Source organism: Manacus candei, unplaced genomic scaffold (assembly GCF_025592945.1).
Source record: "Manacus candei isolate 608988 ecotype Guabito, Panama unplaced genomic scaffold, ASM2559294v1 h1tg000050l, whole genome shotgun sequence".
Classification (NCBI taxonomy): domain Eukaryota; kingdom Metazoa; phylum Chordata; class Aves; order Passeriformes; family Pipridae; genus Manacus; species Manacus candei.
Genome location: NW_026138098.1, coordinates 2301979 through 2374067, shown reverse-complemented (window position 1 = coordinate 2374067; position 72089 = coordinate 2301979). Strand labels below are relative to the sequence as shown.

The 72089-nt window shown below is 39.8% G+C and overlaps 1 protein-coding gene and 2 long non-coding RNA genes across 8 annotated transcripts in view; all 3 read right to left on the bottom strand.

Moving 5' to 3' along the window:
• Positions 1–483, bottom strand: part of LOC127476919 (uncharacterized) — a 7980-nt gene extending 7497 nt beyond the window's left edge. For both annotated transcript variants that reach the window (XR_007906777.1, XR_007906776.1), the window contains exon 1: positions 1–483. This exon is cut by the window's left edge and continues 922 nt beyond it. This is a non-coding gene — a long non-coding RNA (uncharacterized LOC127476919).
• A 23754-nt stretch (positions 484–24237) lies between these two features.
• On the bottom strand, positions 24238–27977 carry LOC127476927 (uncharacterized). 2 transcript variants are annotated; one of them, XR_007906788.1, is made up of 3 exons: positions 27740–27977; positions 24939–25036; positions 24238–24486 (listed from the first exon to the last, which is right to left on the bottom strand). It is a non-coding gene; the product is annotated as an uncharacterized LOC127476927 (long non-coding RNA). The 2 variants fall into 2 exon arrangements; XR_007906789.1 differs by having other exon boundaries at positions 24954–25036.
• A 4217-nt stretch (positions 27978–32194) lies between these two features.
• WDR11 (WD repeat domain 11) lies at positions 32195–70701 on the bottom strand. Of its 4 annotated transcripts, none has more exons than XM_051800374.1 (29): positions 70500–70701; positions 68731–68842; positions 64923–65076; positions 62940–63113; positions 61838–62024; positions 59900–60065; positions 59418–59532; positions 58299–58494; positions 57158–57261; positions 55877–56053; positions 54122–54206; positions 49384–49490; positions 47480–47555; positions 45978–46086; positions 45541–45665; positions 44992–45139; positions 44062–44168; positions 43501–43615; positions 41624–41795; positions 40069–40177; positions 39257–39319; positions 38299–38364; positions 37427–37598; positions 37067–37162; positions 36551–36716; positions 35324–35421; positions 34306–34451; positions 33795–33874; positions 32195–32779 (listed from the first exon to the last, which is right to left on the bottom strand). In XM_051800374.1, exons 1-29 carry the CDS (start codon positions 70583–70585, stop codon positions 32622–32624), a joined length of 3669 nt encoding a protein of 1222 aa, XP_051656334.1. In that variant the 5' UTR covers positions 70586–70701; the 3' UTR covers positions 32195–32621. The 4 variants fall into 4 exon arrangements, with proteins under 4 accessions (XP_051656334.1, XP_051656335.1, XP_051656336.1 ...); XM_051800375.1 differs by having other exon boundaries at positions 55877–56056; positions 57158–57258; XM_051800376.1 differs by having other exon boundaries at positions 57158–57258.
• Positions 70702–72089: the final 1388 nt, after the last annotated feature.

Below are 72089 nucleotides of genomic sequence, written 5' to 3'. Positions count from 1 at the left end.
AGCACGTCACATAAATTAAGAAGATTAAATAGAGGCATCACTAAAAAAAGCAAGCCAGGTTTAACCCTGGTGGAAAGGATGAATTAAGCACAATGACATCAAACAGGAACAGGAAACTTGGGGAAGCAGTAGGTGATTACTGTCTCTTAATTTATGAGAAGGATTAGAGTGTAAAGGCTTGAAGAGAGCACACAGAATAGAATAGGTGCTTTTTACTGCAGAATAATTATGCAATGTGAGACAAGGACATCCTCTGCTTGCTGATCTTACTGCAGAGCTCTCATCTCTAGCCATGGAAAGCCCAAAGACTTCTGCTGCTTTAAAAACTTGTCTCCATCACACAGTAATGAGAAATTCAGCCTTCCCAATAAATCACATCAGCCTGCCCCCTTTGTTCAACACTGAGTTCCCTTGTCCCTCTCTTTCTTATTAACTTCAGCTCCACAGGGAATTACCATATCTGACACCAAGGCCTTACAACCTGTGCTCCATCCCCCCCTGAGCTGACAAAGGTGTTATGAAAGCTGGGCCTGGTGATCTCTAAGATGGGCTTAGGGATTTTCCTCTGTGTGGTTAAAGCTGTAACTTTATTTTTCTTTTTTTTTCTTTTTTTTTTCTTTTTTTTTTCTTTTCTTTTTCTTTTTCTTTTTCTTTTTCTTTTTCTTTTTCTTTTTCTTTTTCTTTTTATTTTTATTTTTATTTTTTCTTTTCTTTTCTTTTTTCTTTTTCTTTTTCTTTTTTTTATTTTTATTTTTCTCTTTCCTTTTTCTTTTTCTTTTTTCTTTTTCTTTTTCTTTTCTTTCCTTTTTATTTTTTCTTTTTCCATTTCCTTTTCATTTTTGTTTTCTTTCTCTTTCTCTTTTTCTTTTTCTTTTTCTTTTCCTTTTTCTTTTTATTTTTATTTTTACTTTTACTTTTCTTTTTCTTTTTCTTTCCTTTTTCTTTTTCTTTTCTTTCCTTTTTCTTTTTCTTTTTCTTTTTCTTTTTCTTTTCCTTTTTCTTTTTCTTTTTCTTTTTCATTTTCTTTTTCTTTTTCTTTTTCTTTTTCTTTTTCTTTCCTTTTTCTTTTTCTTTTCTTTCCTTTTTCTTTTTCTTTCCTTTTTCTTTTTCTTTTCTTTCCTTTTTCTTTTTCTTTTTCTTTCCTTTTTCTTTTTCTTTTTCTTTTTCTTTTTCTTTTTCTTTTTCTTTTTCTTTTTCTTTTTCTTTTTCTTTTTCTTTTTCTTTTTCTTTATTGAAGCTCCTGGGAGTACTCCAAGACATAAAGAAAATTTGATTTTTCCATTTGCTCATGTCAGCCTTCAGTTTTCAAGAACACATTTAGATCAGTAACTGAAATGGGATTTTTTGACCACACCAAATTCATGCATTCTGATAAACTACTGCACATATCTTACTCTTGTCTCAGCATGCCTGGAACAGTATATGTAAAGATATCCTTAAAACAGGGGGGGAGAAAGAGAGGAAAGAGAAAGAGAAGATAGAAGTGACATATTAGGAATGAAAAATGCTACTAAAAAGAAATATATATTTTCTTGGCACAAACAAGAGGCTTCTTTTTCGTTGCCAAAGTCAGGTCAGATTACTTTTCAGAGTTATGCAAACCTCAAAGTTTTGCCTGGAGGAGATCCCTGGGAGAGAATTTGAGGAAGGTTCATTCCAATTCCTGCTATTTGATCCACCAAGGAGAACTCCTGCTGGCATTAGCTCAGCACACCCTGGGATGCTGTTGGCCTGGCACCCTGGAAAAATGAGAAGTGTTGCTGGTGGGGAAAAGGCAAGTGGTCCCCATGCACGACTTCAGAGAGCCCCAGGCACAGGTTATACAGAACTGGCCCTCCACAAACAGCATTCAAAATCCAGGGGGAAGTTAGCTGGCTATTTTACATCAGAGCTGCTGTCACCTCCAGTGTTTTGTGTTGTACCACAGCCCCAGTTACTGACCAGGGTCCTGTCATGCCTTTGATAATCATAACAAAACCATCGGTTTCTGTGGAAGAAGATTGAAATGAGCTTTCCTTTCATAATTCCACATTACAGTACCTGCATGACAGGCTTTTGACTGCTCTGGGACGTGTTTTCTTTGTTTGGCATTCCAGTACCTGACCCTGTGACACCAAGAAAGGTGGAAAAGATGCTTTTGGCACTTGCATACTTGTATCATGCTACAGCTTGCCAGGAGGAAAGGAACAAAAGCTGAGCCTGCAGGGATGTCCTGTAGTAATGGCCTATTAATCCAAAAAGAGTAATCACTTATCTGTCAACTAAATGAATTTAGAAAACATTTTAAATAGCTTCCCTGCTCATCAGTAGCATAATAAGCACAAATGTGCCAGTTTCTACAGTCTCCTAAACCAAGCTAAATCCACTGCACTTAAAGCATGAGAGCAGCTACTACACCCTGAGGGCTGTGTTAATACATCAGTGCTCCTTCAGCAGAGCAGCATTTCCCCAGAGCACGTCCCCTGGAACATTTTCTCCTCCCTGACCGAGAGGATCTTTACCTTGTCAACCTGAGAACAATTTGCAGAGTGTAAAGAGACAAAGAAATGGTTTTTCTTATTTATTTTTTCGTTATGCTTTTAAAATTACTGTTCTTTTTTTTGATTTGCCTTTGCTGTGGTGTATAACATTGCCCATAGTCACCCCATCCCAGGAGCAACAGCAGGACAAGAGGAATGTCCTGTTAATGCTGGGCATTTAATTGGCCTCTGCCAGCTGAGAGATCAGTCCTTGGACTGCAAATTCAATAGTGTTTACAGGACACAGAGCATAGAATTGCACACCTTTCTGCAATATAACAGAAGTGGGAAGGCTACCTGAGAGAGCCAGCTTTGAAAAGAAAAATTCTCTGACTCCTGTTGGACACTGAAAACACTCGAACAAATCACAAAGGATGACCTGAACCCATGTCCCAGAATGGGAGACAGACCTATAAACCATCTTTTCTTTCTTACAATGAAATATCAATATGGACCTACACAAAGCCATTTTCTCAAGTCAAAGAAAGCTTCAAATGCTTAGACATTTGATCTTCATTTTTTACAAACCCCATGGTTTTTAAATGCCTCCTCAGCCTCAGATCATCTCTTTAGACTTTTTGATTTTGTATTTCTGATATTATTCAATCATAGGGAGATTTATGGGTTTTTTTCTGAGAAAACAGAGGTGAAACAGTAGAAGCTTAATGATGTGTGTAACAGTGCTCTGTGAAAAGCACACTTGTAAAAACTGAATCCTGGCATAACCTATTTATTACCTTGCAATTATTTCTTGATCAAGTCTACCCAGTTCAGCACTGAAAGGATGAGTTTGCTCCTGCCTGTCACTGAGAGCTCAATAAAGGGAAAGTCTGATATTTTCTGGGTCATGCTCTCTGAACAGATCTCACAAAAAGAATGTTGAAAAATCTCACTCACAGTATGTGAGCCAGAACCCCAGTTACCTTCCACTTCTACAGGACTGAGAAAGTCTCCTAAAGAGCAGCAATAGGTTATTTAAAGACCAAAGTAAATAGATCTGAGTGTAAGTACATACAGGAAACAAGATCAAGGTGTCTCTTGATTGTACCAGGGGAGACTTAGGTGGGATATTGGGAAAACTTTCTTCATGGGAAGGGTTGTCAAGCACTGGAAGAGGCTGCCCAGGGCAATGGTGGAGTCACCATTCCTGGAGGGATTCTAAAGATGTGGAGATGAGACACTGGGGATATGATTTTGTGGTGGCCTTGGCTGTTGGACTTGACAGTCTCAGAAATATTTTCTAACTTCGACAATTCTAAGAGTCTCTGACAGTGAATTCTGTACAGGATGTTTTTGACAAGAGCCCCAAACTGGGTCTCATCCAACAAGTCTTTCCAGCAGGTGTTTTTTAGGCTTATAAAGACACAGGTTACCTTCAGCCAACCCAGGACAGTGATGATGTATTTTTGTATATCCTATAAACTTCTACTCTTGGGGACACGACTACATGGTGTGTTTGTAGGCAAATATAACCCAATAGCACATCTATCCCAGTCTCTCTGCATTTCTTTTTTCTTGGAATTACTCCCACACCAATCATGGCTACGTAGCCTCCAGTTTGCTTGGATTAGAGGGAGAGAGAGGGGCCAGTAAAACATGACTCAAGCACATGCAAGATCCTTCAGCCAGAGTCCAGGAAAAGCCTTTTGACAAAACCAACACACCATGTGGTCTGAGACCTCCACAGCTCCAGGCTGCACCACTGCCATGAGGTGAGAGCACTGCTGGGATGGGTTTTATAGGGATGCAGTGACTGTGCTGGTATTTCCCTAAGTTGTTACAGATGTAGATGAATGAAGTCAAACCTTCCCCCAGCACTGAACCCCCTTTGTGGGCACAGGGCTCCCTCAGTGCAATCCTATTTATTCTGATTTACTGTGCTCTTGGCTGTGTTCGTGAGGATCAGGACACCCAGGGAGAAGGGGCTGTTTTCCTTTAGTTTCTCCTGGAGCCTGGTGCCACAGCAGAAGCTTCTCTGCCTCACCAAGTGTGCTGCTCCTCATGGCAGCTCCTCAGCTGGGAAGGTGTCAACCATGCTACGACCAAGAAGCAAGTTTATAAAGAAATGTAGAGGGAATAAGAAATTAAAAGACCTAATCTGGAAGAAATGTATGTACTACTTCTCTTACTGAAACGCTGGAGACAGGCCAAAAGGCAGATGAAAGAATAACATGACCCCTAGAAAATTTGGAATAATTTTAGAAATGAGATCTATTTAAACTTCCAAAGGTGATCTGCCACTAATTTGACCCTAATCTAGAGTGAAATGTAAAAAAAACCCAACAAACCTGATAGTAGAGCATTTAAAAAAAAAATCAAAACAAAGACATAGTAAAACTGAAAGACTGGAAGCTGAAACTACATAAATTCAAAGTGGAAAAAGGGTGATGCCTTTTGCTTGGTAGCTGTCAGTCACTGCAAGAACTTCTCATGCATGGTTTCCCCATAACTTAAAATTCTTAAACAAAAGTGGATGTCTTTCTAAAATATATCCTTTTGTTGAATAGTGCAGTCTGCCCTGTATTACATATAAAGTCAAATATTCCCTTCTAGCCTTAATCTATGAATGGTTATATACTTGTTTATTTATAAAGTTACTTGTTCCTATAGGACAAGTTTGTCGCCCCCCCCCCCCCCCACTCAGGGTGATGATGTTTTCAAGACAGCAAAAGAAACCAGCCAAGACAAGGTGTGTTGGACAAAAATATGCTGCCAGCCTGACATCTGTGAGTCACAGCTGGACCTGCAGGGGTGTCAGCAAGGGACTCTTGAGACTGAGGCCTTTAAAAATGCCAGGTGAGCAGCCAGTGCTGTGTCACAGCCCTGAGTGTGCCATCCTGGGCTGTCCTGGAGGGGACAACCACCTCCTCTGCACCTTTCTCTACCCTGTGCTTCCCCTCCAGTGCTGGGGAGGAAATTTCCCCTCACATTTCCAGTGACTGCTGTGCCCTCACGCTCCCTTCCCCAAACAAAACACGCCCAATAAATAGGTGCATTTTTTTCCCCCTGGCTCACAGATGTTGTTGCAACAGCTCTGCAGAGGAGCTGCAGGTGGCCTTTGGGCTCCCAGTGGAGACTCCCATGCAACAAAGGCTTGCAGGTGTTTCCCATGTCTTTGTGGTTATTCCCTTGGAAAAGCATCTTGCCTGCTGCTTGAGAAAACATTGCTTGGCCGAGCAGGTTGTTTGCCTTGGGTTTGGCCGCCCACCCACGCCGAGCCAGAGCGTGTTTTATGTTGTTCAGAAAGCCCAGGGTACAATGTGAGGCTTTGAACAGCCAGGCTTCCCTCTGCAGTGGGAGGCTCAGAGGGAAAGGTGACCCAGGGATGTGGTAACATTTTTCACCTCGGCTTCTCTCTCCAGCAGCAGTGCTGTAATGGTTGGCACCGGCTGCTCCACCACCTGCTGCCTCCTCAGCATCCCCCCAGAAAACTGCACAGACCCCAGCCTGTCTACAGGTAATCCCACTTGTAAAAGCAGAAGTCACTTCAGCATCTTATTAAGCACCTCCCCATACCTAAAATTAAGACAAATGAAAGAAAATTTCCTAAAACACTTTTCTGTGACCACGGGCTGTATAATTGGCTTGACTTTGGTAAGATTTCCTAGGGCGTGAGTCCATACTTCCTATAACCTTTTGGAAAAACTTTGATTTATTTTCATTTCACTTCCCTAGTAATTACTGATATCCCACGAAGAAGTCAAAATAAAAGAAGCAATCAAAGCAGGAAATAGGAAAACAGACCCAAAATACATCTAGCCTAACGTAGATGGAGGTTGTACACAGTTTTCTTCTGAATCCTTAACAATTAAGTTGAACTTTCAAAGTGTTTTGGAAGTCAGAGGATTATGTTGAACAGTACTAATTTATTTTATTATATTCTGTTGATTTTATTATAGTAGTAGCATAAGGCTGGGGGTTTTTCTTCAAGACATGGTTTAGAAAGCACTGAGAGTTCTGTGGATGCTGCCTTACAAAATTAATACTTTCATTTTTTACCATCGTCATTCACTGGGTAGGTCAGCACTTGCCAAATTCTAGCCAATTCCTTTAGAAGCAGTGCCCAAAACAGACAGGACCTCACTCACACCTAATTGCTTTTGGAAAATAAACATTTTACTTCATATTTCCAATGCTCTGTCTCACAACATGGTGGGTCCTCTGCTTCTCATGCGTGCAGAGAGATTAATGAGGGCTTGAGCACCCACCCCCTCATCAGGCACCCAGCTACAAACACATTGGAAAAGCTACCTGGTGTCTTTATCTAAACTAGGCAATCCTTTTGGTATAGAATCCTGATTTTTAAACAGATAGTGGCTAGTGCAAGAAATCTTACCCCTACTATGAAGTTTAAAATGTTTTTTTTTCAGAGAAAAGTTCTGCACAGAAAGCAGCCCTGGTGACTGCAGAACTCCACCAGTGTGCTCCTGACCTTGAGCAATTCTCTAAAGTTTCCATAGGACAGCAATCTGCACATCCTGCATATCTTTTTTCCTCTTTGCCAGCTGAAAAAAAAGGAAACTCTTTATGCTTTTGGTACAATAGATTCCTTGAAGTGTACATCTTTGTGGCCAAATGCTCTGCAGAGCACGTTCCTGGTATTCTGTGCAAAAGGGATATGTCAGCTGCTTCCAGTTGGGTTAATTCTGAGCAGCAGTGAGACCTAAGAATGATGAATTTTGGTGTACTGATGTGTTATGCACAGGAGCCCTAAATTCCACAAGCCTTTTATGATTTCCTGTATTGTAGTGGTAATAATAGAAGTTTCAGAAGAGCTGAATATGAGCAACTCAAAGCAGACAAAATCCTTCCAGTCATGCTAAATTGGTCAAGGCAGCTATCACAGACCTGTGAGCCTAGTCCATATTCCTGAAATTAGGCTACTAATTTAAATATATGTACTTAATTACATTATGTACCTGAAAGGTAAACATTCTTATGCATTTTAGTATTTTGTGTCTCCTCAGATAACACCCTATGTAATTCAAGTCCAAAAAGAAATTATATATGGTGATAGATTAGTAGCACTCTGTTTTCCAATCCCCTCCTTTCATCTTTTTCCCCTAGATAGCTTGGTCTTCATACCACAGGTACCCAGGCAGTTTTCATCTTTCTTCTATATTTTTTTTTTAATTTCACACATGGTAGGTGTTTTAATGATCAAATACACTGTTCTAATCCCTTATTTAGATTTCTTTTTTAAAAATGTACTTTTACCCACGAAGCATAGGTCGACTGCATTTGAAATAATTGCCCTTAAATCCAGCCCGTCCTGCTTCCTTAACAAAGTTGTTCTGTATCCCTGCTAATGAAATTTTGGGTGGGCAGGGAGAAATAATGCACAGAACCACACACTTGATGCCTCTCCTGACAACTGGTGAACTGGTGGCACGAGGCTGCACCAAAAGTTGTGTGTGGGGCTCAGTTGGTGCCTACTCCAGCAAATGAAAGGTGCTGTTCATAACCAAAAGCTCCTGACCTGGAGATGAACCACCCTCTCCACTTTTAAGAGACTTCTATGAGGAAAAAAAAACACACTAGGGTGGTTGTTTGGCCAGTTTTCTGAGGAGATGCAGGGGAAATTTATTAACCTAGAAAGACTTCTACTGATTCTAAGAAAGGCCCTTGTAGTTAAATTAACCAGAACAGCTTTCAAATGCCTGTGAAGTCATTTAGGAACAATCCTGGTCATTCTGGCCCAAGATGCACTAAAAATCTGGAGAGGCTCTTTCTACAGCACAGAAGCAAATGTAATACTAAAGAGGTGTAAATGAACAAACACATGGAACAATATAATAGGTGTTGCCTCAGTCATCTGAAGTATTTCAAAATGTCATTTAGATGTCTGTAACTGGGAAAAGAGCAGAAGACAGAGGCTCTAAAGAATGATCAGTGGGAAGGCTAACACAGCTAAAATCAAACTTAGTAAGAGAAGATGGAAGTGACTTCACTCTGAAGCCTGAGGATTTAAATATTCTGCTCTAAACTCCACAGATCTCACCAGTGGAACAACAAACAAAAGGCATGAAAAAACTGAATGGGGAAGAAACAAGCTATATTCTCTAATGCCATTGGAATCAGCCCAACTGAAACTTCATGGTCAAGTTTGAGAAACTGTGAATACATAGAAAGATATATGGATATATAGATAAATATAGATAGGTAGATATAGATGAATAGATATAAATAGATACATAGATATATAGATACATATAGATAGATATAAAGAACAAAAAACCTGAAATTTGGGTTCATGTTTACCACTAATAGAGAGTAACATAATTTGGAGGTTATTAGCTTTCAAAACAATTTTTTTAAAGAGTTGGGACAGAAAAAGATGACTTGTAATCAGATAGTGCAAAACCAAACAGAATCACCTCCCTTTTCTCAAAGAGTTTTTGATTTGTTCTCGCTATAGCATTGCTGCCTAGTTACCCAACCAATGCCAGCTTTACAAATAAAATAATTAATAAACCAAAGTCCACTGGCCTTTCCAAACCCTTTAACTTTGTGAAGAACTCATTTCACACCAAATCCTCTGCAGAACAATGTCACAGTTATGTTGCATTGGATGGAACTTGAGCAACACTTTGCATTTTCCCTCCCACAAGCACTGCCCTCCTCAGCAAATTCTTGCTGCTGTCTTGTCTTCAGGGAAAGCCTTAGATGTCCAGGCTTATCTCAGTGATTTAAACACAGCTACCTAAGGATGTGATGGATTTCCTTTATTTGCAGGCCTCCAGTCAAGACTAGATGGATATCTCAGGGACATGTTGCAGCTCAGACAGGGAGAGAGGTGCCTGATGCAGAAATTACAGGGTCAGACTCAAAGACCTGTGTTATGTGGGAGGTCAGGCAAGGTGAGCTTGTACTTCAAACCAGTGCATCTGCACCATAAATTTCCAAGATGTCTGTAGAAGTATGACATGCACGAGGAATTTAATGGAAAGCATTTACCTTTTCCTTTTGTCTGAGCTGTAACCCAAGGCTTTGCCTTTCCACCACATCATTTTGAAAGGAAATTAATTTCCCTGCTCACTAGTTTTACTGAAATTATTTAAAGTAATTTCTCAGCCACCACTTACTTGAGCATAAAAACTTTCTTAACCCCAAAGCTCTCTCGTTTCAACACCTCCCTCCAACAAGAGCTCCACCTGAAACAAAAATAATTTCTCTCTCTACCTTTCAACTCAGAACTCCCTACTCAGCTTTAAATGTAACCCTGGGGAAGAGGATTTCCCTCTCCTTTTTCTTCATGTTATATATTTACTCACTTACCTGTTCTCCTCTAGCTTTTACTGAGACTCTGGTCTTGAAAGGAGCTGGTTCATGGGGCAGCCACGGAGCATCTCTGACAGCAAATGGGGTCTGCCTGCGGGGAAGCTCCTCGAAGGGTAGGTCTGCATTTGGAAAATCTCCACAGAAAGGACGGAGGGGATACCCACACATATGGCACAATGGTGTTACAGAGCTTCTGCTTGCCCAGGCCCCCCTGCTGCCACAGGAACATAACATTTAAACTCATGATCCGGCATTCACTGCACGGCCGTGGGGCAGAGGTGCTCAGCAACCACCCAGACTCCTCTCACTTTCTCAGTGCTCTGAGGAGTAACTCTACTCAGTAGAGGACTCTACTCAGGAACTTTTTGGCTTTCTCTGCCCCTTTGTGGAGGGGGAGTTGAGAGAAGAGAAAGGAGCAATAGACAGCAGGACTGCTCCATCAAGACTAGACATATTCAAAGGTGATAGATAACCAAAGGCTGAATTAACTTGTCTGTCACTGTCCCCACCCAGAGCTCTACTTTCCTCACCCAGAAATGGTCTTTACTCTACAGCCAAGAGTGTCAGCTCTAGGGAAACACTGTCACTGTCCTATAACACATGAGTTTCTTATGCCCCAACATCTTCTGCAGGACAGCATGTACCACATTTAACTTCTGCACAGGACTCTGTGAAGGAAGAGTAGGGATGAGGCAGGCTGGACCTCTCTGGAGGGTCATTTCTGGAACTTGGGGAAGCTCAAAAAGAGAAGGAAACAACTGTAAAAAGAGCAAGTCTCCTGCTTTGTAACAAAACAAGCCAAGGAAGTGCCAGGTTATCATGACACGGAAACAGCTGGAAAAAGGTAAAAGAACTGATGCTGAGTATGGAGAGAAGAGTTCATTCCAAAGGCAGTGCTGGGGGGAGACTGAAATCATGTAACTCTAAACAGCAGTGGGATCATGTTGGCTACCTGCAAAAATACAACTGCAATGCAGATCTGGAGGGTGAGAGCTGTGAGCTGAGACAGCCTCCAAGGGGGTGGCAGCAGCTGCCCAGATTTCTTAGCACTGGGCCTTTATGAGCTGAGCACTTTTAATGAGCATGTTTTCTTTAATATTTATTTTCACAGAGTCAGACTGATCTCACGGTCCAAGAATTAAACCCTGGCATGGAAGTGGCATATCTGCTAGTTAATGTCAACAGTTGATGTGCAATCAGAGAGCAAACAGGGTTGTGGTAAAAGCCTAGTTACTTTTTTGCTTTAATTCTATTTTCTTGGTGTCAGATACATTCAGAGTCTCGTGAAATAGTAAAAGAATTTCATTCTTACTTGAAAAAAAAATTCTACAATATCAAGAAAAATGTTATGATATCTACCTGGTAATGAATAGCTTGAAACAGGCTCTGCAGAAAATATCCTAATAAAAGACCCCAGTGATTTGCACAGTATTAAACTGTTAAGGAGGGAAAGAACACACTTAACTGTGAATGAACTACCCTGTAGTGGAATGAAAATCCTCTCTGACTTAAAAATAGGCAAGGACAGATTAAGTTATCACACTGAGTGGGTAGAGTAAGCTGTCTGAGTCTCACCAGCTGTGGAAATTCTGTGAATAACCCAGTTCATCCATGTGCTTGATCACACAGCTGATCACAGGAGACCACATTTCAAACCATGATGTCCCAGGTTTGGGAAGAACTGGGTGACTGGGACTCCCACTGCTGTAAGGTGGTGGTGCTAAAAACTACCAGGATTTAGTTATTAGGGTCACAAATACAGGAATTAATGACAAGCACCACTGGCACAGCACTTCTGTGCATCTTAGAGCTGAAACACCTGCAGCATATCCCACCCTGGCAGGGAAATGGAGCCTGTGATCTAACAGTCTTTTCCACCTCTCACTTCTGGGGATTTATGAATTGTCAGTCACACCTAGGGGTGATATCCTATAAAAGCCCAGCCACGTAAGAAAACTGGCAGAAGCCTTTGGCTGTGCAGCCCTGTGGTTTTATGCTCAACTGTGTCTGAAAGAATGAAAGGAGGTAGAAGACTTTTAAAGATCAGTGTTGACAGTTGCTTTCAAGGATAGGCAAAGACACAAAATCCAGTTGCATAGACAGCAAACTCACCTGCAGTCTGGGCTGTAGGACAGATGCAACTGAAAAAAGGATAAAGGAAAATAAAGCAAATTCCCCCTAAACACCACCTGTGTGGAGGTGATACAAAGGGGGGTCAAAAGGTTGGCAAAGACTTCTCTGTGTTGCAGGAGGTCCATGGAGCAAGGCAAGGGAACCAAGGCAAACTCTTCACCCTCTGCTGGCTCTCAGTTCAGTGGAAGTGATTGAACATGGGTTGTCCATGCCACCTATCTGGCCACTGTGACCCTGACTAAAGAGCTCACTCTTTAGTGCATTTTTCTGCATGAGAAACCTACTTTGTTTCAAGCACAATAAGCTTAATAAAGCAATAAAACTGTGTATGAAACAGAGAGGCAGAACTGGTTTAATCTCCCCCTCCAAAACCTCGTAATGGGAAAAGAAAATGCTGCAAACCAGGACTTGAAATCACATCAATACCCTAAACATATAGCTGCTCTTCATCTCACTGTACAATCATCAAACAGATTTGGTATGTTGCATTTATGTACATGGCATCTGTATTTTCCCTGAATTTGGAAGTGGTTGTTCTATACCATGTTTTGAATCGTGGCATAGACAAGGGCTACCAAAAATGCAGAGCTGGAAAGCAGAGCTGCCGAGTCATCTGAGGTACTGTAAATGAGATTTCAGTCCAGGTCCCTCTCCAACATGTCCTCATGTTGGGAAAGTGTATTCAGAGCTGACATGGCTTTACCAGGTGTTTTCTGCAGGGACAGAGTGTGGAGTGTGCAGTTAATCACCAGTGCAGCCAAGTGTCCTGAGGTCTTTGGGTGAAAGCTGTTACAGACATTGAAAAAGTGTTTAATAATCAGAGCCCCATGTCCCGAGCACAGGCTGGGTTCACAAGAGTTCACACACCTCTGAAGAGCTTCAGGCCAAAATGTAAAGAGGCCAGAGTGAAGCTGCAGCTTCAGATGGCAGCAGGGACTGCACACTGCTGGGACTCCCTCCCAGGAAAAATCATGGCAAGTGTGTCAAAACTGCCCTTTGAGTGACCCACACAATGCACTTGAGGTGCAAACACATCTCAGAGGGTGCCCAAAGAAATACCCCTTCAGGTCACCACTGAGGGATCTCTATCCAGGGGCACTCAACTCAAGCTTTCCGTTCTGTTTGAGAGGGGAGTGCCTCCAGAATTCCCAGGATCATGACTACATCACTAGGTACATATTCCTGTTGTTACAAGCTGCAGGCACAAAGTTACTGTCAACTTACAGTTGACAACAAGCCCACTTTTTATCAAAACTAACTCATTTTTAAATAATTCTATTTGAGAAGACATATAACAACCATCCTCAGATGGTCGCATTGGAAAGAAATAATTAATACCATTGTATAGAAATGCATTGAAAGTCAAACCAGTTTTTTTCTTCCTTATTTGTGGTATGCTTTCATAAAAGGAAACTGGACACATGAAGCCATTTTTCCACTGGAGGAGGAGTGAGGATGAAGAGTTTGCTTCTCACTCTTTTAATCTGAGAGGGGAACATATTCAGCAGGTTCTTCTCATAAAGACAGACCTGGTTTGGGTTGGAAGGGACCTGAAAGATAATCCAGTCCCACCCCCTGCCATGGGCAGGGACACCTTCCACTAGCCCAAGTTGCTCCAAGCCCTGTCCAACCTGGCCTTGGACACTTCCAGGGATCCAGGGGCAGCCACAGCTTCTCTGGGCAACCTGTGCCAGGGCCTCCCCACCCTCATAGGGAAGGATTTCTTCCTAATATCTTATATAAAATTACTCTCTTTCAGTCATGTTCTGCACTCACTGCTCATTGCTGCAGCATGAAGGCTCCCTGCTTCTCTCCTCACCCTCATGTTTTAAAAGCTTTTGAGCATTACTTGCATGTGTTTTTTGAAGTGTATCATATAATCTTGCCCACCAGCTGCACACAGGTTTTGTATCACTTTAGTGCAGCAAACTCCTGCACACAGCACTGCCCCACACCATTGCACTGGGCTTGTTGGGTTCTTTTCCTACCATAAACCTATTAAGTATTAGGAGAAGTTAATCATTAGCTGGCTAGTTGTACATTAAGTCAGACTCCCTCCTTTGTCTCCCAGCATTATTAAATCCCTTCTTCTTTGAAATGCCACATAAAAGTGATAGATGCCCTTTCTTTAAAAGCCAGGCATCCAGTCAAGTTATGTTTTCTATTAGTTCAGCGACAAAGAGCCCTCCTTGTTTAAATATAGAAGCTCAAAGCAGATAAGGTTAAATAATCTGGCTGCTGTGCAAGTGCCAGGTCTGTGCTCAGCTCCCATGAGCAGCTGGAGGGATGGGGAGAGTTCCATGTGCACGATCCCACTGGATGAGTTATGGCAGGGACACGGATGGGGAGAAACCAAATTAATCTGAGGCCAGAGATGCAAATGGTCAAATATACTTGTGATAATGCCATGGAAGGATGTTGGTATTCCCTAAGGATATTGAAATGGATTTTGAAAGATAGTTTAGAGTGGAAGCTGCTTCTTAAAACAGCTTCAGGAACAGCAAACTCCACCTGTGAAGACTGAAAAGGGCTGTGTCCCTGCGTGTGGGGGGTTTATCCTTCTAGGTGGGTTTATCCTTCCTGTTAACATTTGTGTCCAGAGAGCTTCAGGAGGGCTTTCAGAAGTAATGGCATCTCCTCAAACACACACACACAACCCTAAACAAGAAATGGATGAATAGGGAGGCAGAAAAGCAGGGGGTGAGTGAGGGAGCAAGCAAATTCCCTTCCCAAATCACCAGGAAAAACGTTTCTCCCCAGAGGAATGACAAATTATATTTTTCCCTACCAGCTTTTACAAGGCAAAACTGTTGCTCAGGAGAATAAATGCCTGCTTTGTGTGGCCCCTATGGAACCAGGGAGGCAGTCAAGTCTGGGCTCAGCTAATGTACAATCTATATTTACATGTCAAAATCCCCCCTTATTTAGGGTCTTGATTTACAGTCCCAAGTTTTCATAAAAGTCAGTCATTCCTAGTGCAAGAATGCAGAGTAGATTTATAGGATCTACATTATGCCTTAAATCTTAATAGCATTTTTAAAGGATTTTTATGACTCATCCTAAGTAATGTTTTCCCTCTTTTTTTTTTTTTTTCAGGGCATTACTCTGTAAAACCAAATTCAAATCTTTACCTTAAAACCAAGATCATTTTAACCAACCATCAGCTCTACTGCAACACCAAACATTGTCAGCAATGTCCTTATAAGCCTCTGTTTCCAAGCATTCATAGCTTGAATGTGAAACACGCTTTGCACTGAGGTTTGTGTGATAAGATCTCAACCTGCATGAGCAGGGCATGTTTTCACCATCTCAGTCAAAATAAAATAAATCTCTGGGGGCTTCTGTGAGGTAGATGAAGATAAAGGATCTGATCCTGTGCCTTCTCCCCCACACCAGGCTCCTCTTTGCTTTGATAAGTCTGCTTGAAATATGTCAGCTCAGGTTCAGTCCAGCTTAAAGGAGAAATATCCCAAGTACATCAATCACATGTATAGCCAAAAAAATGCTGGCTGGACACACATGTTTGCATTCCTGCATGGCCCCAGCACTGTGGTGCTGGTTGTTAACCAGCTCTCTCAAGAACCATTGACCTTCTTTAGATAGAAATTTAAATGCTATCAATGAAGTAAATAATTCAGTGAAGTGTCCTAAAATGGGTTTGTAAGGAATGAGTTTCTTAAACATTTTTTAGGAAGCCAAGCACCAAGTAGGTTGTGTTAATATGTGATTAGAAAATATAAATACATACACTGTACTCACCAGTAAGACCTTTCAGTGGGACTGCTGAGAGCAAGTACAACATTTAGGGGCAGAAATGAGGTCCTTAGTTAATGACTGCAGATAACAGAGATCTCCATACTGTATCTAAATGGTTGTTGCCAAAATCACCTAACTCACAATGGTTGCACCTTTTGGAAGAGTCCCAGGACAGCTGACATGGACCTGCTGGAGCCAGTCAGAGGAGACCACAAAGGTGCTCAAAGGGCTGAAGCATCTTTGCTGTGGAGACACTCTGAGAGAGCTGGAGTCGTTCAACCTGGAGAAGAGAAGGTTTTGGGGAGACCTTAGAGCCCCTTCCAGAGCCTAAAGGGGCTCCAAGAGAGCTGGAGAGGGCCTGGGGGGACAGGACAAGGGAGAATGGCTTCAAATAAAACAAGAGTAGATTTAGTTTAGATATTAGGGAGAAGTCCTTCCCTGTGAGGGTGGGCAGGCCCTGGCACAGGTTGCCCAGAGAAGCTGTGGCTGCCCCTGGATCCCTGGAAGTGTCCAAGGCCAGGTTGGACAGGGCTTGGAGCAACCTGGGCTAGTGGAAGGTGTCCCTGCCCATGGCAGGGGGGGAACTGGTTGGTCTTTCAGGTCCCTTCTGACCCAAACCATTTTGTGATTTTAAGATTTCACCTGACAGGAACAACCACGATGGGGACCAAACAACTCCCCCCAAACTTTCTTTGGTCACAGCCCTGACTGCCTCCCCCTTTCCTTTTAGCTGCAGGAGGTTTGTGTTCCTGGCTGCACAATAATTCACCTTCCACAAGAGAGCTGGATGATACCTCAGCACAGAAAAGCCAAGAGCCTGGAGGGACCTGCACAATTCTGGGAGAGCATGGAACTGTGCATGAAAGAAAGCCTGGCTCACCTCCCTCTCACCTGGTGCAGTGATGATGAGTCAGCCATGGAAAAGGTGAGTGTTGGTGACTCTGGCCACAGCTTTAGGAGACACAGTGCCATCCCAGGAGGAGGGAAGGGCTCCATGGAGACAGCCTGGACAGTTAATTTTCAGAACCTGGGCAAAGGCACAATAGACAGGAACATGCTATCCAATCCCTCTCTTGGTACAGTTGTCTAATTTTCAGGGATATGCCATTTGAAGTACCTAAATTTCCCCTTAAATATTGCCTTCAAGAGTCTTCAAAATGACTTCTTGGAAATACAGTCAGAAACATATTAGAAGCCATTCCATGGCTCAGACTAAACTTCAGTATTTTTTATTTTACATTTTGTCTTGAGACCTTAGCCTTCTCTTGATGATGAAAGACATTGAAAAATTTGGGGCTTGTTTTGATTTTTTTTTTTTAAAGAATATACTCTAACCTATGGTTACTTCACCTGACAGTGTTCAAAGGAAGTGGAAAATATCTGTTTTACAGTGGGTTATTACAAGCCAGGGTAAGTATGCTTCAAATACTACCAGTAGAGAAAGAAAAATAAGCTGAGAACAGCAAACATTTCCAGTAAATTATAAATATACTTTTGGATATCTTGAATAACATTTCAAAGTACTCAGAATATTCTCCCACTAAATCAAGTATTTACTCTGGATCCAGTCTTGCAACCTTCAGTCATATGAGAGGTCTCACCCATAGTAACTGGTCTGTGAAGGTAAAGACCACTCAGTTGAATACACATTTTTAGAGGCTGATGTTATTCCCTTTAATGATTTAAAATTAAAATTTTCCATTTACAATAGCATTTCGTATGAAAAACAGGTTTTAAAACATCAGTATCCATCATAAATCCAGCTTTTACCCCTGGTAAATATTTAGCTTTTTCAATAGTCTTTCTTAAAGTGTTTGAAAAAATAAATCATGTTTTGTGTAATAAATAATAAAAATCAGGTTTTTTGTAATAAATAATAAAGATCATTATATACTATGCATAGAGAAGAGCATAAAAATAAGCCATCACATTGCAACACTTTATATTCAGAATACTTCCTCAAATAATTTATTAGAGAGCCATAAAAATCTAATCACTGTTAGGTATTAAAAAGAAAATATTATTTTGGATACATAGATGCTACTTCTAAAGACCCCAAAGACGTCAGTAACAGCAAGTAAATAAACTCCAAACTCCTCCCTCCTACATTCCCACGGACAAATAAACATTGATATTTGTATACAGTCTGTTAAACTGAATTCTAAGAGAAGCATAAATAAAGGAAGAAAAGAAAACTCTGGGGGACTTATCAACACAGCTCAAATTACTTCCAGATATCCAGTATTAATAACACACACACGTATTTTAACAGGTATCAACAGGAGATGTGGTTATACAACATGCCCAGTTCTTGGCTTTGGTCACCCAAATGGTTCAACAGATACTTAAATGGAGAGTGTGAGGAATGGTGCTGGAACACTCTGTGTGCCAAAGACTTGAGCTCTACAGGCTGCTGCTCCAAATCACAACTTTCATAAAATCACAGAATCAGCTGGGTTGGAAGGGACCTCTGAGATCATCAAGTCCAACCCTTGATCCAACCCCGCCGTGGTTCCCAGCCCATGGCACTGATGCCACATCCAGTCTGTCCTTAAACACCTCCAGGGATGGAGAATCCACCCCTTCCCTGGGCAGCCCATTCCAATGGCTGAGCACCCTCTCTGCAAAGAAATTCTTTCTAATATCCAACCTAAACCTCCCCTGGCACAGCTTCAGACCAGCCCTCTTGTCTTGCTGATGGTTGCCTGGGAAAAGAGACCAACCCCCCTGGCTCCCCCCTCCTGTCAGGGAGTTGCAGAGAGTGAGGAGGTCTCCCCTGAGCCTCCTCTTCTCCAGGCTGAGCCCCCCCAGCTCCCTCAGCCTCTCCTCACAGCACTTGTGCTCCAGTCCCTTCCCCAGCCTCGTTGCTCTCCTCTGGACCTGCTCTTCAGCTGTTCTCAGCGTTTAAAGTTGAAACCTGGGCACAGTTTCCACCCTTTGCTGCATCTTTGTAGCACAGGGAGGTGAAACAAAGAGGGAACCTCTCCTCTGTCGTGCCTTGTGGGCTCCAGGACCCAGCCCCAAAACTCCCAGCTGGTAGCTCATGGAAAGCCCAGGCTTAGAGCCTCTAACACCCTGATCAGCTGCTCTGTGGTCCTGAAGGCACCTGACACCTCTCAGAAAGCTCCTTGAGTCTAGACAGGGACCAGACTGTGAAAGCTCCATCTGGCACCATGAGCCAGCTCCTCTTTGTCCCTGCCCTACCTGCTGGGCTCCATCCAACAGGCAGTAGCCCCCTCTCAGGTGAGACACCACGTGAAACACTGCAAAGGAAAACACTGGCAAGAATTCCTGCCTGCTGCCTTCCTACAGGGGTCCAACCAACAGAACCCTGCTTGCTTTACCTCCCACATCAGCTGGAGTAGCTCCACTGGGACAGGTGGGATAAATACTCTCCCAAAACAGAGTGGTCTACTGACAAAGTTCTGCCCCCAAAAACCACAGGTGTACATTCCTCTCTTTTCACAGGAAGGGAATTGTCTCAAAGGCCACTATTGGTCACATTGTCTCGTGATTTCAAATACCCAGAGTCGAGTGGCTTCACATGCTGGCAGAAATCCTTCCCTCGTGGGGCCAGTGGAGCAGGTTGCCCCAAGAGGCTGCAAGTCTCCATCCTTTCAGGTTTCCAAGACCAGACCAGGAAGCCCTGCACAACCTGCTGTGATCCCAGAGCTGACCCTCTCAGAGCAGAAGGTTGGACTAGAGCTCTACTAAGGTCCCTCCCAGCCAGAATTACCCTGCAGAGCTGAGAAATCAGTCTCCCTCCCTCCCTTGTACTCCTGCCCCCCAAATCAAGCTTTCTCCAGAAATATTTTCATTTGTGTCTTAATATTTTCTTCAGAAAGCTGCTGACACTAAATTAAAAGTTCAGTTTAGAGAGAATCACGTCTTTATGAACACTGCCAGCCATCTCACACATCCACTGCTGCTTCACTACTGTCAAAGCCACAACCATTCTCCCCCCAAAGTGAGAGCTGCCAGCTGCAGCTTCCAAATGACCACTGTGATGAAACATTTGATTTTCAAACATGTCATTTATAGAAGCAGGAAATGTTTTGTCACCTCCTGAACTTTCCAACAGCTCAGGAGCATTTTTTTTTCCCCCTCTTAACAAAAGCTTTTAATAGTTCAGATGTGTGATCTGTGTGGAGGAGTTCATGGCTGGAATACCTGGATGCCAATTGAAACTCAAAAGGCAACATCACTTAAACTGGAGAGTGTAATTTATGCAGGCAGTGAAAATATATTTTGCAGACATAAAACCAGAGTGTAAGAGATCATGAGATGCCAGTCACTTAACCTTCTGCCCTTGGACAATCAATCTGTGCTGTTCCCAGCACACGTGTACCCTAGTTTCCTTAAAAATAAAACATCTCTGATATAGATTCAAAAATCTCTCTAAGCAATTTTTGATTCAAGATGTTAAGTGACAAGGACATTATAACATGCTCTGATGGTTTGGGCTTTTGTTATTTGAAGTGTGTCTTGTTCTTGCTCTAATTTTTAGGTTTTTTCTGCCACGTGCTTGGACACCAACCAACCCTGTGCTAAATAAATGTGTTTACACGTCACCTCACTGGCCCAGAGGTGTGAGGAAACCTATTCTCTGACAGCCTGGCAGTTGTTGTCTCTTGACCACTAAGAGCTGAACATTCATTTAGCAGGAGATCACTAGCACTGACAAGTAGGGGCAAGTAATCAGCCACAGACACAAAAATGCACCCAACTTGTTGAAGCACGAGTTACTGTTGCTCTAGGACTGCATTAGCTCACACATTCCTCTCTTGAAAGCTTCTTTTTAATAAATACACACTGTGGATGCCCTCAAGTCAGCACTCCCTTTTTGGCTTCCTCCGATTTGCAGCGGGAATAAACCACTTGAGAGAGAACTTTTTTGGAGATGATAAAGCAGTATTGGCCAATGCCTTGTGCTCTCTACCTTAACCTGCTGGCCCAGTGCTAGCTCAGAGTCTGGTGACCTGGTTGCCTTATTGCATGACATATATATATATATATTATATATAACCAGACATTGCAAAGGTCTTTTGTGAGATACTGAGTCAGCAACTGAATTGAGCTGTATTATAACCACTGATACCCATTAAAAATAAGAGATGAAGCTGCTATTTCTGTATAGAAATGCCACTGAAATGTGTGGCCAAGGACACGTTAGTGATCACTCTTTATCCATCAGCAGCATGGGAAATATTTTTGGCATATCCATGTCTGGGTTTTTTCTACTTTGGGCAGGTAACTTGCCTGATATTGTAAAATGATTAAACTGTGTGTGCAGGGGGGACAGCAGTGACAACCCTGGGCTGTGGGTCCGTCCTGCTGTGCCCACATGATGTGTCCTCTCTGCCAGGGAGCTGGGGGACCCTGGCAGTGCCAGGCACTGTCCCACTCAATCCCCCTGGCCCAGGGGCTGGACCTGGCTGGCACCAGCAGCTCCCCCCTGGCTTTGGCACACAGAACACCCCCAGCCTGCCTTCATGGCGAGTGGCTAAAAGCTGAATTTGGGCCAATTCAGTCTGCAAATACAGCACATGGATTTTTAGCAGAAGCTGAAATTTTAAATGAGGCTCCAAATCTGGAGAGGGCATCTAAGAGCTGACCTCCTGCCTTACCAGAGACTGTGGGGCACATCACATGGCATCTCGGGAGACAAGCTGGCTTTTCTGCCTTAAGAATTCATGTATATCAAATATGAACTTCATTTTTATCCTCTCCCACTGTCCAGAGATGGCAGAAATCGGGATAATTGCACAGACTGTCAAGACTCCCTGGGAATTATGTGTATTTTCTCTCTCTCTCACAGAGAATCCATCTTTTTTCCCTGAATAATTCCTGCCAGAGCTGAATCAGAACCTGCCAAACTCGCAGAAAAGAATCCAACCCTTTTCTACAAACTTTCAAAGGAAATATGACTTCTCTTTGCTGACCTTTTTTTTTTTTTTTATATCCATTGTCATTTGACTCTTTTTGAATAACTTGGATGAATTTAGGGAAGGCGTGGTACACAGGGAATCTTTGGGCAGACCCTCAGCTGGTGTGCAATTGGAAAGCTCTGCTCAGTCACATCCTAAAGATGCATCACAGAGAATTTGAAAAGCTCTCTTGGAGATCATTCACCTCGTGTGAATGCAACTGTTCCCATCAGCTATGTCATTTTAAGGATTTTAACTATTAGGTCAGAGGACAGACAATAGGATGGGATAGAGTCCAAGTAATTAACTCTTCACTTGATTTTGTTACTGAATCCTGACCTGGAATCCCACAGGGAACCTGTGACACTGTTAGTAGAAGAGAAAAGAGTAAAACTTCAAATAATTAAAAGTTTGGAAGACAAAATTAAGCAGCAGCCCATGATTTGCACACAGAAACTTAAACAAAAAAAAACCAACAAAAAACCAAACCAAAAGGACATTAATTGAAATCATTAATCCCAACAAAGTATTCATTCTGAGATAATTGCTGCCATAAAACCCCTCTGCCACAGAGACAGTGACAAGAAAACTGTCTTCAACAGTGACATACATAAACAGCATGGAACTTGAGAGAAGAGCTGGCAGGGCTGAAATCCTACAGAGACATGAAAAGAAGGAAAGATTTTGGAGGGAATCGAGCCTTTCAGTGTAAGTCATTCCTCTGTGAAAACATGTTATCATTTCTAAGGGACTGAAAGAGGAAAAGGCTGGGGAAGATCTGCCAGGAGAAAGCCAGTTCCTCTTATTCATAAGAAACCAGTGAGTAAAAAAAATCAATAGCAACCAAGTGGATCTCAAAAAGCAGTTGAGACACTTGTCAGCAATAAGGTGATTAAAACTGAAATCACACAATCTGAATACTGAGAGTCAGAAAAATGGGGAAAAAAATCATCTATATTGTCAGGTTTTTCTTGCCTTAGTAGAGTATTTTTCAGAGTAACTAAATGTAACTTTTAGAGAACTACCCCTCTGTATGTAACCCTTGAAAAAGAGAAATAAAAAAAATTTGCTGGGTTTTTTCCTTTTTTTTTTTGTCATCAAGTCTAATTTTATACTTTAGAAGTCACATAAATATTTGATATACGGAGGGGTAGTTCTCTAAAAGTTACATTTAGTTACTCTGAAAAATACTAAGACAAAAAAATACCAACAATATAGACAATATAGATGTTTTTTTCCCCCCCATTTTTCTGACTCTCAATATTCAGAATGTGATCCCAAGGTATATGGGTAAATCCAGAATTTGGTAGTCATTCCTTTGATTTTAATGCAAAGCACCACGTAGCTGCACTGCACATTGTAACAAAAAAATTTCACACATCTTACCCGCATAGAACCTTTCTGAAACCCACCCAAAGAGACAGGACATTGGACTACCAGCATGTCCCATCCCTGGAAGTGTCCAAGGCCAGGTTGGACGGGGCTTGGAGCAATGTGGGATAGTGGAAGGTATCCCTGCCCATGGCAGGGGGTTGGAACTCAATGATCTTTAAGGTCCCTCCCAAGCCAAACCCAATCCATTCTGGGATTCCATGATTCCATGGATATCCATGAGGATGAGGGTTGCAGAAAAAAGACAAAAGTTACTTAAAGCCTTAGAGAAAATTGCTTCAGCTTCCTCTGCCACTGTCCCACCATGCTCATGCATCAGACACAGTGCTCAAGCAGCTCCATGCATCCAGCATTAGATATGGTGGTCCAGCTTGGTTTAATTGGTTCTGTGGAAGTGTCAGGAACTGATTTTTAATCAGGCTGCTTGTCTTCATGAGCATTCTGGCCTTTCCAGCACTCAAGGATGAACAGTGACATTTTTGCTTACCTGTGAATAAATCTACCTAAAAGGCCTCTTTAGAAGTGCCCACCAACAGAGCAGGAAACCACGAGAGATACTCTAAAAAGAAAATTAAATGGACACTTTCAGAACAGATATTCCTGATTCACATGAGGATAAACAACAAAACCCCAGAAAGAGCCAGACCTATAAGCACAGAGCAGGGAATCTGGTATAGCCCTGCCCTGTGGCCCAACTTTTCTTTTGGGAGAGGGAAAATCACCTCTCAGACCTCTTGGAACAGGAGAGCTGAGCAAAGGCTGCATTAGTGAACCCAGAATTGCTTTTGGGAGGGAGCTCCCCTGGCATTGCCAGTGCTTGCATCATCTTTATTTATGTAAGCAATTTATCCCTGTCCTGGGGTGCAGCTGCTGTCAGGCTGAGCTGCCTTCAAGGCTCAGTAACCCTCATCACTCAGAGCACCTTTCTACCTGCTCAGACTCCTGCGAAAACAAGCCCAAAGCAAGAACAGCTCCCAGGAGCTGAGACAAAGCACCCCAAAACCCATGGGCATGGGGGCATCTTTTGGGGCAGCTCCAGCCAACAACCACAGAAGCCCAGAACTTCCAGCCTTGCCCCCTGCCACCCCCCAGCCCTGGGGCAGACACCAAACAGGAGCCCAGAGCCAAATACAAACTGAGAGGGGGCCAATTCAATAAGGACTATGAGCTCCTTATATATATAGTCACTTTTTAAATCCCTAGATTCAGGCTGTGAGCATGAGCAGGGCTGTGCTTTAAAATAAAATTATTTGCTTCATAAAATACATCACCTGTATCTGAAGAAAGCATCAGCCAATATTCACCTTCCTGTTTGTCACAAACCCTTCTTTTGTAAAGACACTGCACAATGTGTGTCCTCAGGGGTTTTGGTGCATTTTCTTCCTGACAAGCTGTGCTCTTTTTTTGAGAAATGATGTCAGTGATGTTCAAGGTACAAATATACCTTCCTGGTCCACAAACCCATATAATTCATGAGCCTGCAATACAGAAAGAGTAAGGAAATGAGGAAGTTCAGGAGAGGTGGGAGGATCCCAGAATCATAAAATGGTTTGGGTTAGAAGGGACCTTAAACATCAACCTTTTTTCTGTGTTTGTTTTCCAGCTGAAAACGCAGAGGTTTCTTCCTGCTAAACTGAAACTGCTCTGGGCTCAGAGTTATCTCAAGTAGGGCTTTAAGCACCATGACAAATACACACTGAAAAAGAAATTGTTCAGTTTGGTATCCCCTCAGAGGGGATGCTGTGAAGCTGATAGGAGAGTTTCATGTGTCAATCAAGAGTTAGAAGCTTTAATAACAATAATAAAAGATTATTCCAGCATATCTGTTGTCCCAACACCGGTGCCTCTGGCCAGTTGTGCTCCCAGTGCTTTTTAGTTTACTTAAATATCCTAAAATCATACTAAAATTCACAAACAATGTGCTGCTCACCAGGAACAGCCATACCAGCAAGTGCTGAGGGATGTGTCTTTGAAAACCATCAGAGAGATCTTCTCCTGTCATAAATTTTCTCTGCTCATTTCTTCTTCCTACACATAAACACAAAGAACAAGGTCCTGTGATCGCTGAAAAGCTGCCAGCAAGTTACTGGGGATTATGGGCACAACCATCCTCTGATCCTCCAGGTAACTGCAGGAACAGTTCACTTCTGCTGCTTGAACATAGGACACACTTTGAAATTCCTGTGTGTGCATTAAATCTCCTCTCAGTACTTTCTAGGAAGAAAATCTCCCCTTTACTGTAAATAATTAAGAGGAAATCCTTCAGCATAAAAATAAACTGAACAAGACTTGACCACAACAAGCCACCAAGCAAAAAAAAGCAAACCCTACCCTTCAGGCATTAGATGCAAAATAATGTTTTAACTCATACTTATTAATGCATTTTCAAGCATTTCTTACTTGCTAAATCAGAACAGATTTCAAGTGGTTGGGTTTAATAATGACTTGAACTCCTACTTATAAGAAAACTGGACAACCTCAATGCCCTTCTTTCCTTTCCCAACAGTCTATTTACAGCTGCCACTAAAATCTATATCTGCTTGTTTCTGCTTGGCTGGAGCCTGGAAGCTTCCACTCCTTAAGGACTGAATAGAAGGAAAGGAAAAACTCGAGCCCTTGGTTCAGTTCGTTTCCCTGTGCAAGTGGCCCCAAACCTCTCCATTTGCTGATCTCTGCTGCCCTCTCCTGCAGGAGCTGGAAACTCTCCTTCCAGGATTTTAATGGAATAACACGTTATTAGGGATTTAATGGTGAGTTTAAAGCCAGAGGGGATGGGGAAGGAGTCTTAGGACAAGGGAAAACTGAAGCTGTAGAGGGAAGCTGCTCATGACAGATTACTGAGGGCAATAAGGGGGAAATAATGATAAAACAATAACGTTAATAACAATAATAATTATATCAACAATAATGATAATAATGGTAATAAATTAAATAATCATGGAATCATTAAGGTTGAGAAAAGACCTCCAAGATCAAGTCCACCCTTCGACCTGACACCACCATACCCATGAAACCATATTGTGAAGTGCCACATCCACTTGTCTTTTGAAGCCTTCCAGGGATGGTGACTCCACCACTTCACTGAGGAGACTCTTCCAGTGAACAAATTTTTCCTGTTATCCAACCTGAACCTTCCCTAGTGCAACTTGAGGCTGTTTTCCCTTGTCCTACCACTTGTTGCCTGGGAGAAGAGCCCAAACCCCACCTGGCCACAACCCCCTCTCAGGATGTTGCAGAGGGTCACAAGGTCTCCTCCTTTTCTCCAGACAGAACAGCCTCAGCTCCCTCAGCTGCTCCCCACAGGACTTATGTTCCTGAAGTCACACCAGATATCACCACAAAGCACTGGAATTTCACAGAAACACAAACACTTCAAAAGTCCATCAAACGTGAAAATGTAGTGGAACGGGAAAGAGAAAAACATACTTTGCAAACACTCTTGTGGCTGAGGAATTTGCCTGCAAAGCAGTCAGAAAGGATAAACAGATGATTTCAGTTCAGTTCAAAGAATGTGTCTTGGCTTTTTGATGAGATGGTTGTGGCACAGAATAATAATAATAAACTCCCCACACACACTGGCTTAGTCCTACAGGGAGAAAAAGCTGCTACCAGAAAACATCACATCCAGGACCAGGTGATCTCTGACAAATTACCTTCCTCCTCTCTTTTCCTATTAGCAAGGCTGCTTTTCCTTGCAATGCATTAATCTGCCTTTCAGCTGGCTTTTAATCAAAGCCAGGCTTAGCTTTGCAGTGGAAAAAGAAAGCAGATGCTGAGGTAAACCACAGAGTAGAACTGGAAGAAACAGTCAGAAAGAAAAGTCTCTGTGGCTTGATAAGCATTTAAGAACTATTTTTCTAGGGGTAAGGGAGAAAGAAAATACTCCACTTTGCTCCAGTTTGGAAAAATGGCTATGCCTGCCTTCTTTTCCCAAATGTAGCTGGTTTGTATAGTATTTTGCAGGCATTATTTGTATAGTATTTTGCAGGTGTTATTTGTATAGTGTTTTGCAGTATTTAGCTGTGCAACAGAGAAAAAGCAAAAAAACCCGACACTGATAATTAGCAAATCAATCCTCTCAGACTGTGAAAAGAGAATTTCTGGTCTGTCAGGAACTAAGAAACAAGCATAGAAGTACTCCAAACCAATCAGTTGTGCCAGTGAAGGATGGCATGCAAGCAAGAAGATATCAAGATACAGTATTGCCATGACTTGGAGGTACCAGTTAAAATTTCAGGGGCAAGAAATTACTGAACTAGAACATGGCAGGATAGAAAAGACTCAGATATTTGCAATTTGCACTTTGGGTATTTTTGTTGTTGCTGTTGTTTGGTTGGGTTGGATTTTGGTTTGGTTTTGTGTGTGTTTTGGGATTGTCTTTTCCCTTTTATTGATTTCCTGCTGCTGATGACGCAGGTGAGTGGGGATGTTGGAGGGGAGTGTGGGTGTGAGGGAGGTGAAGGAGGGCAGGAGAGCACATCCCACATGGATCAAGCTGCAGAGGGGCTGGAGGAGCCCTGTGCCTGTGCAGCTACAGAGGTCCTAGCTGAGAGATGGACAGTACACACTCCCTTATTCAAGAAAAGACATTAGGGACAGCAAAAAAGCTGCAAAAATGTGCCAGGTAATTCGAAGAATTAGGAGCAGAAAAGGCATTTGGGGGAATTCTCCTATTAGTCAAGGGTAAAAGATAATTAATACTGCTGATATCTGAGAGGAGAACTGCCTTACCTTAACTTGTTTAGAGGAAGCTGCAGAGTGATGACAGGGATGATCTTGGCTCAGCAGTGATGTGGATGCTCAGAGAAACCTTCCTTCAGCATGTGGCTTTGGCTGCAGGTGGAAACCCTTCCGGCCAGAGCAGTCCAGCCAAGTCTCCTCTCTCCAGCCACAAACCTCTCCAGCCAGGACCTCTTTAATTAGAAAACCCCTGCCTGGTCCTCCTGAGAGGCAAAGAAAAGGCTTTCTGATTTTGTTCTCAGTCAACACAGGCCAAAAATAACTCAGAAGTCCTTCTGATTATGAAGAAAGATCAAATTATTCTTAAAATATGAGCTTATGTTCATATGGCTTTCAACACTCATAATTCTCTGGTTACAAAGACACTTTATCTGGCAGGAAAAGAAGCGGAATTCTTGTGCAACAAGAATCCAAACTGCTGTATTAATGGCTGTATACTAGTGCCCAGGATGCTCTTATCCCCCAGAAATTCATTTGGAATAGCTACTTTGCAAGGACTTTCTAAGGCAAATGAAATTCTATTAAAGAGGACAATTATTATTATTATTATTATTACCCCAAGGATCCCCAGTTGTTCTCCAAACATTGGGTCCATTGCTTCAATATGTGTTCCCTTGGTCCCAAGGCAATTCTATTCTGCAAAAAGAAGAGGAGCTGGTTACCAAACATCAGGAAAAATTCATTTAGGAGACAAGAAGAACAAAAGCTGGTCTTGGAAAATGACACCTGCAGCAGCAATCTTGCTAGTTTTCCCTAACACAAGAAAATGCTAGAGCTGAAGCAATAGAAAAGAATTGCATAGTAAATCCAGATGGGATACAGAGTCTGGAGAAGATGCATTCTATGGAAACTATCACCAAAACTTTCTGACATAGCTTGGATATAAAGGATACATGCCAGTTCTGCAAGGTACATAAAACACCAGGTGAATTTGCTGCTGGTATAAAGTATCACCAGAGACAGAAACCAAAAAGAGGAAAAGAAATGTGTGTATAAAAGTGGCAGGTGTAGAAACTTTGAGAAAGAGAACATGAGTATTTGATGATTGCTGTTATCTGGCAGATTAAAAAAATATAAATCTGTCTCAGTTGTACAAAACTCTGATGTAGCTGGGGAGGCTCAGAGACTCCCTGACAGGAGGTTGTAGCCAGGTGGGGTCAGGCTCTTCTCCCAGGATGAGAGGAAATGGCCTCAAACTGGGATAGGAGAGGTTTAGCTTGGATATTAGGGAATATTTCTTCAGTGAAAGGGTTGTCCAGCCCTGGCACAGCTGCCCAGGGCAGTGGTGGAGCCCCATTCCTGGAGGGATTTAAAAGCTGTGTGGATGTGGCACTTGGGGACAGGGGTTAGGGGTGGCCTTGGCAGTGCTGGGGGAATAGTTGGACTCGAGGGTCTTAGAGGGCTTTACCAACCTAAACAATACTAGGATTCACCAAGAGGGAATTATGAATATTTTATATCAGACCACCAAGGAACTCTGACCTGTGAACACATACACTGGGCATGGTTTTTTTTCTGAGTAACAGTCTCTGACTCTCACAAGCTGTTGTAAAAAATCATTCACAAACAATGCTGGAAAAAATATCCCAGAATCACAGAATGTGCCAGGTTGGAAAGGACTCAGAAGGATCATCAAGTCCAACTCCTGGCCCTGCACAGCATCATCCCCAAGAGTCACACCCTGTGTTTGAGAGGATCATCCAAACCAGGGGCAAGTGCTGTGATAATTTTCAAAGGGTCACCTAAATACACTATTATTCATGAATCTGTGGTTGGATTCAAAAAGCAGGCTCAGAGGAAAAAAAGACTGACTCACAAGGGCCATAATACGAAACAAGTGTTTGAAAAAAGTGACCATTCACCAAAAAAAAAGCACAAAGATGACCTTCTTCTTCTTCTTGCAACTGAGATTTGTTGCCTATAGCTTTTTATTAGTTACAGCAAGTGAAATAGGAGCCAGGCAAGTGTAATATAACTCTATTAATCTCCTGCCACACGTGGGTGAAAAGTAATAACACTGCCTTTCTTTTTTAAAAACACCTGTTGGCATCTGGTTTGAACAATGCAGAATATTATCACTCCATAACCCTCTGGAAAGCAGCCACTGAAAGGGAGTTTGTCAGTGGGAACTGCACTGAGCTGCAGGAGCATTTGCTAAATGAAGTAGCAGTGACAATGACACGGGAAAAAAAGGTATTTTCAACTTGGGGATGTGATTCTCAAAAAGAAAACCATTAAGTTGGGCCAATAAATAAGTATTTGACAACTTTGCCTTTACCATCTGCTGAGTTTGTCTGACAGACAACCCTGGCTTTACCTGCTCAGGTGCTGCTCCTCTCCCATCATCCTGGATCCCACATTCTGCTGGTGCAGTCACAGGGAAGGAGAAAACAGAAACGTGGAAGGGGAATTTTAACCTACAAAACGGGACCAACAATTTCAACAAATAGCATGGAAATAAACCTAATATCACATAATCATAATCACTCACCTGAGATTTTCAAGACTGAAATAAAACCTCAACTTGCCTTCCTTTCTAAGACTCTTTATGGGGCAGCATAAAAACAGAAAGGGAGGGGTTTTCTTTCATCACTTATTTCCGTGCTTTTCAAAAATCAGGATGTGCAGCCCATGTCCTGCTCTAATTTAACCCACACAAAGTTTATGTTTGCTAGTAAAGCTTGGGAATTAATACTACACAAACACAATGTTTCATTAGTACTAATATGGAAAATGTGACTCAGTTGTACAAAGGATAATCACTTCCCCTGTTAAACCCAGCCCTGAGCATTGTTCCTGTCCTGAAGGCACAATGACAACAGTTACACAATCAACATTCAATCCCAGGGCAGCAGATGATGGTGTTGTGTTAAATCAAGACACACAGAGATTTTAAAAATCTTTTTATTATTGTAGCGAGACTGCAACATTATCTAAATAAACTTTTCAATCACTTTTACACTCCATTTTCATCATCAAGGGGATGTCACACAATATTCTGCAGCCTGCACACTTTATAGCAACAATCAGTATTAAAAGGCCTTTGAAATGTGTTTCTTTAAAAACATTAATTACAAATCCAAGTGTATATTAAAGCAGATTTATTCCAGAGACTCACTGACAAACAACTGAACGTGATCTGTCACAGAACAAGCCTGTGTGTGCTCACAGTAACTCTGGAGTAACCCTGTCCATGAGTACTGCTGGGAAAAATAAGAGCAGGGATTGAGGAGTGTTGGAGTAGTCAGTGAGAGACAGAATTTAGGCCACTGGTAATGACAGTCAAATTTTACTTAATTCTGTTTCTCACCAGTTAATACTTAAGGCAAATTTTCTTGTGTACTTATTTTCCCAAGCTACAGTAACCATAAAACACAGTTCACCATACACTGAACAAAGAATTTTATAATCTATGTAAGATGTGGCAGGAAAAAAGAAGATACATTGCAATTATAACTCTCACTTTTCTACTCAGAATGATGAAACTCACATTTTCAATTTATATTCCACAAGATTATTGACAAGTCCAACCTTTCCAGTTTTATTGGAAACGTTGTTTTAGATTTGAACCAAAAAGTTTGTGCAGTTAGAGATGTCCCAAAACTGAAGCTCCTCCAGGAGGAAGTGTAGAACACATATCCACAAATACTCAAACATAAGAAGAATTCAATGTAGACTGGATTAGATAAGTAGACAAGCCACCAATTACATTCAAAGGAGAGACATTTTACAGGATTTTTTTCACTACAACCTATTAAACTTCAGTAGCTCCAAAAAGGTGGGAAAAGGAAGAACTTAATTTTTTAGCCCAGACTATTTTTCCCACGCCACAGTCTTCAATTTGCAAAGATAATGTCATTTTTACAGCTCCCCAGCTGTAAAATTCCTCATCAGTAACACACAGAAAAGATACATCTGACACAAGAAACAATAATGCAAGCAAGTACTTAAATGCTGGCACACAAATGGGAGAATATGATTTTGGTGGCATCCTTAGGGTTAGAAGGATCTAATGAAAAAGCCAGAATTTTGGCTTTTTGGACTATATTGTTCATCACACATTCAAATAACAAACAAAACAGTGACTGGGCCAGCACCAGCAGTGTCCTCCCTGTCCTGCAGGAGCCCACCCTGCTGCTCTGAGATACTTCTCCCAGCCTTTGACCCCATGAGCCAGGCAACACAAGGCAGAATTTAGTTCCCAAGCTGTGCAGGGAGGGCACACTTAAACATGACATGGAACAGAACAACACCTTAATTGAAAAGAAAGGACATTTCATGAGATTTTTGGAATGTCAGGAGAGTAACATTTGTAAGTGAACCTGTTACAGATTCCATTCCAGACAGTTATGAAATGACATTACAGTGAACTGATCTAAAATAACAGGAATTTTAAACTGAAAAACTGGACTGAGAAAACACAATGTTCCAGGGAAGAACTGTGTGCTTTGTGATCTGTGTTTATTTTTAAATATATTTATAATTTTATAGTACAGGCTCAATCATTTATACATATAAATACAACAGTACTGAAGTACTATAAAGGTTTGATTTTTAGAAGTAAATGGACTGGACTTTTACACAGGTATGCAAGTCTTTCAGCACACTTTAAAATCTGATTCCTGCTACAGTTGAAAAAGTTGAAATATTCTTGTATAATTTTATCACAGGCTTCTTTCCCCTCTTGTGAAAGTGGAGGCAATTTTATCAAAAAGAAACAATATCACAGTTCTTAATTCTGACTTCAAACACATTTAACAGTATTGGCTCAAATCACACAAATCAGCTGTTAGAGTGATCCAAGAGAAAGATGTATTTTCACACAGTGGAATCTCAGTCTGACAACCCAGATCAGCTGACAAACATGAAATTCTTACTCCTCTGTCACCTCCTCCTTGGGCTGTTTGAGTTCAGTCAGTAACTCTTTCCCAGCTTCTCCTGCTTTGGAGGCAAAGAGAACAGCTCCCTGTTTGAAGCCCAGCAGCTTCAAGCTTCTGGCATAATCAGCATACACAGCATGGATCAATTTATGTAAATGAAGCATTAAGGAAAACACAAATTAACAGCACAATGAAAAAACTCAGAATCCTTTTTTTTCCTTCTTACTCCTTTGCTCTCCTGGTGTGAAATGCCTGTCAATTCTGTTAATCCAGTATTTTTCAGCACAAATAAAGAGAACAAAGTTGCTTTAAATCCTACTGTTGAATGATTATCAAGCAATGTGTAGAGTGATATAAACTAAAACAGATACATTTCAGATATGCATAAATACCTACCACGACACAACGGTATAACTTGGAATAGAAATTAAAAAATAAATTAAGGTCAGATTATAGGATTTGTTTGTTAATTAGACTCTGAGTTATCTACATGACTTATTAGTGGCTTTTTTTATTTACAAGCTGACATCAGTGATGACTCCACAAACCAGGATCAGGTATCATATATGTAATATTATTATGCATTATTATTTATTGCACACAGACAAAAATTTCAGACACTGCTCAGTGTTTCCAGAACACCAGGTCAGATGTGCAGATTTTAGTGAGCAATTCTTCAGACACCTTTTATGATACTTATTGCATTTTCAGCTCATTGATAGTGACCTTTAATTTCTTTGTTTGCACTGTCTCAGAACTGACTCCTTCAGAAAGGATGTCAATCACTGAAACAATATGATGGTGTACAAAGGTGTTCAATAAAGGGGTTTTTTCTCCTGACATAAAATGAACCATTGATTGCACTACACAGGCTGCAGCAATTATTTCCAAGAACATTTTATCATCCCCTCTTTTCTCTCCTATCACTGTATTTTTTTCAGTTTTAGTTTGTATTCCAGACCTCAGACCCCACAGACCATCAGACAAGGTAATAATGGAAATTACACCTTTTTACTTGTTTCTTTATACTTCCATCAAGCTGCACAACCTGGAAAATAAAAGCTGGAACTCCTATTTCTGGGTAGACTAGTTCATCTAACATAGGCTCACACATACTCACTGTTTATGACCACACAGTTGCACACAGGATTTCAAATAAAGGATATTTGTATCATCATTAACTTCAAATGCCCCGTACTTCAGACAAGCTTCTACAAATAAAGCTGCTCTATCAAAGTACCTCATGCTGAGAAATGGGGAAAAAAAAGAGAGAATCATTTGTTAGGATACAAACCAGGAAAGTACTCCAGGACATTGCACCAAAACACTTGCACAGAGTGCAACTTTCTTACATCTTCCCTTGCACTCAAATAACTTGCATTTGATGCAGTTTGGAAGATCAAGGCTCCAGTTACTCAGAAAAAAATCACAGTTACTACAAATCCTTGCTGCTTGGTCAGTGGGTGCTTGCAATCTTAAAGCCTGCAGTAAATTTAAAAATGTATCAGTTGCAGCCTACAGAAATGATGCACTGCTGAGGTTGAAGTTAATTCCAGAAAATCATGCTGAAGGAGAAACAATTGTCAGGAACTGCAGAGCCCCCCTTGATGTCTGAGTCACTACAACTTGTCTGATTTTGGACAAAATTAAATACAGGTTGTGCTGTGCCATCTTTACCTGTGCAACATCTCTGCCACTCTGGTAAAGCATCCAAGTGACAGGAGGACAAGAATGGCCTTGGACTTGTGGTTGACTTGTGGAGAGCAAAGGTGATCCACCCACCGCTTCAGCACGTCGGTACATTCCTCCGAGTTCAAACGGACCTTGGGGAGGTGGGAAAGCCAAGGTGTCAGAAGGAAAAGCTGCTGAAACTATCAGGTATTAATAAAAAGCACAACTATCCCTTGAATTAATACAACATAAAGGAAGTTGAGAAATATCTAGGTATAAAAGTACTCCCCTCGAGTCACTGAATTTTTACATGTGATTAACATTATTTTTACCCCAAGCTTTTTAAAGTCCCAAGTAAGAAGAAGTTAGAAATCTTCACCCCTTATTGCAGACTTAAGGACAAAACACTTTTATTTTTCTTAAAAGCAGGATTCACTCATTTAGAAAATCTAAGCACAAATTTGCCACGCTTTCTTCAGGAAACATAACAGAAACTTCATCAGAGACAAAGAAAAATCCTCACTGACTCCTGCCCATTGTAACGTGGGGAGGTAATGCTGTGTCTAGGCAGTCTTACTGTAATTATGTCTGCAAACCAAAACAGGTGGTGATGTAAATTGATGAGTGGTGCTAAGTTTGAAATGAGCACACATCACATGGAGCTCAGCACAAATCCACTGCCTAGTTACTTACTGACTTCCAGAGGTGGATTTGTAGATCATTACAAACTTTGTACTGCTGCAGCTATGTGCAACTTCACAAGCCATTGCTCAAAAATTAGAAAATTGAGTATTCCAACCCTTTTCAGGCCCTTTTTGTGGAGTCAAAAGTCTGAAGAACCTGCCAAAGCTGATTCAATGGATTGGCTTGTTGGCGCTTAAGACATGGGAAGAACTGATGATGATATTTCAAACTGATTTAACTTTTCAGTTATTTAACTTTGGAGCACTTCAGCACCCTCATCAGCCTTCATACATATGCTGAGGAGGTAGTTTGGCAAACTGGAAGCTGGGGAATGACACACCTTTGCCAGCCAAGCTGCACGATTCCACTCGCCGTAGGTCTGCAGGTAGCGACAGGCGTCAGCAGCCTTGTCGATGAGACACAGCAGCTGGACACCCTCTGGAGAACAAAAACCACTCCAGAGAGTAAGTTAGGGGAAAAAAAGTGTGATCAGGTCGTTCATCCCCCCCCAAAAATCATTGCTGTATCCTTATCAGCACACAAAGATGTTGAAAACTCCTAATTTCTGGGTGTCGGCATAGCAGCTGGACACCCTCTGGAGAACAAAAACCACTCCAGAGAGTAAGTTAGGGGAAAAAAAGTGTGATCAGGTCGTTCATCCCCCCCCAAAAATCATTGCTGTATCCTTATCAGCACACAAAGATGTTGAAAACTCCTAATTTCTGGGTGTCGGCACAGCAGCTGGACACCCTCTGGAGAACAAAAACCACTCCAGAGAGTAAGTTAGGGGAAAAAAAGTGTGATCAGGTCATTCATCCCCCCCAAAAAAGCATCTCTGTATCCTTCTCAGCACACAAAGATGTTGAAAATTCCTAATTTCTGGGTGTCAGCTACTGGATCTTTTCCCACACAAAGCTCTCATTTGTATTTGCTCTAACTAAAAATGACAAGGGGTTCACAGGATTTCTCATCATAAAGAGATAATGGTCTTTAAATTAAAATAAAGGATTAGCCATGAAATGTATTTACTTAATTTACAATGTTGTCCACAATGTACTGACAGTGAAGTGTTACTTGTCTACTGAGTGGAAAGTATTTTTCCAGACAAGTACAGACATTTGTACTTTCTCTGCATGTCTTTGAGCACTTCAGTCAATTGTTATATGGTGAACAGCTCTTGTTTTGAAACAAGGTCTGAACTAAAAAGGAAATCAAGTCCATATTTCATCTTTGTAATAGGACACTAAATTTTAATCAATGCTTTAACTGGAAAAGTGGAAAATACATACCTTGATGTGTTCAGCCTCTTTTCTGCAAAAAACTGCCACAAGATTTACCCCAGAAGTAACTTTTCCAATGAAAATGAATCAAAACCAGTTGAACTTTATAACTGAGTTACTGATTATTTTGGGGTTAACTTGTGTTAACTGAGAAAGGTAGCACAAGCTGTAACATATGCAGCATATAGATCTACTACAATAAGATTCTCTGCTCTCCTGTTTCTATTGGCAGCCTTAATAATGATCAGAATTACTAGTTTATAAGCAAATAGAAAGTGATATCTTACCTGCAAGCTTTCCATTGGCTATCATGTTGGTTGCTACCAGTTTAATGGTGCTTTGAGAGGGACCTGATGAGGTGACAGTTGTGACCAAACAAGCTTTGAGTGAATCACAGTAATAATGTGCATTCTCTGAACTGGTTTCTAACAACAGTTGCACTGCTCTGTCAGTCTGGCAAAGAGAAAAAAATAGAACTTTGACCACAACATATTCACTTCTGTTTAAAAGTCTTTTGATTTTTATCCTTTTTAAGACATTGGAGCTAATGAAAGTTATTCTAAACCAGGCTATAAAAATATCTACTGGTGTAGCAATAATTAAGATTCTATTTCAATAAAGCATCCACAGTAAGGCTAGCACTTAAAACCATTAGGAATATAATGTAAATTAATATTTGGAATTAATTTTTATTTATAGCCATTTATTTCCTTGTTTACTTTTGTAGAGTTATAAAAGGAAGAGGAACATTTAAACAGATAGGGGAAGAAGAAGAATAAAAAATTCAAATATTACCCACAAACCTGGCCCAAGAGGAGAAGTTGATCAGCACATTTCCTGGTATGATCATACGTTGATCTCTTCACTTCCTGGAGATTTACTCTTTCCAGCTGGAATTTCTGGATGAAGGAGGAAAAAATATTTTAAATGTAAGTCTACTGTAAGAAAGAAAAAAAGCATTTAAAAGACATGTAAGTATTTTGAGAATTTTTGGAACACCTCCTGTTTTTAAGTAACAGGGAATGATTTAATCCAGAGTGGTATGTCACTAAAAAAACTGAAATATGTCCAGGAAATGCTCTAGGATAAGAGGGTTACAATGCTGAGTGTTTATTGTGCTGATGACATTCTTAATAAATTTGTTTTTGAACTCTTTGAAATACCTGGAAGTAGGAATTTTCACACAGTATGTCATAGCAGATATCCAAAGGATTAACCAGCTGTTCCTGAGGGACTGCTGTGTCTCTTGGTTTCTCAGGTTTTTCCTGGCACAGGCTGTGCAAATAGTGGGCAGCAATAGTCCAGAAATGCAGCTCAGATTCATCCCCATACAGCCTGAGAAGATACAAATCAGGATGGCAAATAGGGTTGTATTTTTTCATATGGTACAGAAAAATACAACATATTTAATTTTTTACAAAACCAATGCATTCTTGTGGAGATCTCAAGTACTTTGCATTAATGGGACAAACTACAAGAGAAGAATAAGGAAAGTCAGAACAGCAATTAAACTCAGGGAATGTTCAGCACAGAAATATGTGGAAATTGATATTTATTATTATTTTATACCTAATCACCAGTATCCTCTTTCAACCAAAAGTTACTAAGTCTGAAAAACATCTTTGAATACAGGCAGACTAAAATTAGTTCAGTTTAGGCAGAAGAACCACAGGGAACAAACATATTTGAAATAAAAACCAGGCCTTCCTCTGTTTGCATATAATCTATTGTGAAAGTTCTGACTGACATTTTTGGGCCTTCCACAACTAAATGTAACACAGTTGGCAGAACTGCATTTGTAAAAGTACCAAGACTGAGGGAAGTTCTCTGTATCCATTAAGCAAATAAAATTATGTTTCAGAAAGGTAAAATCTCCATTCTTGGTCCTAAAAACACTCTAATCCATGGGTGACAAAGCAGTTTAGGAGTTAAAGAAGAATTGGTTGAGTATCTAAAATTTAGCTCATTCATATGCATTAAGAGCATCAAGATTTTACCAGGAAACATTTGGTAAAATTATCTGAATCTCTACTACCTGGCAACCAGGAGACATCTTTGCAAGAGAGTGAAATCTGGATCAAGCAGAAGTTTCTTTATGTCACTGCAAAAGAGAAGGCCATAAATAATCAATAAAATGCTGTGCAAGTTTTTTTGGCTGGTTGGTTTCCAACACAAACAGGTTATATCACACACAAACTGAAAAAAATCAAACCTCAATTTCCCTTCTGAATTAAAATCTATGAAAACAGTTATATATAATTTGAGATACAACTGATGTCAAGGAGCAAAGTCCAGTGAGTCCATGAGGAACTCCTTGTCCTTGCAATAACGGGAAACACCACAAGGATGTATACAAAGCTATAAATTAGTCTGCAGTAATTCTACCAATTCCAGTATTAATTCAATTACTAATAATTCATAAAGGATACATATGCATGAATTCAGGTTTCCTACATATGCTTCAGACTGGGTAGAAATATGCTGTTACCTTTTCTCTCCTACTAAAGGAAGTTTTAACTACAATTTTCATGGTTTAAATGGAATGTCAAAATCTATTTGCTGTGCAAGCAGAGCAATGTGCATGAATATTATTCTGAAATATATCTTCAATAAAGGATTTTTAGAATTGTTTGTCTTTTCTTCCTCAGAGAAGAATTAAATATCCTAACAAACCTTGAAGTATTTAAGTAGCAGTGCCTGGACTAACATCAAAGAACCACACAATCCCTGGGAAGCACTGCTTAAAAAATTCCAAATGCTCATTGGTCAGTTCTAAATATATATTGACACTAATCAGCATCTTTAAAGTACCAATTTTAAGAGTTATATAAAAATTAACTTTGTTTAAAATAAAAGCTGTCATGACTCAAACTCATCTTTAGAGAGGCAAAAAGCATTCTTTCTCCTTAAAGCTGTGAACTGCCACAAACTTCAGGTTTTTTTCTTTCTTAGAATTCTGGAGATTACTCAAGTAATAATAGGAAAATTCTTACTTGGACAATGAATTCAACTGCTCTTGAAGAAGGTTTTTAATATTTTCATTCTCTGGATAATCTCTGGATTAAAAAACAAAGTAAGAAAAAAAGAAAAAGGTTTCTTATATTACCAAAATGACAGAATTATCTGAAATGGAAGTAGTAGAAAAAACACAAGAACATATAAGGAAACAATCTTTCACATTTTTATGGTAAGTCACTCATGAAAGAGTCTTTGGTTACTAGTTCCAAAACAGTAATGCAAGATTGGTTTTGCTTTCTCTCAACCTCAGAGCCAGTGTCAATCTTTCTTTTCCCATTTTTTTTATTCATTAACCTTAAAATTAATGAAAATGACAGTGCCTGGAGCACCATTCTGTGCCCACAAGCAGTACCCAAACACAATACAGGATACAAAATGTGCTCCTGTGAAGATGTACAGACAGGCCTATCAGATTATCAGAGTATCAATTCCAGTTACACTTCAGGAACAACTCTGACCACTACATTAACTTCTAGAGAACAAAGAGAACACACAGGTATTAAAATAACCTGTAAATGACCTAAAAATATTGCCAGTACCTTAAAGCAGAGAGCAGTTTTCTATAGCTACTGAGGCAGTTTTCAAGTGCTACTGAAAGCCAAAATAAATAAAATAACTGACCTTAAAGCCTTTTCTATTTATTACTTTTAGCAATAAATATTGAACCTATTATCTTTTTGACTGTCCTGAAGATTGAGAAAACTTATATACCTGACAGTTATTTGCACAGAAAGACCAATAAAATATGTAGGATTTAAAAAATAATAAGACAATTATTTCTTCTTACACGTCCATTATATCCAGAGAATATTTCTCATCCCATGGCTGATGCAACAGGAATGCTTTTAAAGCTAATGAAGCCCTTGGAACAAGCAGATAGGGACACCAGGCAGGTTCTGAAACAAAAGGAAAAGATTCATTTTGGAGTGGTTAATGTGCAATAACACTGTGTTCAGGAAACAGAAAATGTCCCACCTTGTTTGCCAGCAGAAGAAAATCATAAATAACAGTCTTTTCATATAGCCAGCCCAGGTTACTAGATACAAAAGCTTATCTCTACACTCAGGCAAAAACATTTCATAGAAAGAACAGGGTTATCAACCATCCTCTAATGAGAATTTCAGGACATTCCATATTGGATTTAGCCACAGACTCCTGGAATACATTACAGTGGCATGAAGTAGAGCTGTATACAATGATTATTGCTACTACAGGGGCATGTTGGAAAACAAGGAAAGCTGTACCCAAATGCATGGTTAGTTTTGCTTTGCCCCTCTGGTTTCTAAGGATGTTGGGAAGTTTAATACCTGTCTGCCTTAGCAGAGAAATAAGATGAAAATTATAGGATTAACTGCTGTCACACAAATTTAAAAGTCAGTAACTCTGTATTCAGTACAAGGTTTGGGTAAGGAGTTTGACTGAGGACTAAAACAAGCACCAACCAGCTACATTATTAAATATTCAGAAATTCCCTGCACTTTGTATGCACTGAATGGTGTAGGAATCCAGTAAATGTGATTCTGTAATTAAAAGATTACCAGTGTAGAGGCAGGACAGCTAAATCACAGGCAACCTTACAGCTGTCACATCCTAACTGAAGTGTGCTTGGTTTTACAACATTAATCTCTACAACTTAATATTACAGAACATTCATTTGATAGCAAAAATAGCTGTGATAAATTACATGTTCTCTCAAGCATTCCACACCACAGCTCCCCACATCACAATTTTCCAAATATGTCTTAGAATCTACATTAAGGGAATCTAATATTTTAAGGAAATTCTATGAGTAAAGGTAGGATTGACTCAAAAGACAACAACAAAAGCAGTTATTTGGAACATTAGTAATAAAAAAAAAAATGTAGCTTAGTTAACTAGTTAAATATTTAATTTCCCTTCTTAAACATATGGCAAAAAAGTAAAAGAGCAATGTGAGAAATGCAATGACTCAGTCTACAAACTGCCTTTGATACCTGAAAAAAATTCAGAAAAGACATTTTCACACATCACAAATGTTTCAGAATCATGTAATGAATGTGAGTGATGTAGGTACTGATAATTAAGTGATGTACCAATGTTTTTTAAGTCACCTTTCCAGATTTTCTGCACAAAAAGCTCTTATTATTCATTCTAATTCAGATAGTCAAAAGTATGGATGTTTTTTTAAACAACTCACATGACCTAAGCCTAAAACATTTATCTGTATCTTCGAAAACCACTAGAGAGGCATCAAAATCTCTACATGTGATTATTTTTTGTTCCAACAGAAATGCTGAACGTTTTTATTACAAATTACAAGTGCATTTTACCTACCAGCTGATAGCACAATGAAATCACCATACCTATGAGGTCCTGTTCATCCATCCTGAAGCAGGAGGGTTTCATGGACAAGTCCAGGACTCGGATACATCCATCATCTGATGCCAGGACCACCTTGTCAGACGTGCACCAGTCCACATCCAGGATCCGGAAATTCACGTTCCTTCCGCTCCTTAAACTGCTCACCATTTGTACCTGGGGAAGTTATTTGTCATTTTTAGTAGGCTCTCCATCACCCAGTCTAAGGCTGTGTCACACACCCACGAGGCACAGCTCAAAATTCACATTAAAAGGTGAAGGTAGTTGTAAATCATTTTAATAACGGTCCTTCCTGGAGAGCAGGGAATTTAGAAACCTTGCAGTAGGTCACGTGGTTGCCCTGAAACAATACTTTTCCCACTTTAGAGGTGAGACAAAAGATCCTTTTGAGCACAGCTGTACAGCTGCCTTTTTGTTATCTTTTCTGACCTAAAATTTCCATGGTGAACTGGTGGGAATCTACATTCCCTCTTTAATTCCAGCCCCCTGATCCAGCACATGTGCATCAAGGCCAGAGTGAGGTTCTCATTAATTAACTCACACTCTTCATTAACATACACCTTTTTGGTAAATGCTGAACCTGTCTAGAAATACATTTAGACACAGTATTAACAGAACTTTATGGGAATGGGATGGTTCATTGTCCACAAACAAAAGAGAGAGAAACAAAACACTCTAAATTGTGCTTTTAACTGGTCAGTAGCTGGACATTTTGTAACCCTTCTGTAGCATCACAGGACATGACAACTGTTAATGTAGGGAAACAGTAGCAAGAATTCCACAGCAATCAACATTCTGCTGTTTCCTTTCACTTGTTGTAGAGCAAAGCAAGGAGTTAGAGAGATGTAAGGTACAACAGCTCTAGGACACCATGATTTTCATGAGTGAGAGAATTAGGACTGGTTGTAGGCAAAAGCTGAAGTCCTAAGGAGATGATTACATCTATAATAGGACTGAGATCATAAAATAGTACTACAGATTTCTGAAAGGTTTTCAGTTGAAATCAGTTGAAAACGTGATTTTAGTTTAAAATGCTTTCATGTAGGAAACTCCTTTGGCCTAGAAAAAAAAGAGAGAGGAGTATCTTATGGCAAAAAAACTATTCAAATGTGCTTCAAGGAGAGACTCATGGGATAATATTCTACTCTGCTTAGGTAATTCACAGCAGTTGTTTATATCTGCTGTCCAACTCTCATCACCAACAGATTTCTACATTGCACTAATTAAGTACCTGAGTTTGCAGCTGGTGCTCATCACATAGCAAGAAGAAAAAAAAAATTAAATTCCTGTTTCACATCCTCATACCCTGAACTTAGTCCAGGGGGCTCACTTAAAACACTACAACTATCTTTCCTTCCCCATGGTACTATCATCCCCTGAAAGACCTATGAAGCAAACCCCAAAAGATTTGTGAACATAACTACAGAATTTCAGAGTAAGGTGAGAAGCTAGACAATGTTAATGAACAAAATGTCTGGTTTTCTGGTATTCCCTAACAAATTAAATCTATTCTTGCCTATGCACAGAATTTAAGAGACCTGTAGTAAAAGTAATCACTTGTCCACAGATTAAACTCTAAAACTGGGGACTCCCCATTAAATTTTCAAGGTCTGCCTCAAACCCATTCCAAGAGGGTGACAAAGAGGAACTCAGACATATTGTCAGCTTTATGAGTGAAAGGTACTTTTCATTGATGGCAGCTTAAAAACGTTTTATAGGAAGTAAAAGTCTTCTGAGAGAAGCTGTAGGACTTCATCATACAACTGTCAGCAAGAAATCATGACTCTGTAAAACTTAATCCCTGATTTTCAGAAGTAAGAGGTGTGCTTTGGTAAGTGCAAATAAAACCCCAGGCACCCACCTCTTTGGAATCCCAAATTTCTGCCCCGTCATTGTACATGGCAAGAAGTTTTTGATTTCCTTTCCCTGGGGCAAATCGGATTTTCTTCACCCAACTCCTGTGTGTGGGGATCCCCCTGAGAAAAGGGAAGTGTAATATTAGCATTAATCACTCTCCACCTCATATTGTGGGCAATTAAATCCTTCCCATGAACTCTGCAGATCCTAATATTGCACAGGCTGAGGAGGAGAACAATCTCTCTACCTGTATGTGCACACACAAATAGCTACACAGATTATTAAAATTAAGATGATTAAACGCTTGAAATAAATACTACAATACTTAATGTAAAAAAAGATACCTAGCTGGTTTTAAAACTTTCATTAAATGTTACTTCTTCTGAAAACACTAAAGCTGGAATGCAGAGAACTGTAACACAGTAGGAATTTTCTGAATTTTTATTTCAAAATGTTTGAAATTTTCGCCTCAAACACCTCCTACAGTGAAGAACAAAAATGAGGAAGGAGCCCAAATTCTAACACTCATTACATCATGTTTGACAGACTTGATTTGCATTCATACCTGGACACTCTAGCTTTCAAATCCCAGAAGTTTAAGTTTCCATCAACATCTCCAAGAACCAGTATATCCCCTTTCCAAGCAATACATGTAATGCTACCCATACTTCCCTGGAAATATTTAAGAAGCAGAACAAAATCTTATGGTTAATAGAGACAGACATATGAATAAACATTTCAATATTTTAAAAAAAATATTATATGACACAAAAGACCAAATTCTACTCAGTTAAAACAGAAACAGTTCTATCAAGTATAAACATTTATCAAGTCAGTCATATTTGCTTCAAAATGCCTCAAAAGAGATTTCCTTGTAAAAAAATTTTGGGATTATAGCAACAGAAATCACTTCTCTGTCTCTTGTTGCAAGGAAGCACCAACATGGCAGACCTCATTCATCAAAACAGTAGCATACACTAAAGAAAGAAATAAAAGTAAAAGAACACCTATTTCTAAGCATCAAAGTATTCAAGAAAAATTTAAACGAGAAAGAATTCTTCAGAGTAACTGGGAAAAGAACAAACTTAAAACTCACAGTTTTAAGTGCTCCTTATGACACAAGACAAAATCCATTAACAGAACAGAATCATGTTTCAATAAGTGTCTCTGTTATTCAACATTTTGTCCAAGTTTTACTAAAATTCTTAAAAATATGCCAAGTAATTTATTCAGAAAGCAAGTCGGGACCTGTGAAGATCTCAACTTGTAAAAAGAAAAAAAAAATCATTTATTTCAATAATATTTTCAACAAAAAAATGATAGGATTGTGAAAACAGAATTGTTACAGTTTTGAAGTTGGAATTTGTATTTCAAATTTCAAACTACTACATTAGTGATCACTTGCTGCTACAAGGCATATCCTTGATTTTTTTTTCGAGCACTCATAGCTAAGAAAAAAATTAAAGCATCAATGATACAGAAAATTTGGACTCACATCAGGAGGAATTCTTGCACTGTCCTTTACTGAGTTCCCTTCTACTGTGAGGTGATAAACCTGCCCATCAGCACCTGTAAACACAAAGTGCTCTCTGGCAGAAATGTTCTGGCTCAGCTCTGATTTACTTTCAGCTTCCTGTAACAAGCTTTAAAAGGAACACAATGAGACATAATTATTTCTTTCTCGAGATGAGAATTGCAAGGCAAATTCTATTTAGTGCAGACAGGCAGCACAAAAAAATCCCATATATCCCTTAAAGCAAATTATCTAGAAGCAAGAGTGAAAATGCCTGGAGTCAAATAACAGTTTTACTTCAAGAACCAGGTAACCAAGGGGCTACAGACACACCTGAGAGCAACTTCAAAGCACATCAAAGTCCCACATATAAAATCTGAAGGGAGGACCATAAAGTTGTTTTGCCTGTTACATACTCAAGAATCAGATCAAAAATATTCTGTTCCCTGGCCCAGGGAACAGAAACAGTTTTTCTCAGGGTGGAAAAACAACCAGTGCTGTAGAAGAGCATCAGATCAGAGAGAGAGAGACCTGATGACAGAGGATTCCACGCTGGTCACTTCGGTGTCTGATGCCACCGTCTGTCGGGCCATGGCCTCCCGGGCTGCCAGCTGCTTCTTCCTCAGGCTTTTTAGGTTATGGGAAGGTGACCATTCCTGTGACAAATTGTCCAGGAAAACAGAAAAGACAAATGTTTATTCCCTCAACTTACTGTGGATTTATAACAATTTGTTTTCTATGATCCCTCCCTCCACCACTCGAGGGACAGACCAGGTTTTTCACCAGTGCCTCCCTTTTGCCTCTTTATGATGAGAGATGGAAATGGTGACAGATGAAATGGTAAAGCACTTTACATATATATATATATGATACAGATACAGTAACATTTTGCCACAAAAGTTTTCAAAGATTTTTATACTATCTCAACTTACCACATTTGATAAGCAGTAACAGAATTTATTCCTTACCAAAGCAGTTGCTGTGGGGAAGTTTTTAGACATCTCTCGGAGCAGAGTGCAGGTTCTGACATCCCAGATCTCCAGTGGTTTGTCTTTAAATACCACAGCCAGATACTGCCTAAAACAAATGAGAATTTACTACAGCAAAAGTAATCACTCCATTTTAGTTTGAGCACTTTACTGCACACGTATTGTTCATATCAGCACTCTGGAAATCCTTAAAAACCAAGAGGAAACAGAGCAAACTAATTCAGCTCAAATCCCCCTCTGAAGCTTGTGATTCCCTTGAGCTACTGAAGAGCAAAAGAAGGTCTGAAAAAGAGTCCTCCTCAAAGCTAATACACAAATTTCTGTCAGGTGGCTCTGCTCAGTTACTGTGAAGGAGACCAGGGAAGCAGTTCAGAGAAAGCAGCAGCACCTCTGATTTGGCCATGAGGAATAAATGAACATTAAACCACCTTCCACTTGTCAGTTATGTCTTCAGACTGTTCATCTGTGGAGTTACACAAGTATAATACCTTTAATCTACCACTTTTCACATTTAACTTGAAAATAGAGAGGCTGTGCAGAATATGTACTTTCTGCCACTGCAATTACCTCTATTCAAATGAATTATCTCTATTCTTTCTTGTTCTCACTCAGTACACTCTCTGCTCTCTTCATCTAAGCCCGTGACTGCTCTTAATTTTTAATGTGTTAGTAAGACCATTACAGGCTTGAACTCTTCCAAATTCTCTGAAATGTACACATACTTCTGAAAATATTCCTATGCAAGCTAGAGGACATTAATTTTTTTCATCCACTGTAAAGAAAAAAAAAAACTTCTAAGATTTAGAAACAACACCTTATTAAATTCAACACCACTTTAATTTCATTTAGACAGGAAAGGGAAGTAATCTCCCAGAGTACTACTATTATTATTTTTGATACTATGAAAACCAGGGTCTCCTGTTACAGGCCTGAGCTAAAAATAATGAGGACTTGATAGTAAACAATTTGGTCATTTATCATCTGACTTTTCAAACAACTGTATCTCACATCTGGTTTTCCAGTAAACAATTATTATAAAGGTGTGAAATAATCAGAAAAACTAATAAATCTGAAAAATCATCCAATTTTTAATACCAAGCTTCCTAGTTTTAAGTTAGGCTTAAGTTACAGAAAAGAGAATTAACTCATAACAAAATCAAAGTTGACAAAAAGTGTTCAGCACTTTTATTCTCCCTAATATTATCAAAATGCCTGTTTAGTCAACACAATTTTTATAAGAAATAAAATATTAAAGACTGATCTGGCAGTGTGATTGCATCCTGAAGTTACAGAGTCAACCACAGAAACACTCACAGCTTTTGCACTCGGAATTAATATTGTGAAGTATTTTTCTCTTGATGCTGTTGTACATTTTTCTATTCACCCTGGAGTGGTTTTTTTTCCTAGAATCTCTATGGTGTCATGAGGATCCTCATGGAGCAGAATAAAAAATATAAACCTCCCAGGGCTGCTGCACTCACTTCAGATGAGACACCTTTATCATTTCGATGGCCGGCTCGTCATTGCCTCGCTCCCCACGAAAAGCAACGCTCCTGCCTGGAACCCAAACACAGCAGAGGGAAAAGAGAAACAGTTACCAAACTAGATATAAACATGGAAATAGTTCATCAACAATTCTGTTGGCAAACAGAAATAGTTTATAAACCAAGCCAGAACATCCCCAAGTAACCCGACGTCTCTTACATTGCTCTTGTCATTGTCGACGTTTTCCTTCTCTTTCTTTCCAGCTAAAAGAACAAACCCTAAGAATTTATAATCTTATCCCCATAAGAATTTATAATCTTACTCCCAAAAAAAATCTTCACCCACTTGCACAAAGTGTTGCAGAATTACAGATGTTACACATATCATTAAAAGGAATAATGACCTACAAACACAGGGGTACCACAGCATCCCCTCTGCAGGTTTCATTCTCCTCAGCTTTCAAGGAAAATTCAAGTTTTTCAATTTTAGCTACTCTTGTGGCTGCCTGTAGCTAAGTTATTTATACTAATTAAAATGAATAAATCTATATACTAATTATAATGAATAAATCTAGTTATCAAGAATGCTGGTTAGAGCTCTCATGTCAGAGGCCAGGCTACAGAAAATCTTCCAGCTCCTTCTCATTAGTGATGAAGCACTTGAGGAATTTTCTTTCATTTTTTTGGTTCAGAAATGTAAATGTGAATTTTGTCTTAGTGTTTGTAAAGTAAACACAAATCAGCACAGTTTTCTTAACCCTAAAATAGAAAGCTGGGCACAAAAGTGATGGAAGAAGCAACAAGCAAACAGTTAAATTGCTATGCCTTTCTTGAAAGCTTTAAAGAGGAAATGTAACATTTTTAAGCAAACCACATGCTAAGGTCTCACTTCTGTTTATAAATGTTCAATACTGATTTACAAGCTGAGTGCCCAGGTAAAATCCCATTTTACATGAGATTAATATCACAATGTGTGTATCTTTTTGGTTTGGGTTTTAAACAGATGAACAAAAGACATTATATGGAAAAAAAATTAAAATAATGTCATGTTACAAGAATAAACTCTTTGTGCAGCATCCTGGAAATACAACAATTGAGTGTTTTCCATCAGCTTAAAAAACCCCACTAAAAAAAAATTGCTTTATTCTACATACAGTAATTCAGAATTAGCCATGTATTACAAGATTCAGGCTCTTCAGTTAGAAATTAAGTGGTTCTAGGTTTTCACATTCAAAAATAATTTAAAATTATTGAAGTGCTTCCTATTTTGGGCTAATTTCCCCAGTTACACCTCCCAGTATCGTGCAAATACTGAGTTCTATCACAAATATGTTTGACATCTATTATGAGGCCAGAATAGCTGAAAAACACACACAACCTGTTCATTTTGCTATCAACAGTATCTTTTAAAAAGTTATTTATTTTTAACCTTACCAGTTCTTTCTGAAAGTATCAGATTTTTATCACTGAAATACTTATTTTACACACAGTCACACAGTCAAATTCTGGCCATGGGCCTGATCTACCTGGAAAAAATATCTGTTGCCAACAGAAAGCACAATAAATGGTTCAACAGTATTTCAGGTGCACTTGAAGCAGTGGGTGCACACTCTGACAGCACACATTTGGAAATACATGCATTTTGTGAACAAAATCCACCACTAATACTGGTGCTCTGTGACTCCTTCTAAACCCCCTGCTGACACTTATTCATATATTTTTTTAGTCAGTCCAAGGCACAGATGTTTCTGCAAAAGTGCTGGTTCGGGTCTGTCTGTGGAGCACCAGACAAAACACATCGTGTGGCTTCACAAGGACAGAAGAGCAAAACCAGTTAAAACTCTTCTTTACTGTTTCATTTTTTCATGACAACAGGAAGAATAAAAAAAGGAAACACTCACCTGTTGGGAGGTCCACCAGCTGCAGCTCATTCCTGACCAGGCCCAGATTGTTGGGTGTTGATGTGGCAAAGGAAATGAATCCAGTCAAGCTTATCCACTCAATCCCCCTGGGATCAGAAGGGAGCACATGGAGCACGTCAGCCAAAATATTTCAATGGCCAGAAAATAACCTGAAGTACAATTAATCTTTTTTTTTGTGCATATTCTTCAAAGCAAACAGCACAGAAGTGACTTTCTGCACTTTGTGGAAACATCATATTTAAGTATAAAAATAAGGTATTAGTTTTACAAGTATGATGGAAATACAAAGTTACTGAATTAAATTAAAGAGCAGCTTTCTTTTCAGACCACACTAGTTCTTTGGTTAAAGCAAAAATTTCAGCTAAAAGCACTGTCAGCTTTTGCAGAAATCCCTCACACAGAGTCAGCCCTAGAGGGGACTAAAAGCACTGCTCTGATTAAGTCAGTGGTTACTATCAAACAACTCAAATTGGCCAACATACAGAAAAATATTTATATGGATAGCAGGGCAGGAGGACTTCATTCCTTCAGTCCACAGAGAGGAGAGACAAAGATGATAAAAAATAGAAAGGCCCTGAAGAGATTTTAAAGGCTATCATTAAAAAAATGAAAACCTGGTGATTTTTTTTATTCTTTTTGCTCACTCCAAGGCAGCTCCCAACCAAATTACCTCAGTGCTGCAAGGATGCAAAATTACACTGCACACAGCACAGATGGATTCTAAGAAAATTCTTAGAATCCACAATATCTTAGACTAATAACCCAGAGCAAAGAGGACAGAAAGTGGCACTAGGTGGTACTGTTCCAAAAGGAGATCATCCTCCATCCCCATTTCACTCACACACCTTGTGCCTGCAAAAACTGCTGAGTGCTTTATCATTTTGACATTATATTGACATAAATCAAGGAACTAATCTCAAAGAAAATTGAGACTGGTCTTAACACATACATATGCCCGACTTAATTTTAACATGGATAAAAGGATTTAGGTTTTCCTCAAATCCTTCAAACACAGATCATTTAAGAAATGTTCCCAGGGCAACCAAGTCTTCTGTTACTTGAATTGTAAAATCATGGTGTGCTTTGCAAGAATATATGTGAAATATGAGGGAGATAAATACCAGTATTTATGATTTAATGCCAGTAAATCCAATTCACATTGTATTAAGTAGAAGTTCCCCAAATGTAGTGTAGATGGGTGAAAACAAAAAGCACTCCCATAATATTTTGCACATATAATTTACAGCTGTATTTATTATTTTAGTTCAAAGCTTTAAAAATATGGGAAGCTTTATCCCTAAGCCCTCAAGAAAAATTAAAAATTTAAGACCCAGCCTTTTTCCCAGCAGGACCTATGAAAGTTCAACCAATAATTCCAATCCAAATGAGAAGCACTCGATGATTAATTGAAACATTACAGGAATGATTGAACAGGAATCTACAACTGTGGTAACGTGTGACATTGCAGGTCTCCAAAGGGTCATAAATACAGGGAGCTTTCTGAAATGGAAGAAATGGCAATTCTGACACCTTTCCATTTTTTATCTGCTGCTCCACTATGTTTTTTGGAAAAAGCCCAGGAACTCATAATGCACTGTTACTGCTGGTAGTTATTCACCCTTCTCCTTCAAAGACCTGAAGCATTTTCTATAGTTTTCATCAGCTTGGGTTTAACGGGGCAAGTCCTTTTTCTCTGCTGCTGCCTGGCCATCTGTCAATACTCATAAAAACCTACAGAAACCCCAGACACTCATCAGCAAGAGGAAACCTTAGCTTGGCTAACTGCTTGCACCTGAAACAATATCACCTTTGTCACTGTCAGACAGGCCAACTGAGAATGTGAAGACAGTGGTTTAAACTCTACTGAAGGACACCAGTAATGCCTTCCCTATTGAAACAGCTCCATTTCCTCAAAAAAGACATCTTTGCCCTCCAGAATTAAGGGTTACATACAGCTGTCAACTGTTGCTCAGACTGAATCCACTCTTTAAAATTATAAAATTCAGGGATTCTGTACATTCAGCTTGTCTCAGTTACTTCAGAAGTGAGACTCAGTTGTTCTGATTAATGTTTCCAATGCAAACAAATTACAGAGGGTACTGAAGGGGATAAAAACACAAATTACTTTTCTAGTTGGGAATGGATTGCTGTGACTTTATGACATGGCAGCTGCTACTTAAATCTAAGGATTATAAGAAAAAGAGCAAGATAAAATTGGAAATAAAACAATATATGGGACCAAAGTGACAGTAGATATTTTTCATTCTAATTTCTCTATTCAAGGAAAGTTTTTTTAAGGAGGTGTAGAATGTTTGCAAAGCAGTTTCCCAAAGGGCACTCAACTTAAATTCAAATGTTGAAGCAACTTCAATTCAACTGCTAAAACTTGGATGTAATGCCATAATTCCCACGTTTTGCCTGCAGGCCATAAACATCCCTGTTACAATCAGTGAGATTTTAAATTTAAAAATAAAAGCTGTTGCAGCCTTGAACTTGCTGAGCTTCAGTGCAAAAGAATGAGCAGCACTGCTCCAGTCACAGCAATCTCTCTATCAGGACAAGGAAAAGCAGCACTGAGAGGTGCAAATGTGCCACTGGACCAGAAGAACATTGGAGGCATTTTATTTCCATGTCCCAAATATATTCTCTGCATTGAAGATGGATTATCATCTCCTGTTTTGCCACAATAGCTTAGACTGGTCCATGGAGAACAGGGATCAGACTTTGGTATTTCATGGTTCTTCTAATTCCCTTCAATAACAAGAATTATTGGAATTCTCTCTAGTATTTACTTACATAGCTCTAAACAAACAGTGAAACAGCCAAGCAATACTCATGGATAAAATAAATATTCAAGGTTACTCCTAACTATGAACTATCTTTAAAGGACAGAAAGACAGTTCTTCCTCCTCCTAATCACAATATAGAATTTCAAAGTTTAAATAAAAACAAAAAAATCAGCCTGTGAATACCTATGTAGCTTCTACAAAAGAACACTTTAATCTCAAAAAAATTCTAATTGCTAACACCCAAACAACTCATTACTTTAGCACACTTGATTTGCAAAGGACAATTGCCTTATTTTTATTACATTCTCAAACTACAGAGCACTGAAAACTCTGCTGGCCTGGAGTTACAATTCCAGGGTATTCTCAATTACATACTAAAATAATGATGTTCCCTGAAGGTATATTTTCAGATACAGAGGCATTATCCAATCTATCTGCATTTTACAGGTAAAGTAAGAATTCCCACTGGAAGAAAAACTGTTGCACTCCATGAAAATTAATTAAAATCAGAAAGAATCCCTGTGCCTCAGACTACATTGCTTGAAGCATTCCTTTCAACTTGTAAAAATTCTGTGGAAAGTCATTCAGACTATTAAGGCTGGGATTGAGGAAATTAGAACAAATATTTAGAAGACTTACCCAGATACCAGCTTATGGTTAAACAGAATTCACAAACATTTTATTTTACTTCTAAAAATACCACTTGTTGAAGACAGTTGCTAGAAAGACAATGTGGTCCTGAAGTTTCTCAAAAACTGCAAACTTCTGACAAATTGAAAGGCCCAAACTAACACTACTTCTAATAATACACAAAGCTTTTTTTTCAGAAGTGTATTTATTTCCTCCTCTCTATCTTTTCAATCTGTGAAATGGCAGTAGCAGCTTTTATTTTGAATTCTAAAATCACTTTAATAAAGGACTATCCTCTTGTGCTGCAGAACAGAAAATAAAATGAAAATATTTTCATAAGTAGTTGATGGGATGAAACCATAAAGATTCAAATGGTTCAGAACAGAAAGCGGAATTCTTTTCTTACAGTTCCAGCTAATCACACCACAAACATAAATAAACTTACCTAATATTTGTGGCAGATTCCAAGCAGGTTTCCTTAATGAACTCTCAGAACTACCTATTCTCAGTTACCTCTATTTTTCTTACCTTTTGGAGAGTACACAGTGAAATGCAGCCCTTAACCAGATAAAGACTTCATGACACAATTCTAAGATAAATTTTTACTAATATCAGTACTAGAAATATTTCACTTTTCATGCTTAATTCTGTCTGGAAATATGTATCCTGTTGGGGAAATATCCAGTAAGCACTATTTTTAATATCTTTGCCATTAGTTATCCAGAAACTTCTGCCATGGTGTGCACAATGTGTACACAAACACACAGTACAACAGCCTTAAAACTTATTCTGTTCCTTCTTAGGATGGATAAATACTGATTCCTCTATTCAGTCTTTAAAATCTTTCAACAACACAATTATTTTGACTTCAGTCAGGACTAGATCTGTCTCAACAGCTATTTCAGCCCCAGGGGGACAAAGCAAATAAACCCTGAGACACAAATCAGAATTATTTCAAAGGACACAATCCATGAGTCCTGACTGTTACACTGAAAAAAAGTTTCTCGTCCTAAAAAGACTTCTTTGTACTCCAGTGACTAAAGAGGCTGGAAGGAGCTGATATGCATCGTAGATCAGCAGCATATACTTGTTTCAATGTCATTTTTATTCCAATTTTGGCAGTGTTTTGCAGCTTATACACAGCAAAGACACTGTTGGGGTGAAGACTTGACAGGAGATTTCCTTGAGTGTCATGAACAGCAAGGCAGGACACCCACACTACTGCTGGAACACCAGTCAGAGGGTTTAGGATTTGTTTCCTAGAAGGATTATAGTAGGAATTAAAATGAAAATCTTACTTGACTTCACAGGAATGGATGCTTAACTCCTTGTGTAAGACTCCACTTGTGAGGTGAAACACCAGGACAGAGCCATTACTTGTACCTATAAAAAGAGATTAAAAAAATACAGACACACATTTTATTCTTCTCTTCCATACTTTAGTGAAAATGCAGGGTTTACAGCTATTTCTCTCTCTCTTTTTTTAAAAATTCCTGTAACTACTACATTTTACAATTTTAGAAAAGGCACTTTGATTTCTAGCACTAAAATCCGAAATATTAAAGCCATCCAGTGATACCCACTTGGATCAAGACTTTTCTTGAACCTACTTATAGAGCCTGGAGAAAATCTGCTCACTTTTTGCATTTTCACAACATACCCACCCAGCTGCAGAGGAAAGGAGTGTTTCTGCTTGGTTTGATTCCTGAAGATGAGTAAATGCCTCAAGGAATTTTACTAATTGTTATCCACCAATAATGCCAGGGGAGAATCATGGGCAGATTTTATTGAATCATTACAGCAATTCTGCTTTCTCATTCCTGAAATAATGACCTCTTCCAAATTAGAAATCAATAACTTGGTAGGTATTATCTTCAACTACATCAAAAACCTTCAGAAACACTGAAAGTTATAATTTTCTATTAGGCACTTCTTTATACTCAGATCACTTCACAAAATACAACAATGGATACCTAAAGAGTAATTCAGGTACCTTAAGTCAAGAAAGACCTTGCTATAAATGCACTTTATACCTACTTGTTTCCTAATCCTTGTATTTCACTTGTTTTAAGAATTACAGCCTAAAAAAATCCAATTTTAGTAGCATCACATCATGTCATGAGAGCCTGTCTATGTTTTAGAGCACAATTCTAGGTGGTATTTTAGCTCAGTAATACCAGAATTATGGTGTTTTTGTTACTGGATTGAGATCCTCTTTGCAAACTCCTGCCCAACATTCATCTTTGTAATAATTCCCCCACCCCATCCAGGAATCTAGGAAGGCTCTACAGCACAGGCAACATCAGGAATAACAAGACTCTCCCAAGTCTGACTTATGACAGACACAGATTTGGACTGATATTTAGATATTCTAAGAGTATGTTGGAAGAACCCAAATCCCAAGGTCTAATTCTACAGTGCCCTACAATCTTTATATTCCAGCATCTCTGTGTCTGCTCTTCCAGCCTGCTGACAGCAGAGGCAGCAGCCTGCATGGCTGCACTGTGAGATCCCTGATGTGGTCTGAAAGAGCACACTAGAAAAATCAGATTTAAACAGGGACAACTCAGAGTTAATAAATCAGGTGCTCACTGGCAACTATTCTAATACCCAGATGAGTTTAACTACATTTGGAATAAGACAGAATAATATGCTTCAAGTGTATTTTTAGATATTCAAATCAGAACAAAAATTAAGTCTCTGTAAAGTTCATTTCCTTATTCCAGGAATGGGGGACTGCAGAAATCTGTATTTCTTGATATTTAGAATGAAGTGAGAGCAGCATATAAAATGCTGAGTGTATCAACAGACCAGCAGCATAGTAAATGAAAGGATAAATACAAACTTGCTACTGTATTGCAATTTTTCAGGTAGCATTGCTGAAACTCAAGGCAGGCAAGAAGAATCCAAGGACTATCACAGCTGAAAAAGGGTCAATATCTTTAATTACTTACAAAGGATCAAAAGACAGATTTTTCTCTTCTGTATTAGCAACTATATTTGCATTTAATATCTACTCTTCAGAGCAATGAATAAGCTATTGAAGGCCTTACCAACAGCCAGGATTGGCTCATACTGTTTGATGTTCTTTGTTGTAAGGGGTGGGCACATGCGGATGGCAAAGGGAGGCAGAGGGAGCCCTGAAAGGAGGCCAGTCAGCAGGAACTTCAGGTGCACTTCTTGCAGAAATGAGCTCCTTAACTGCTCTTCTCCAGCACCTGCACCTTGCCCTGCTTAAAAATTAAAGCTTTTGTTAGTAATCAGAGATGTCATGGAAAGTTATCAGACACAGAAATTTATATCATTAAATATTACAAATAAGGCACAAACACATTCCTTCCTGTTTAGCTCTGTGTGAGGAAACTTTTTGGAAGACTGCACTTCTACTAATTCTCCAGTACTAACTTTCTCTCCTAACCCTAAGAAGAACATAAAAAAATGTGAGAAAAGAAAGCAAGTGCAATAATTCCAGTCTTCTTCCAGAATTCAACCCCGGACAGTAAAGTGCAATCTACCTCCTGAAATAGTGAATTGTCTCGGGCACAGCAATAAAGACAGGCCCAAAAAAGATGTAATTCCAGTGCTGTGCACCTTCTGCAGTCAGCTGAACAAGTCCAAATGTTGTAAGGAACAAAACCAACGTTAGTTGGGATGTCAATGACTACAGGAAACGCACGTACAAGAAAAATTCATGGAATCACAGGATGGTTTGGGTTGGAAGGGACTTCAAAGCTCATCTCATTTCAGCTCCCTGCCATGGACAGAGACACCTTCCACTAGACCAGCTTGCTCAGAGCCTTTTCCAGGCTGGACTTAAAAATTCATGCCCTAAATGGCATCTTTAAACACATGAGATAAAGTGAAAATGTGTTAAGGTACCTACACCAGCTCATCCAGACACCTCTCAGCAAATGCAGCTCCAAAGCTGCACCTTTGTATCTCTGAGCAGCACGAGTCGCTTTTCCAGCAGAAATTAGTTTTAAAACATAAACCTAAGCATCTTAATGGGAAATTTCTCAATATTGAAGTAGATTTCAAATAGCTGGGATGTGTTACATAAATTGGCTTCATCTGTTTGAGATTAATATCAAAAAAATGAAAGTGTTTTGGCCAAATTCCATTTTAAAACACTTTTTCTTTTCCTCAGAGAAAATGAACTTGAAGCATTGGTCCTCAAATGGATTCATTTGATAATTTCTTTAGCAAACAGGAATTCTTTAATTTCAGAGTTACTATTTAAATTGCACAGAAAACAATTCTAACAAATGCAGTTCTCAAGCTAAAACACACAACCATTTAAAAAACCCTGTAATATTAATGAAAGCAATTCTTACCAATCATGTTGTCTAATGAGAGGTCTGGAAGTTTATTTTGGAATGGTGCTACAGGAATTCCACAGAAGGAGACTGGGGAATACAAAGGTGATGCACTTGAACTGCTGTAAAAGAAACGAAAGCAAAATGTTTTTCTTTAAAATCTCACTGCAAAATACTTTGTGTTCACATTTTCATGATGACCATCAAATCCAGCAGTATCAAGAGCTAATGAAGGAAGACTCCTTCAAAATCCATTAAAGACTCTGTGCCAATTACAAATATGCTTTATATCCACAATCCTCAAGGCTCAGTGGCTCTCATAATGTTATTACATTTTTGGGGGGTTATGTAATTATGACAAAGATCAGTGTTTTGGAAATTACTCTTAAGGACACAAGAAATAAAACCCAGGAACATATGGATTCTAAACACCTTTCCTGGATATGCAGCACAAGGAATCCAACCAGCAGTATTTTTGAGAACACCAAGAATAAAAATATTAAATCACTGATAAGCAACAAAAGGGTTTAAGTTGAAAATCTGGTACTACTGACATTTGAAAGTGCACTAAGAAATTTATTTATTTTACAGCAGTTAGTTATTTATTTCAGTTATTTATTTTATTTATTTGTGTTATTCAACAGTACTTTCAAGGGTTATTGCAGCATAACAACCTTAACACATTGAGTGTTCAAAGAACTACATTCCTTCACAAAGTATTTGTAGAAACTGCTCAAAATCTGAAATTCTAGAGGCTTTGTACACAAAAACATTGTTTATACCACCATATTCCAGCCACCTGCTGGGCAGCTTCATATTGTTCAGTGTCAAATTCACACAAACAAAGCAGAAAACCCTTCCCCTTCTGGAAATGTAGTTCTTTAAAGACTCAGGTGATGTCCCCCTAAAATAATGTGAACATTCATTCTATCTTTTGTTTTCTTACTTCAACCACTTAGGATGGAATTATCTCTTAAAGAAAAAGAGGAAATACAGCTCCTTCACTTCCCCAAGGAAAGGGAACTAATCTTTCTGGATGACACATTTTGTTCCTCTTCCTTTCATTCCCACATGTCACAATACCAAAAAAACCCACTGAAGATCATCACAGTAAATGTAACAGATCGAAACCATGGTAAGAAAAAATAAATTCCATTACCTGTTCCGAATATTTCTGCCAGAAACACTGGATTTTAATTCCCAGATCATCACCCTGCCATCACTGACTATGAGAGCTGCAGAGTTCTCATTCACTGGGCAGCACACCATGCTGAAGGGTCGCACTGTTTTGGTCACCCTGATGGCATCACACTGACTTCTTAAATCATAAACCAGCTCCTGAACTGGCTCTGGATCTGGAACATCAATGGCCCCACAGAGGACAAATAATCAGAGTGAAAAACACGTGATGGGATCAACACCAGAGGCACATTTGAAGCTCTCTGACTGAAATTCATGTTTGGGAAAAGCAATCAAAAACTACTGATCTTGCTGTACACAACACAGATCTGGAAAGTTCTCCAAAATGTAACTTTATCTTTAAAATATCTTATTCCAAATGAATCTTGCAAAACCTAAAAAATAACTGTTTAATAGCTGGGCACAAAGTGCATCTGCTCTCCACAATCCAAAATTCCAGGTTTACTGGCAGACCTGGAAGCCAGTATTGTAGCTCACCAGAAATTAGCAAACTGCCCAAATCAAAACAACCACAAAAAAATCACTTATTTACATTTACAGACTTATGTTTTCCCTTTTTTCCAATCTGCTCCATTACATTTAAAAGACCCTTCTTAGTAACATCTCATAAAAGAGACAGAAGTTTAATAATTTAGATATTAATCTAAAACCCATATCTTAATTCTAAAATCAGTTCTTCCAATTGACCAAATGACTTCCAAAACCTTGTGTTTGCCTGAAAAATATGTCCATTCTTAAAGATAAAAAGAACACACTACTCATCTTTTATGTATAACATTCTTGTATCTGTGACTGCTAAGCCAGTTTATAATTAAAGTATTATTTAGTGCTAAAAGGATTTTTCAGGATATTAATATAATCTATTTTGCACTTAACATCAGAGAAGTCAAAAACCACTTTGGGAAAAAGCAGCACAAATTTAAATTTAAATTCAATGCACAGGGAGAAAAACACTAGAAGGGCTGTAATTCACCATCCTATACGAGGCATGATGGTTAATACTGGTGTTAAATTATTAATTAAAAGGTATCAAAGGACATTAAAAGGCATTTCAGCACGTTTTTGACACAAAACTTACCTGGCTCTTCACTTGGAGTTCCAGTTATGCTGCAGTTGGATCTGCGAACCCTCAGGGTTATACAACCATTTTCATGGAGGCAAAACAACCCATCCCTCTGGAAACAAGGAATTACCTGCACAGAGAGACAGACATTATATCACATCATCAAAATTTCAACCTTTGCAAAGGGCACTTGCAAATACAACACATGGATTGCTGATGTATGAGCGAGTCATAAGAAATGTTACCATTAATGCAATGTTTCCATGATTATTTTTTTTTTAGGTACAGGACTTGTGACTGAGGAAGTCAATTAATGTGAAAAATTAATTGCAAGGTTTTGTTTGAATTTTTTGCTGCTTCAGAGGACGTTTTTCCCCCCATGAACTAACTTATTTTCATTCTCTAGAACTAACCAAACAACTCTCAGCGGCTCACCAACTTATCTATGATCTTAATAAATTATTTCAATGATTAAAAACCCATCAAATCTTCATTACCTGTATGAAAGGCACGCCTGTTCTTTCAATTGCAATCACACCCACTGTCTGATTCACTTCCAGGTCAAGAATCAGAATTTCTCTGGGGTACAACAACAGCATGTAGTTTCTCTTGGAAGGCAAATATGACAACTGGAGACAGTCATTGAGTGTCACAGACTCAGCACTGTAAAATGTCAGACACAAACATTTATCAGGCTGTGTCACAATAAAATTAACAGCAGGATTTCTCCTGCAGCTGCATTTGTTTCAAGTAACCCCTATTTTGATCACGAGGCAACTGCAGGTTTCCACTGAACTGTTACAGCAGTGCAGAGCATCACTGAGCTCCAAAAACATACCCTGTTGGCTTTTGTCTAAATAAGATTAGAGAGTAATTTTAAAAATAGCATTTCATTCAAATGGAACAAGTGTAATTCTTGCACACCTCACATACAAAGCAATTCACTTAGGAACAGTGCTGGCTGCCTTGACATTTACTGACATTCATGGGAAATTACCCTTAAACATATTGCTTACTCCAATTTTTATATTGTTATGCATATTACTTTATTTGGAAATGAACTGAACCAGTGTAGCAAGAATCCCAGTGTTCAAAATTCAGAGAAAGTAGCAAAGAGAGGAAAGTTTATCATTTTATGAAAGGTGATCAGGAGATTAGCTGCAAGATAAAGGGGTTCCTTAGGGACGTGGAATCCAAGGAACTTGGGTCCTGTTGAAGAAAATCATCCTCATCCTGTGCTCAGTTTTCAAAGCCTCTGAACTCATTTAATGGATGATCCCTTTGAGGGGTTTTGTTTGTTTTTAATCTCATTCCACCACACATTAAACCTCTTCACACACTTCCTGCACCTCATTCCTTGCTTTGGGGCTCGGAGTCCCCTTTTGTCTGCACTTTCCTGACAATCTCCTGCTCCTCTTTCCTCAGAGTTTCCTTAAACTCACATAAAACCCCACAAATCATTGCTGCTACAATTTTTCTTCCTTTTTTTTTTTTCTCATTCTAGTCTTCCTATTCTGGATTGAAAAGGAGGGAGAAAAGAGAAGCTGGTCATACCTTTGCCAGTATTCATATTTAAATTAAAATGCAATCAAGAGAAAGCATCTGTTAGTTTGCTGCTAATGCAGAGCACAAATAAGGCTGCAGCAGCCTATGTATTGCCTCAATATTTGCAAATCAGGCATTATAGAACACAAAATTATAAGATCATGCCCATTAACTTCATATAAAAATCTTCTCCTCAGTCAAGTCTTCTCCTCAGTTTGCAATTTAAACTCCCTATTGTAACAGAGTATAAGTTTCTAATTGATACAGCCTGATCAGTGGGTTCTCACATTTGCCAGAGGTTTGAGAAATATTTTTAATGCTCAAATAGAAAATAGAAAAGGAAGAAAGAATTTCTAATAAAAAAATATAATCTCAAAATGCAACAACTTAAGTTTTAGAAGGGCAGAAAATACACAAATAGGAATGAAATCATAAAATTCTAATTTTATTTATGCACTAATCATTCAGAAAATGCCTCCTGCTGCAGTATCATGTACAACATTAGAATGACAACTCTTCTTAGGTATCTGCATAATTTTTATTCTCTAGCTATATCACTCCTCAATCCACAATCAAAATGAATTATGGGAGCTCATTTTCATCTTTTTTTTTCCTCCACTAAGAAAGCTGTTTCTGAATTTACACCTGCATAAAAATCTGTCAGCAAAAGGAGAAAATTATGTCACTTGAGTTATATAAAATATGCTGAGATAATATGGTGGTTTTTATGAGCAGAACTGGATGCCAATGTTATATTCCTAAATATTACCTTCACATCTGCCTACCCCAGTGAATCTTCTTTTTTTAAACTAATTATCTTATAGGCTATTATATCTATAAGATGTACAGGTACACAAAACATTATCTGAGAAGAAATATTTGCAACCTACCTGGGTTTTTCATTACTGATTAAGATTTTTACTTTATCAAGGGCCTTTTTGGCCCCTGTAGCAGCAGCCAGCTTGTTGTGAGAAGGACTGGAATGGGGACTAGAGATGTAAACTTTCTTCCCTGAGCTGGCAGGAGCTTTGGAAGGAGAGAAGTCAGAGATGAACACTATTCCTTCACTGGTGAGCACTGCACCAAGAAAAAAAATAAAGAAGCAAAATTCAATGTGCAATTTGATTGTGGCATTCCAGTTTAATGACATCTCAGTGAGGAGAAATGCTAATAACTTTAATAATACTCTATCAGGGAGAAAACTCATCATTCTAGACCACCAGCACGTTCTACTGAAAAAGCAGCAGATGGCACATTACAATTAATTAATATCCACAAAACTCACCTTTCAAAATGAAGTTTATATTAAAAAAATACTGTATTACTGGCAGAAACCCAGTTATTCTCTCCCATAAACTGTTTTTCTTTAAGCTTCACAATGCAAATAGAAGAGTTGTGTGCACATTGGCTGTAACACCATTTTTTGTTCTCATGCAGAGCACGGCTCAAAGAATTATTAACTCATGTTATTTATGCTGCAGAATAAAGTTTTGGCTCAGCTGCATAACTAAGATGTCTACAGAAGGCTGAATGGTATTGCAGATAAACCTCCCCCAAAATTACAAAGCCTCAAACCCTGCTGTCTCATTAGAGATCAGGACTGATGGAGCTGAATTTCAGAAGAAAATGGTGACTCTTTTATTTCTCTCAGTTTCTTTCTGTTAAAATGAATAAATCTTCCCTCCATCCCCCCTGATATCTGAATTGCTTCTGATGCTCACACTGTATTCCTTAAAAAAAAATCCTTTCTGTTGAAAATAACATTTATTCTTGGTCTACTTATTGGAGTCTCCCTCAGCAGCCACCCTTTTGTACTTTTTACATTTCACATTGGCCAAAGACTTCCCTGTCTTTGCTTCAAGACTCCTTCATGGCATTTATGACATTATTCTCTCCAATTCACTACATTCAATCTCAATATTAACATTCTAGCTTAACATTTTTCCTGGTCACATGCAACCAGGTCACACTATTTTATACAGATCAACTTACAAGCTAAGTGTGATGGATCAAAGGGGTCAAATGAGAAAGACAGGATGTTTTCAGCATAACTTTTCTTCCAAAGTTTGGTGCCTGTGTCTGCATTCCACAGTACAATATAGTTAGGAGGGTGAACTGCAAGCAGCAAATCTCTAGAAGCATCTTGATTCCACAGCCACTGCATGTCTGGCAAAAGAAAAGAAGGAACAACAGTGAAATTCATTTAAAAAATAAAGTTGTTCTATTTTAAAGCTACTCTTCTTCTATGCCTCATCTTTAATGGAATTAATAGTGGCTTGTTAGCAACAAGATGTTTCTGTTTCACAGTTCTAAAACCTATTATAGCCTGACTTTATGTTTTTAACAATCAGCAACAAACTGGGTTGCACATGTCTACACACATGCACAAAATCCATGTCCTACCTGAAGAAGTCACATGTTTCCAGCCACTGAATTTCTATCTGAAACAACCCATTGTACTATATAGAACCACTGCAGAGTCCAAATTAAAAGAACCATACACCATCCCAATTAATATCTGGGAAGACACTGTGAGCCATAACACCACCTAAAATTAATATTTGAGATGGTATCAGTATTGGACCTGGAAATAAATGTCTTCTCCACTTCAAACACTTTTTCAGAGCTGGTAAGTGCTTTTCCCTGGGTTTCACAGAGAAGAAAAGAGGAAAAAAAAGCAGCCACGTGTGTCCAAATGTGTTACACTGGAACTTAACAAAAGGTTTGACTCCTTCTCAGCTGAATGCAAAGTTTGCATCAAATAAAAGGAGAGTGCCTTACACTGATGCACCACTTTTCACCTCCCTGAAACAGTGAGGAGAAAAGTGTGAGGCTTTTTTCCTGAGGCCCCAGCTGTCATCCCATAAAGCTCTTGCAGATAACCCAGAGAACCAGATCACTCTGCTGCTCAATCTCTGTATTTGCACCACTTTCTGCAGCTTGGAGAAAGTCAGAGGCCCCAGAAACACATGGAAAGGAAGGGAAAAGAAGCTGCTTTTGTTAGAGGTTATTGCTGAATCAAATCAGTGACTGAGGACAAATCAGAATTTTAATTCTGTTGCTTATTAGCCTTTTTCCTTGCCCAGAAGCTTGGAAAGCCTTCACTGGGTTTGAAAAAATGGACAAATCTCCAAATTTCTCCACCCAAACTCCACCAAATATTCAGTGAATCGGTGTTAGGAGTAAATAAAACCCAACTCATAATGCACACACAAACAAAAAAGTAATAAAACTAATAAAATTAACTGCAGCCAATAGAAAAAAATTTCAGTGACTCACTATCAGACTTACAATATTATATCTTCTTGCACAGGATTTATAAAACCAGAATAACAAAAACCAAACAACCTATTTTCATAAGCAGGTTTTCATATAATAGGAGTTTAAAAAACCCACCAGGTATCACATAAGCATCATCACAAGTTTTTGAAATAGTTGAAAGGCTCAAAAAAAACTTCTCTCTCTGCTTACATTGCAAATGTGTGTTATCATACTAATATATTTGTTCAGAAGTAGCTACACAATGAGCTATCTAAATAACTGTCAAAATATATGTGCCCAATCAAAACCTTTAATTTCTATAAATGTAATGCTGTTAAAGCACTGCACCCCCTCAGATGGCAGCAGCACCCAGGTGCAATTCAAACTGCACCACAACCCCAACTGAAAAGCAGGAAAATGTACTTGACACTGTAAATGTTATTACTGCAATCAGTAACATCCATAAAAGTGGATGCTAACTTTTTGCCTTGGAAAACATCACCATAATGAATTAAATCTCACAGCATTCCTCTGGGAGACAGTAAATCTTACATTTCCCCATAAAAACAGCAAGCAAACATACAGAAGGCTGGCAATGCCAACAGTAGAATTCACTGTCAGAACAGAGAACAGCTTATAAAACACAGGTGATGGATTTGTACACAAAATGCTCCATAAAACACCTTCCATAGAAAACCCATCCACTCTCATTACCTTGAATTGGTTTGGAATGTTCCTGTATTTCACAGCGAGCTGTTCCCGTTGCCACATCCCACACGATGATTTTCCCTGTGGCATCAGCAGAAGCCAAACGTAAGGAATAGGGGGAGCCAACGTTGTGGTGGTAATTTTCTTTAGCCCACTTAACCTGAACACACAGAGGGAAGGGGGTCAAAGGAGACAAACCCATATAATACACACACTTCATATTTTTCAGATGGATAAGCAAAGAACAATGAGCTCAATAAAAAGCATTGTAATGGTTAATGTCAACAGCACCTGTGTAAAATACCTTTAAGCTTCCAGCACTTGTGCAAATTTAAGGTAGGTCCCAACTTTGCTGCATGACTGCATGGCTGACATTCTCCAACTACATAAATCAACAGTCCCTGTTCCTGAAGGTAACTACAGCAACCCAAACAGACACCTTATGTATATAAACAGTTTACTCAAATATTTAGAGCAAACTAAGTGGCAATATTTATGGTTCTGTGGGCATCCACAAACCTGTACCCACTGATCTCCAAACAAATGGAAGTGGAAAAGTTATCATCCAATTTTTATATACGCCCTAAAACATGTCATTTTTGTAATCTGACAAATATAGGTATATTATGGTACTGGGGAGGAAGGAAGGTTAAGTCTTTCATCTCTGTGTTGTCTCATAGCTAAATAATCAAACAAAGAAGCTATTATTGACATTTGCTAACTTTTCAGTCCTTTTCAGCCCACTGATTTCCACACACCACTTTCTGGTTTGGGATTTCAAGCTTCATGGGCTTGCAAGTTGGCAACACCTGTGAAAACTCCGTGTCTTGAAATCTGAAATATTTTGTCTACAAGTCTTCCCAGGTTAAAAGGGCACAGGCAACACTGATTTCTCCCTTATCTTTTTAATATGGAGTTGTTTTGTTACCTGCTTTTGAGGTGAACTTCTGTCCCTAGGAGAGACTGAAGACACTGACAGAATAAAGAAACCTTAATGCAAAGCTAATGGGAACTTACCTGCTATAAAAATTCCACTACAGCTACCTGTGTGCTGTCACATCACCTGACAGTGAAAGGGGGAAGCCAAACACAGAACTTTTCTAGTTATAAACTCAAAGCATGTTTCTACCTGAAACACAAAGAATTCTAGAGAGACTCTTCTCTACCTACAAATTTCATTTTTGCAGTTCCTGCTTCCCTGCTGCTCAAAAAAGAATCACCCATGAGGATATCTGCAATTACTGTAATTGTAAAAATCTACAAAGCCATTTCTTCCTCAGTTAAAGACTTATTACTTCAAAGCAAATTCCAAGTCCTATTTCTCAAGGGAGGAGTTGTCACCAAGTTATGAACAACAAAAAGGAGATCTTTGCTAACCAGAGCCCACATGGTGCTATCACAACATAAATCTCTTTTCTCTCTGCAGTCACACTGCTCCAACAAGGTCCAACACAGGACCTGACCCTCTGCTAAAAGAAATTATTTTCTTATGATATTGGTCACTGCCTTCAAAATACAGCAGCATCTAGTCAGAAATAGGAACCAGAGGTGACTTTTTTTAATGTTCACAGTCTACCTCATCTCATTTATAATGCCTTATTATCTCTGTTTATTAATACATCAAAAAGGATACAAATGTAATGTCAATCCTCTCATTCTAGTGACAGATCAAAACCTTTCTCTTGTAATTAGATTTTCCTCTGCAGAAGCACGCTTTCAAGTACTCTTTCTAAAGGTAAAATCAGATATAATCCACTCTGTACAAGGCAATCAGTCTCCTACAAATACCTTTTGTACAGATGGGCAACAAAGATCAATCCTCAGTGAATCCATTACCTATTCCAGACACAGTTATGACAACCAAAAGCCAGGAAGTATTTAAAGTAAACCAGTAAAATGCACTGCAGAAGGATTATGAACCAATTGGTTTATTCTTTGCTTTTTAAATTAGAGATGTGCTGTGTTTTGACATTTTTCAGCACTGAAACACAGGTTCTTGAGGAGAAGATCCCTGGAACACTGAGTTTGCTGGTGTGAGCCTCTGCTACAAAGATTTTGTCAGACATACACTGCAGACTTCTGCCAGATCCCCTCCAGCTTATTTACACTCTTAGCACTTACAAACTCTTAAAAAAAATAGGAATTGAAGAAAATTTCTTACAGATGTAAAGGTATCTGCAGTGATCATGACCTCATAATAATTTCCTATATAATGCCTATTTCTTAAAGTAGAAGGGAATTTCTTTTCATTCTTGCACCTCATGAATTAGCCATTTTCTTACAGCATGTTTCTGTTCCTAGAGCTTCAGGAAGTGGTTTTGAAAAATTATCTTAAAAATTAATGGACTTCAGCATTCGGTTTCCTGCTGAAATGATGTTACTCCTCAATGCCAGTGAATGTAACCAAAACACATTAAGATGCATGGATAAAAAAAACTAACTGTGCTACAATTTATTATCTAAGTCTCAAAAAATGACATAAAGGATCTGTTTTGAAACCTAACCCTTATAACTTCCTTTTTTTGCCAGTCAGTTAAAAATTCTCTCTAATCAAGCAAAACTAATTCCTGAACTTTACAATCATTTTTAAAAGCTACAGTGTCATTATCTGTATGACTCTTGGTCAAGACCTTGTATGGACCTGTATCAGTTTTGCCCTACCCAAAATTTTCACTCAGGATTTGAGCAGTCCATTTATTATTATTCAAAAGCTCACTTGACTGAACTCTGCAGCACAAAAATATACATTATCCCATATAAAGATACATAAACAATATCCACTACTGAATATCCTGAAATTTCAAAGCCATTCACCAAAAAACTGGCAAATCTTTTTCTGCACACTAAATTACTTCAGTATGCAGAAAGAAATCATCATAACATGATACCTCAGAAGTCAGTAAATTATCAAACCTAAAGACAAAATAATTGTGTTTAATTTTAAAATACCAGAGTGGCCACGTCTGATATAGTACTAATGTATCTATATGGAAATGGATATTAAAGAAAATTCCATGTGGGAAAAAATAGTGTGTGATTTGCAGAAGGCACATTCAACCTTTTACTACAAAAAAACCCCCATCTAAGAACTTATTATTCTTCATACATTACTGACTGCCTTCTAAAACAGCACTTGTGCCAAGGACTGTTAAACATTATATGTGCCAGCCAAACATTCCTCTAAACCCCAATTGAATCTGTCATTGAGCACAATCAAAGAAATGATGTATCAAAGAAATACATCCTGTTCCACACTTGACTCAAACTCTGCAATTTCAAGTCAAGGGCCTTCAAAGGAAAGTTCAGGTGCCCTATACTTGAACTTAAATTTTAGCCAGTTTATATCACTAAAATAAATGTTCAGTTTTGTCTGCTATTGTTCCTGTTCTCCAGGTATGAACAGAAGAAAAAGCTAAAAAGTAACTCTCTAGACAAATGGTGTACTTCCCACCATAGGGGAGATCAGAAAGGGCATCAACAAAGAGCTTCATTTGATATTTTGTAATATCCATTTGAAATTCTCTCATGTTAAAAGCTCTCCTAAAAACATTTCTGTGTTCTGTAACACTAAGAGATTTTTCTAGATATTCAATGACCTCTATATATTCTATAAAGATATACCAACAACCTCAGCTCAAATTTCAGCATGTATGGTTTGACTCAGCTGTAACAGAGATCTTGTAAAATATGGGTATTTTACAACACATTTTATCTGAAAATCAAGTGCAATATCATGTCAAGTATTTACAGTGATTTAGAAAAATAACATATTCAACAGAATCAAGTAATATACCTTAAAACATGCACAGCTCACCTTGACAACACTAGCTTTGTGTCTTTCCAGAACCTGTAAAGTCTGAGCAGTATTGGCATCCACTATCAGCACAAGGGAATGACATCCATATGCAATCAAACCTTGCCAGCCCCTGGAAAAGCACAAACCACCATCAACAAGCAAAAAAACAACAAAAACTCTGCACATCAAGTATGAGACTTTTTTTTTGCTGAGTTGAATGTATGCTACTGGACACAATATTTGATGTTTATCAGCTTTTATTAACATAAAAACACTATAAAATGCCATTGCATGTCTGCTGAACCACTTGCTGAGAGAACCCTCAGCCACCACAAAGCATTTCTTTGTGCTCATCTGTAAAAACCCTCTTCTGTAAATTTAAGACATTGCACAGGAATTCATGAAGAGCATTCCCAAATTTTACATGTAAGAACACAGGTAAGAAATATATTTGCCACCATATAATTAATTGCATTTCTTTTATCTATTCATTTATTCTGAGACTAAAAAGTAGCATGTAAACATTTATTACACTAACAGTGAAAATCTGCTGAGGCCTGTGTGACTTCAGAAGTTTATCACAGAATCAGAGAATGGTTTGGGCTGGAAGGGACCCTGAAGACCATCTCATTCCACCCCTTGCCACAGACAACTTCCACTAGCCCAGGTTGCTCCAAGCCCCATCCAACCTGGCCTTGGACACTTCCAGGGCTGGGGCAGCCACAGCTTCTCTGGGCAACCTGTGCCAGGGCCTCCTCACCCGCCCAAGGAAGAATTCCTTCTAATATCTAATCCAATCCTACTTCCCTTCTGTTTAAAGGCACTCCCCCTTGCCCTGTCACTACCTGCTTTTGTACAAAGTCCCTCTCCAGCTCTCTCGCAGGCTCCCTTCAGGTAACCAATGACACCTACGAGCTTTGGTGAACACCAGGCAACTGGCAACAGTCAAAGCAGAAAAAGTTTCAAACTAAGCACTTCTGAGCACTTTGATGTTCACTGCTTTGCAAGCTGACCAACCTAAACGCTACAGTTTTAAACCATGCCTCGGTCCAGCTCATTCATTTTCGCTGCCTGGCGTTCAGCAGTGTTGGGGACACGAATTACAGCCCAGCTGAGAGAACTCACTGCTCAGAGCAATGAATGCAAGAGTACAGGTACTGCCTCTGTACACCAAGTCTCGAAGGCAACAGGAACAGAAACCAGAAGCTGCTCTGATCTCCACAGTTCAGGAAGAGAAACCAGAAGAAGCTGCTCTGATCTCTACAGGTCACGGCACCGGCAAGATCTCCGCCCAGAGAAGGGAATCACAGAGCGGTTTGGGTTACAAGGCACCTTGAAGACCATCTCGTTCCAACCCTCTGCCATGGGCAGGGACACCTTCCTCTATCCCAGGTTACTCCAAACCCCGGCCTTGGACACTTCCAGAGATGGGGCAGCCACAACCTCCCTGGGCAACCTGTGCCAGGGCCTCCCCACCCTCAAAGGGAAGAATTTCTTCCTAATATCTAATCTAAACCTCCTCTCTTTCAGTCCGAACCCGGAAAGGCCTGGGCCGTGCTCGCCCATGGCTTTGTCCTTGCACAGCGCTGGCCAGCAGCAGCTCCCCGGGCTCCCGCCCGCGGCCTCTCCCGGGGATCCATCGCTGTCCCCGCGCTCCAGCCGCCAGCGGGGGCCGCGGGGCTGCGCGGACACCCCGGTGTGGGGGCAGTGCCGGGGCAGAGCCGAGCCCGACCCGCGGCTGAGGCGAAGGACCGGGACCCCCCTCCCGCCCGCCCGAGGCCCCTCACCAGTCCGCAGCCCCCCGGTTGGGCGCGCTGAGGGCGCCCGTCAGGGTCCGCGCCGGCAGCTTGATGTTGACGGTGAAGCGCTGCATGGCGAGCCCCGGCAGCGCCGAGCCCCCAGCGGAGCCCGGCGGGGAGCGGAGCCCGGCGGGGCGGCCCCAGCCCCGGTTGCCGCTGCCGAGCGGTCCCTGCCCGGCACCGCCCCGCAGGAAGCGCCGCCTCGGCTCCGCCGCCGCTCCGGCCTCCGCCGGGGCCCCGCGGCTCGGGAACGGCCGTTCCGGGGCCGCCACCGCCCCCTGCCCCGGCAGGGTGTCTGTGTGAGGGGTGTGAGGGGTGTGAGGGTGTGAGGGGTGTGAGGGGTGTGAGGGGTATGAGGGTGTATGGGGTGTGTGGTTCCAGCCCGCCCACCCCGGTTACAGAATCACAGCATAATTAGGGTTGGAAGGCACCTCCGCAGATCACCCAGTCCGACCCCCCTGCCAAGGCAGGGTCGCCCGGAGCAGGTGACACAGGAATGCGGCCGGTTGGAATGTCTCCAGACAGGGAGACTCCACGACCTCCCTGGGCAGCTGTTCCAGCGCTCTGCCACCCTCACCCTAAAGATCTTCCTCGTGTTGAGGTGGAACTTCTTGTGTTGTAGTTTATGGTTGTTGCTCCTTGTCCTGTCACAGGTCACCACCAAAAAAGAGTCTGGCACCATCCTCTTGGCACCTGCCTTGGAGATATTTAAGTGCATTAATGAGATCCCTTCTCAGTCTTTTCTCTAAACTAAGCTCTGTAGCAGTCTCTCCTCATAACAGAGATGCTCCAGACCTCTCATCATCTCTGTGGCCTCTGCTGAACCCTCTCCAGCAGCTCCTTTTCTTTCTTGTACTGAACAGCCCAAAACTGGACACAGCAGGGACACCCCAGAACAGCCACCAGGGCTGGGGACAGGATGCTGCGTTGGTTGTACATCACACGGATGGGAAGGGAAAGGCTCCGTGGGGATGCCAGAGATCCTGTGAGCCTTGGCAGACCAGCTCCAGGGACAGCTGTGCACCTGAGACACCTCAGCAGGAACAGGGTTCCCTGTCCCATCTCCCAGTGCTTGGACAGTGAAGGTTGTCCTCATCGCTACTCATTGTGTTGCAGCACCACAAGGCACCAAGCCCTACCTAAGCAACCTGTCCTCCAGCTGGCCCCAAGCTGTCACTAGTGCCAGGAAAAGCCACCTGGGATAACATATCCCTGAGCAAGAACACTGGGCACTTGCACTGGGCACACCAGGCTGCAGAGCACTGAGGTTGGACTCGATGATCTCAGAGGCCTTTTCCAACCTAATTGATTCTGTGAGGCTTCCAAAATAATTTTCTGTACCACAACATTAATAAGATGGCCAGGATCACGTAGCTCCAGCTGTATTATTTAACATGCATGTACTGTTGGGGAGTTTGTTTCTCTTCAAAATAATAATAATTGTTTGCTTGTTATATTTCATAGAGAAAAAGATGCCACTAGATGGCCAAAGATGGCAAGAAGGTAATGCCAGCCACACGTTTTCACCATACTGCAGTGTCACTTTGTCACAGAAGATCCAGTAATGCTGATCCTCTT

Bases quoted from the DNA above. Each gene is read 5' to 3' on its own strand.
- WDR11 (XM_051800373.1), bottom strand. From the start codon at position 70,585: ATGCAGCGCTTCACCGTCAACATCAAGCTGCCGGCGCGGACCCTGACG. The intron at 56,057-57,157 runs GTAAGAATTGCT...TTAATTTTTAAG, and splicing joins CTCATTAGACAACATGATTG to CAGGGCAAGGTGCAGGTGCT. The intron at 35,422-36,550 runs GTAAGATATCAC...TTTGTTCTCCAG, and splicing joins AGCCAATGGAAAGCTTGCAG to AGGGTGTCCAGCTGCTGTGT.